The sequence below is a fragment of the Gobio gobio genome (assembly GCF_949357685.1).
Source record: "Gobio gobio genome assembly, chromosome: 6".
Taxonomy (NCBI): Eukaryota; Metazoa; Chordata; class Actinopteri; order Cypriniformes; family Gobionidae; genus Gobio; species Gobio gobio.
In genome coordinates, this window is record NC_137102.1 from 27,541,126 (window position 1) to 27,613,214 (window position 72,089).

General features: G+C 41.0%; 2 protein-coding genes across 6 annotated transcripts; one reads left to right on the plus strand and one right to left on the minus strand.

Moving 5' to 3' along the window:
- Nucleotides 1-1,129: 1,129 nt before the first annotated feature.
- Nucleotides 1,130-20,747, minus strand: LOC307127309 (ADP-ribose glycohydrolase OARD1-like). Of its 4 annotated transcripts, none has more exons than XR_013816619.1 (5): nt 20,217-20,670; nt 2,466-2,719; nt 2,312-2,368; nt 2,049-2,173; nt 1,130-1,841 (listed from the first exon to the last, which is right to left on the minus strand). XR_013816619.1 is itself a non-coding variant. In XM_079818444.1 (5 exons), the coding sequence occupies exons 2-4, from the start codon at nt 2,648-2,650 to the stop codon at nt 2,107-2,109; spliced, it is 309 nt and encodes a 102-aa protein (XP_079674570.1). In that variant the 5' UTR covers nt 2,651-2,719; nt 20,217-20,670; the 3' UTR covers nt 1,131-1,841; nt 2,061-2,106. The 4 variants fall into 4 exon arrangements, 2 of the variants coding, with proteins under 2 accessions (XP_079674570.1, XP_079674571.1); XM_079818444.1 differs by having other exon boundaries at nt 1,131-1,841; nt 2,061-2,173; XR_013816620.1 differs by having other exon boundaries at nt 1,404-1,841; nt 20,509-20,691.
- A 23,030-nt stretch (nt 20,748-43,777) lies between these two features.
- LOC307127780 (BEN domain-containing protein 5-like) lies at nt 43,778-53,719 on the plus strand. Of its 2 annotated transcripts, none has more exons than XM_079819210.1 (9): nt 43,778-44,031; nt 45,042-45,071; nt 45,161-45,345; nt 45,585-45,682; nt 46,740-47,073; nt 47,223-47,327; nt 47,452-47,570; nt 48,660-48,870; nt 53,641-53,719. In XM_079819210.1, exons 3-9 carry the CDS (start codon nt 45,162-45,164, stop codon nt 53,667-53,669), a joined length of 1,080 nt encoding a protein of 359 aa, XP_079675336.1. In that variant the 5' UTR covers nt 43,778-44,031; nt 45,042-45,071; nt 45,161; the 3' UTR covers nt 53,670-53,719. The 2 variants fall into 2 exon arrangements, with proteins under 2 accessions (XP_079675336.1, XP_079675335.1); XM_079819209.1 differs by lacking the exon at nt 43,778-44,031 and adding an exon at nt 44,192-44,278.
- Nucleotides 53,720-72,089: the final 18,370 nt, after the last annotated feature.

Sequence of the window (72,089 nt, forward strand, 5' to 3'; positions counted from 1 at the left end):
ATTCATTCATGCATTTTAACTCTCTCAATGTCAACCCATGGGTACTCAGAACTCATGGTCAACCAAGGTTGCCCGAATCGCATCTGATAAATTTGGTCCCCAGTCTTCTTTGTCCACATCCCACGTCTACCTCTTCCTACTCACTATACCCCTCTTACCCTCTCTACCCCTCGTCCTCCATGGGCTCCCCCTCTTATCCTCACTCTTACTACAACGTTGCCTTCTATTTTGGTAACTAACCTGTTGCCCTTTTATAGTGCTTACCCCTGATTGTTGAGTTTACAATTAAGCACCTAAGTGTCTACATGCCTGATGTTTGATCATTTGGTTTATAGGGGGTGATGTTTTGGAAAACAGTGCCTTGAAATGGCAAAGAAGTCACATAAGGTTAGATTTCGGTGTCTAATGTTGAGTGTTTAGGGTTTTGCCAAACACTGTCTGTAGTGTTATGCAAAAACTGTGAGGCTGAGAATGTGATTATAGTTGTGCAGATAAGGGGTGAGCTTTTACTCATTGAGTGTCAGTTTAAATAATTGTGCCGTGCATGTCATTTTAGTGTGTTAACAATTAAAAAACTGTAATAATAATAAAATAATCATCTTAAATGATTCTAACACTATTTCAACAAGATAAAATATTTCAGAGATCTGCTACTTAAAATGCTTATCAGTTGTTTCAATCTTTGTTTTATATATCTTTAAATACGTTTGAGCTGCTGCTGCTGTTGTTTCAGAGGTAGAGGCTTTATACTATATTTGAAAATTGGAACATTAGGTCTTCATTTGTGACTTACTGTGTTTAATCATTTGTAAATATGACCAAAAAAATATATGATTTTGGTATTGGGTAAGCTCGAATGAAAAAATTTAAGCAATTTTAGAATTGTGTAAACTGCCTGCATATTGTGTCAAAACAACCTGGATTGTGTTGTATTGGTAACAACAGAACGATGTTGTGCTAATTGTAATTAGAGTTTTGGAAAATGTGACTGTAGATTGGATGAAATGGGAAAAAAAAACATGCAATTGTGGATTCGAATTCATAACGTATTTAAAAAGTAGATGGATGGAATTTTATTTTTGTTCAGATTTTAAGGTCACGTATATACCAAAGATAATGATAAGATGTTCAGTTTAATACTTTTATTGACGTTGTCATATTAATTTGGCTCAAGTAATATTAAAATGCAACGTACATATGGTATGTAACACATCGATAATAATTTAAATGTTTTTCCAAATTATACAAACACTTTTAAACAATATTCTACAATCTGTATAAGCCATTATGTTGTCTGGTAACAGATTTTTAGAGGCGAGTGAAATTGTATCCAATCACAGTTAAACAAATTCATAGTTGTTATGGTTGGTGCGGTGCAGCAGGGATGAATCAGAATCGGACTTCCAACAATAGATGGGTTTATTCAGCGAGGGGATAACATAGCAACCAAACACACAATACCAACCATAGTAAACATATCAATAAGAATAGACAAGGAGTACAGGGAAGTGAGTCCAATATAATGGGAGTGCAGGGAATCCGGGGAGTGTGAGAGAGGATGACGAAGTGAGTTCAGTTGTAGGACAGGGAGGATCATGGGAAACTGAGTCCAGGACATTTGTAGTTTGTAACAATTGTTACAATTTACTATAACGCATGTTCCTATGTTACCAGAACGCATGTTGACCATTCTTTAAGAACGGTTAAGAAATAATGTGAGTTTCAGACCTGCTGTGGTCTAGATTGTGTACACAGTGATGGAGATGTTTGTGTCCTGGAAGACTTCTGTAATAATGGGAGAAACATTTTCCCATTTCAGTTTATCCAGACCACAGCCAATCCTAGCAAGAGAAAATGACATCGGTTATTGAAGTCTATTCAGCAGAACAATAAAAAACCTATTTAAAATAACAAGTTACGCTAATTCTTTCCAAAATTAGTATTTAAAAATGCAATTATCAAGTTATATTTCTGCAAAATAATTTTTCATTGTTTAAAGTCATTTAGGTAGAATCATATTCAAAATCAAAATGCGGCTATTATTAAACCTGTCAGTTCACCGAGGCATGGATATACTGTTAACGGCATTGGCCAAGCAGTGTTCCCTCATAGACACAAGGCTCTTTCTGAGAATGTCATAGGTGGGTTTTTGGTAGTACTTTTTCTTTGTGACCTAGTGCAAGAAAAAGGAGGACAAGGTAAGTTTTGGATAACAAAACAAAGAAAGTTGTAAAATCCAGAAAACTCTACCCTCATCATAATTGATTTAGTAAAACAAAACATTTTTAATAAACGCTACAAGCCATCTTACCCGGTAATACACAAAACGACCAGATCCTTTAAGGACTGCACATTGCCCAGGTTGCTTCTTTAAACAGAATACAACAAAGAAAACTGAGAATCAACTGGGTGTGATTTGAGTGTTATATCTAGTGCACTTGTCAGTAATGATAAATCACACTTACTGAGCCAGCAGCTCCTCAACTCCAGTAAACTTTTTCTTGAAGAGCAAAGCGACCCCTGCTCCCATGCGGCAGTCTTCACTGATGCAGTGCGCCAGGGCGTCGGTGGACGGACAGGTGAACAAATCTCCTCTCATGTGGAGCAACTGCCATCCTGTGCTGCACGGGAGTGTTTCAGGAGTAGCCATTGTAACACTAGACTTGTAGACCGTTTCCTAGCCTCTTTAAATACCAAATTCATTGGGTAGGACCTATAGCTTCGAGGTGGTTAGAGAGAATATGATGCCTTAAATAGTCATAAAACACCAGCCTTAACACACTTTTAATCATGTCACAGCATCTAACCCCTGTTCTTTGAATGGTATTACACAATCAAAATAAAATGTTTTCTTCCCCCTCCAAAAACATTTATGGTAGTAAAAATACTATGTAAATGATGAATACGGTGGTTTAATGCATCATCTGTTTAAATCAACCAAATGCTGTATACGAACCAAGAGATGTGTAGAACATCAAATGGTCGCTAGCATTACAGCTAAATGTTGGAAACGAGTTTTAGTGGAAAGGGGATAACAAACATGCACATAATTACAATTACGCACAAAGAAGAATGGTGATGTTTAAAAAAATAAAGTGGTAAAACACTTTCAGAAAAAACTTGAACAAAATCAAATAATCAAATAAAAAATAATAAGCGCATGAGGACGAGTACAGCACCACTAAATGTTGATAACGTCAAGATATTCATTCTTGCCTATTCATTACCATAAAGTTTTGTATGTTTATATTTATTTCACTGCATGCCGTTAATGAGTTTGCCTTAATGACTCTGAAATGTTTTATTAAAAGACGTCACAGAGGACCGCTTGAGTAACAACCTAATCACGTCTCTCATTTACTGCTAAGTTTTACCGCCTACAGGTATCAACAACCCAGAACATGTAACAATATCATAATTATATATAAGATATCATGCATGACACCTTTGTAAATGACTAAAAACTAATATTTAAGTTGAACATATATTAAAAATTGTAAAAAAAAAATTAAGAGATGTTAAACAATTCTACCGGTTATTGAATAATTATTGAGACAACCATGACGACACATTGTAATGTTGTTTTTGTTCCCGTTTCATGGATCAAACCTAAAAGGCAGATGCCTAAAAGATAGTATTGGAGCGTGGGGAAAATAAAACAGCCTGAATCATCTACCTTTTTACTTAGAATGACTACTTATCAAGGTTAATTTTTATTGAAGTTCGCATATTATAAAAAAAGTGGTACCACATCATTCTCAAATGTAAAATGTTGTAACTAACTGTAATAGACGGGAGTGTTTTAAGCGCAATAGTGGTAAATGTAACAGAAATGTGTCTTGGCTTGTGACCACTTCCTAGATAGACCAGAAAGACGATCTGAAAGAACATCATAGTTTACTTTTCTTATGTTGTATTTTGTTTAACCGTGCTTAAAGAGTAGTCGTCATCTAAAAACAGTCGTTGGAAAGTGATTCATAAAACTCAAAATATTATTTTCACTAAAACATGGTAAAACTTTCAACTTTCATATTCAAGTGTCCCATGAAGGAATTGAACAAAATAAGCTATAATTTGCTAGTTAGTTCACATGCATTATTTTACACACACTCAAAAAATGATACGTTGGATTTACTTAATTTTATTTCAGCAGGTTCCACGTAATTTGGTTATGTTGGATTTAATTAACATTGTTTATTTCAGTAAACGTAAGTTTTTTACATAAGATTAATTCAATACCATTTACTTAAATCAGGTTAACATTCCTAATTTTGTCCAAACTATTCAATTTAATTATTGTAAAATGAATATAAAAACATAACAAATAATACAGTTGTATTGATTATTTTTATTTAGTGAAGTACTATGTTTACAACATTTACAACACCTTAGATCTTATTGGCTAGCCAGAAGATGGTTTTGTCACATCCGTGGCGTGCCCAAAGTAGTTGTTTGTTCTTATTGAAACAGCTTTAATTGTTATTAGCAGATCCTCAGCCCAAGCACACGCTCTACACTTCACCACAATAACCTCCAAACATAACACAAACTTTTAAATACCAACATAACATTAAGCATTAAAAAGTCTCTCCATTTCTCATCTGATTAAAAATGCATCAAATAGCACTTTTTTTAAAACATTTACTCTCCGAATTCAGCCCCTTTGCAAAGTATGATGGGAAGTGAAAGTCTCGGTTGATTGGGTTACTTGATTGAAGCATGTTATCAAAATGAAAAACCAAAGAGTAACAGTTTTAAGTCAGTTTAACATGAAGCAATTACATTTGAACCTGATATAATGGTGTTAAATCAAGAGGAATTGCTTGAATAAAGTGAACAACATCATAAAATCATTTAAATTTCAAAGACTTTTTTAATGTTTTTGAAAGGAGAAGGCTGAATTTATTTAATTAAAATACAGTAAAAACACAATATTAAGAAATATTAATAAAATTTTTAATAGTTGCTGTGAATATATAGTAAAGTGTCATTTATTCCTGGGATCAAAGCTGAATTTATCATCATTACTCCAGTCTTCAGTGTCACATGACCCTTCACTAATCATTCTCATATGCTGTATTTTTCATTAAAAATCAGGACCAATATAATTTTTAAACAATCGGAGCTCTATTCCATAAAATGACAGATGTCAAGCTCCTGAAATGACATATAACCACCAGAACGGCACCATAAACAATCCACATTCTGCACTACATAGCAAGTCTTAGACCAGAGCATTGCTTTATATGGACTGATCTCATCGTAGGTATTCAACTTTAGTGATATTAAACTTCACTGTATGGAAAAGATTTGTAAATCTGTAAAAACAAAACAAAAAAACTAAACACACACATGTGTATGGAATTATAACCTAAAGAAGTATGCCTGTCATTCATTAATGTTAATGATAAGCATTTCAATAAAAATAGCATTCATATTTCTGTATAAATAGCATCTATATTGTTATGTTTGTAAGTGGTGTTTAAAATTGCTTTAATGAGCTGGTGAGTTTATGGTGAGATGAAAAACTGTTCTTCAAAAGCAAAATGAATATCCTATTATCACTGTAAAGCTGCTTTAAAGCAATCTGTGTTGTAAAAGCGTTTATAAATGAAGGGGACTTGACGTGTTGTGGACAGCTTGTTATGGACCGCTTTGTGCAAGAAGGTCCAAGGCCACTGTTTTGCCCCACACTGTAAAAATATTTTACTGCTAATTTCCTCTAGCTTTTTCTTGTTGTCTCAACTTTTGTAAATAACAAAAAACAACAACGTTTAGTTGAGTCAGCTTGACATTATTTGTTCCCTTACGAGAGTACTCTCGTATTGCGTTTTGCTAAAACGCTATGGGGGAATTCCTTTCCTCGAGATATTGAAGCAAATTTTTATCCAAAAATACCATGTACACGCAGTGCAGCTGCACAGCTCTCAGCAGGAAGCAGCTGCGTGCTGATTGGCTGTGCTGCTGCAACTGCAGCAACCTATGGCGAGACCGTGGGGCGGGACGGACCAATCAGGTCCTTCCAAATTCCCGCCACAAGGGGCAACAGAATTTGCATAGCCAAGGGTATATAAGACCCACTCTCGCAAGGTTAGTCAGATTAATTCTTCTTCAGCGACTTGCAATCGTTGAGCTCCGGATCGAAGCCCGCCGTCGACACGCACCCAGCGGAACACGCAGCCTGAGGATGTCGGATTCTCCGCCTTCAGCCTGCCTTCCAGCTGCGCCATCCGGCGTTAAAATATCCTTTATACTATGTATGTGTGTTATGATATGTGCGTTGCTGCCAACGCCACTTCTAAGAGCTTCTAGCTCTCCACCTCTCTTCTCTCGTGCCGCCGCGTGTTTACGCCGCGAACAGAGAACATTGGTCCTCCGCCGCTTCAAATAAAGCCGAGGACAGACGGAGCGCTCCTCTTCTCTCGTTCCGTCGCGCTAAGGCGCCGCGGACAGAGAATGTGATACCCCACGGAGCTCTCCCTTTCTCTCGTTCCGTCGCGCTGAGAAGCGCCGCGGACGGAGAAGGTTTTCCCAGCTGCACTGATGACGCCGCGGGCATACAGAGTTTCACTCCTTCCTCTCTCATCCCCACCGCTCTAAATGGCCGTGGACAGAGAACATTATATCCCCGCTGCGGACATACAGAGCTCTCCCTTTCTCTCATTCCGTCGCGCTGAAACGCGCCGCGGACCGAGAAGGTTATATCCTCGCTGCGCTGATGACGCCGCAGATATATGGAGCTCTCCACGCGCCTCCCTCTCTCTCCTCCGCCGCTCTAAATGGCCGTGGACAGAGAATGTTATTCCCGCCGTACTAATGGCGCCGCGGGCATACGGGGCTTTTCACTCGCTTCTTCTCTTACTCCGCCGCCCTGAAATGGCCGCTGACAGAGAATGTGATACTGCCGCCACGCGGATGGAAGATGTGCACTTCTACACACGAGTGAACTCAACATAAGCTCTCCTCACTCTTCCTTCTCTCTCGCCCCGCCGCCCTGATATGCCGCGGGCAGAGAATGCTAGAGGAGAGACATGCGAACTCAGGCTGCTGGATATATCGAGAACGCGCTTACGTTACAGCCGTTCTCGCTGCAGCGCGCGCTTGCTGCCAAAGGTAAACAGCCTTATATGGCAGCGCGCGCTCTCTGCACAGCGCGCGTTCGCAGACGAGAGCGCGTCATAACACGCGCTCTCCGTCTGAGCATAACGAGGTCATAAAATGGCTGCCAAGCTTGCGCCTTTTTCCCCTCAAATATCACTTCTCCCAGTTCCCCTATTCAGGCGGCTGGAGTGGTTCAACACTGTAGGCAATGTGTCCACTACATAGTGTGCACTCCTGCATAAGCACTGTTAATTCAGTGCCACAAATCACTCAATAAACCTGATATTCTCCCAGTTCCCTTAGTTCAGGTGACTGGAGATGTAACATTGCAATAACTAGCCTGTGGCCAAACATGCTCAGTTGCACATTGACGCTGTTATGCGTTTACCTCTGTGAATTCGCTCGCTGGCGTACGCCGCGAATACTCTAATGTAGTGGCGCCCATTATACAGTGCGCGCCACCACACATTATTTACAATGAATCAGAGCTTTCTAGTGGCTAGGTAGACCCGCGCCTGCAGAGCACGCGCTATCCATTAGCCCTGCCGCTAACGTGCACGTGGACTAATCCGCAAGAATGCCTCCACTTTACAGTAACACTATCTAAACACAGTGTTACGAGTTCGTCTGTAGGCAGGTGCCAACATCAAAGTTGTACCCCTACACTCAAGCACTTCCCTATGTTCCCCAGCTCCCTGCACTCAGGCGGCTGGAAACATTATTCCTACAATCGACGAGCCCGCAACAAACGCGCTCGCCTGTACACATGCACCATTTCCCCGGCGACACAAAGCGTTCGCCACTATTCTGCGTTCTCCGGCCCCCTGCACTCAGGCGGCTGGGAACACTATTTCCCTATTTACTATTTATGAGCCCGTGAGCAACGTGCTCTTCTGTACACAAACACAATCCCCTTGGTAAGCGCCACTTCCAAGGCGACCCAATAAGGCGTGCGTCACCATTCAGTGCACGCCGCCTCTCACAGTGCTACTAGCACAATGCATCCGGGCTAACAGGTCCCTGTTACTCAGTGACCCGCCCCACAAATTAATTCAACCCTTGGCTTCGATAACAAGGTTACTCGCTACAGTTCGCTCGCAGACCACCGTGCTTTCGCACTGTGGTAGAGACAGCGGTGAGAAGTGACATGAGTCACGTGCTTCGAACCGAAATATCAAACTGTTAAATTAAGGGAGCGGTAGAAACCGTGCACCCCTCACAGAGCGAGTCAGGCTTTTACAGTCGCTACTTCCTTGTGCCAAAAGAAGGGTGGTGGTCTCAGGCCATTCTAGATTTCAGACATCTGAACAAAGCCCTTATGAAGCGCCCGTTCAGAATGTTGAGAATTAAACAAATCCTCGCGCACATCCGCCGGGTGATTGGGTTTTCACTGTGGATCTAAAGGATGCCTTTTTCCACATACAAATAGCCCCTCATTACAGGCCATTCTTGAGATTCGCCTTCAAGGGGAAAAGTTTACCAATACAAGGTGCTACCTTTTTGGTCTATCTCTGACTCCCCGCACGAAGTGCATGGAAGCGGCGCTAACCCCGCTGAGGCTTCGGGGAATGAGAATTCTCAATTATCTCGACGACTGGCTCAGAATAGCTCCGTCAGAGATAGTTATTAAACCACAGATCTTGGCTTCTCAACCATTTAGAATGCTTGGGACTCAGAATCAACGTGGCAAGAGTTTATTGTCTCCCACACAGAAAGTTTCGTTTCTGGGAACAGTATTGGACTCACTGCAGATGAGCATGCGACTGACGTCACAGCGCGCGCTCTCTGTTCAGATCCGAGCGGTTTCCCTCAGGTCCGGTGCACGCATTCCTCTCAAACACTTTCAGAGGATGCTGGGTCTCATGGCCTCGGCGGCGCTAGTTCTCAGACTGGGTCTGTTGCACATGTGCCCCCTACAGCACTGGCTGAATCGCCACGTTCCAGCTCACGCATGGCTCTCGGGCCGATTGCAAATCAAGGTAGACCACAGCTGTGTGTTGGCTCTGGCTCCTTGGAAAAATCCCGTCTGGTACCAGACGGGCGTGAGTTTGGGCACTGTTACGAAGTGGAAAGTTATCTCGACAGATGCATCCAACCTAGGTTGGGGAGCCCTTCACGAGGGCAGGCCAGTCTCCGGTCTCTGGTCAGACTCGGAGAAGAGCCTTCATATAAACTGTCTAGAGATGAAAGCGGTCACGCTATCGCTAAGAGCTTTCCTTCCGTACATAAAGCACCACCATGCCCTGGTCCGAACGGACAGCAGGTCGGTGGTAGCCTATATAAATTGCCAAGGCGGTCTGAAAATAATCGATCTGCACACAATGGCGTAAGAAGTCCTAATATGGGCAGAGCACAATACGCTGAGAGCGACTCATGTGCCAGGCATTCTGAATTTGGGTCCGGACATGCTGTCCAGGTGCAATTCAGACAATTGGGGCAGTTCTTGGAGAGGCAAAAGTGGATCTTTTCGCCTCACAAGGCTATGCTCAATGCCGAATATAATTCTCCAAGCACAAGGATGCGTTGGCCCACGAATGGCCAAACCTTCCTCTTTATGCTTTTCCCCCAATCTCAATGTTACCTTAGGTCATAGAGAGGATTAGGGAGAGCAGATGCGCTGTGCTTTAATAGCCCCGCTTTGGAGAAATCAACCTTGGTTCTCACTACTGAATCAGATGTCGGATGCAGATTCGTGGCCGGTCCCGCTGAGGAGAGACCTCCTCATGCAGGCGGGACGGCAGATCTGGCATCCCCGTCCCGATCGAGGGGCGCTTCATGTCTGGCCCATCAGCGGGTACATGAGAACCTCTCTGAAAAATTATTGAATACCATTACTGAAGCTAGAGCCCCCGCGACCAGGCGGCTCTATTCAGACAAATGGTCAGTCTTTTCGGACTGGTGTAAAGCGCGAAGTCTGACCCCACAGGATTGTGAAGTGTCAGAAGTGCTTACATTTTACAAGAGCTTCTGGACGCGGGTCGTTCCCCCTCCACGCTCAAAATTATGTGGCTGCTATAGCAGCGTATCACATTCAAGTGAACGGACTAACATTGTTCGCTTCCTTAAAGGGGCTAGAAGGCTTCACCCACCTCGCCCCCTCTTCAGTCCTTATATGGGACTTGTCCAGTGTCTTGGATGTCATGAAGAGCTCTGCACTTGAGCCTCTGCATTCGGTGAGCTTTAAGCTCCTGTCACTAAAGACCGCTTTTCTGCTGGCGATCGTCAGTTAAGCGAGTGGGTGATCTGCACGCGCTCTCTGTGAGCGCCTTCGTGTCTGGAATTGGGCCAAACGACTTCAAGTCGTCCTCAAACCAAGACATGGATATGTACCTAAGTGCTTTTGACTCCGTTCAGAGCACAGGTCATTTCACTCTCAGCACTTTCATCACCGATAGATGAAGAAGATGCTAATTTGCTCTGTCCTGTCAGAGCGCTGAGGATATACATGGAGCGTTCCGCTGCTTAGGCAACTGAACAGCTCTTTGTATGCTTTGGCGGCTGCACCTTAGGGTGCGCGGTTACAAAGCAGACCTTGTCACGATGGATAGTAGATGCTATCTCGTTGGCTTATGAGTCTAAAGATCTCAGCTGCCCTTTAGGCATTAAAGCCCATTCTACTAGAGGCATGGCCTCTTCGTGGGCTTGGTCTATTGGCATTTCTCTAAATGATATGTGTGGCGGCAGGCTGGGCCTCCCCGTCCACTTATCAGATTATATTAGATGTCCCGGCCTTATAGGCTGGGCTTCTTGCTGTGTACAGTTTTAACCCCTTAAGGCTCAAAGTCCGGTCTGGGTTAAGTATTGTATAAGTCATAGCACATTCCTTATACGGCTCGAATTATCTGGCCATTCATTATTCCTGGCCCGACTATGTCCGGTCTATATATTATATTACACGTATATCGTGTTCATTCTCATTAAGGGCTTGACTCAGGTCTGGCTCATTTTGGGACTTCTTGATATCATATTACGGGCCCACCTAGGTTGGCCTGGGTTTGGTGTCGTCGGCGTTAGAGCCGTTAAGCAAGCACGGCGTTTTGCATTGGTCCCCCATAGCGTTTTAGCAAAACGCAATACGAGAGTACTCTCGTAAGGGAACGTTTCGGTTACTAACGTAACCTCGGTTCCCTAAGATGAGGGAACGAGTATTGCGTTTTGCTTGCCGTGCTTGCTCACTTGCTCAGGAGTCGCTTCAGTCGATTAACCTGACTAACCTTGCGAGAGTGGGTCTTATATACCCTTGGCTATGCAAATTCTGTTGCCCCTTGTGGCGGGAATTTGGAAGGACCTGATTGGTCCGTCCCGCCCCACGGTCTCGCCATAGGTTGCTGCAGTTGCAGCAGCACAGCCAATCAGCACGCAGCTGCTTCCTGCTGAGAGCTGTGCAGCTGCACTGCGTGTACATGGTATTTTTGGATAAAAATTTGCTTCAATATCTCGAGGAAAGGAATTCCCCCATAGCGTTTTAGCAAAACGCAATACTCGTTCCCTCATCTTAGGGAACCGAGGTTACGTTAGTAACCGAAACGTTTTCTGGAGATAACTATTCTGTAACAAATCTTTTGTGGTTGAGCCAATGCAAATGTTTTTTTTTTTTTTCTTAATGAAATGGAAGCGCATGGCTCTGTACAAGGTCGATGGTAGGTCACCTCATTGCTGGTAGTAATTTATTGCGTGTGAACAACAGGTGCTTAAAAAAAATAGGTTCAATGCATACAATATACGGTTACACATGTGCTGTCCTCTGCATGAGAGACATTCAGAAAATAACATTAGCACGCTTATTTACCCCGAACCTGTCACAAACACACAGACACACATACACTGGGCCCCCTGCTCCCTGTAACACCCGCTTTGAGAGAGAGAGATAGAGATGTGAGTTAGGATTTCACTGTGCTCTGGAATGCGAGGGAAGATGTCAGAGGGGGGCGCGCACACACATACAGGCACGCGGCCCTTTGTTTTTGAGAGACAATATGACCGTTCAATATGACCGCTGCGGTGTGAAAAGAGGGGGTATGATTTCTAAACATGTAAGTTGATTATTTTGTGAACACGTTTCATACATTGCGTTGTTTCTAAAGCTGTATGTTTTCTTCATCTCTATCTCAATGCCGGATGATTTTTTCTAAAGCCGGTTCAGTTAAACTATTCTTTTACAATTGTTTTTATGTCACTGTTGTAGACTGTGTTGTAGACTGTGATAAAAGTTTCTGCTATGAATGGTGCAGTTTTGGGAAACGATAAATGTTGGAAACTATAAAATGATGGCAAAGCACACACACACATAATGTCTGGAATGCGGACACGCTCCTATAAAATGACGGCAAAGCACACACACACACACACATAATGATTTAACAAAGGGTAAGCCATAGGGCAAAACTAACTGTCAAAATCAAACACACACACATCATGATTTAACATAGGGTAAGCCATAGGGCAAAACTAACTGTCAAAATCAAACACACACATCATGATTTAACATACGGTAAGTCAAAAAAAAAAACATTAGCGATGACAGATAGGATCAAAGGTTAATCCCCTTACACACACACATACCGGAAGGCCCGCCCCTAAAGGTCAAAGGTCAAAGCAATCAATCATTTTGATACATGGTGAATGTTATTACTACTCGCACGCAACCGCACGGTGCTCTGCAGGGGTCAAAAAGGATATAAACAGTGAATTTTGAAGTGGTATATTCTTGAAAACTAAGAGATGTGGATTCGGAGAGCAATTACAGTACCACACGACCTTGGTGTTTGTCTAAAACAGTAGCCAATTCAGCCTGGGTTTGTCTTGCGGGTGGTGGGAGACGGACGGCTTCAGGCAACTCCTTCACCACTAACGGAGCGAGCTGAAAAAGACTTTTCCCGGACAACAACATCAGCAGTACAGCAGTGATTGTTCTTGCTCTGTGTAACAGAGTTCGTTTGTTCAGGGAAGAAGGAGGCGGGAACCGGTGAACGTTTAACAACTTTTAATCAAATAATAAACACAAAATTAAAGTAAAAGCGGCAGCCCCTCACGGACGACTGCCGCGCACATACATAACAAAACGCAACTTAAAATCCAGGACAAGTCCTCTCTCGTCCTTCACCGGTGTTGCTCGTCCTTATATGCCTCCGTGCTCCCTCATGAGAGGACTCGAGACCGGTGTGTCTCATTCTCAATCACGCACGCCGATCTCGCTCGCTCGTTCCATGTCTCGCTCGCTCGTCCACCTCGCCACACTCCGGCTTTAACTTCTGGACATTCGTCAGCGGTGCCACACACTCGCATCTTTCACCGCCGCCATTACTGAACTACAACTCAAACTAGCGCACAACATCAACGTCATCGCTCTCAGCCACTCCCTCTGTTCGCTGATTGGACCAGTAAAAAATTGTTCTGGCGAAAACCTAAGCATATACAGCAGTCCCAGACGGAGTACTGAAGGTAAATGAAAATTGAGCGCAAGTACGTAGGAGGGCGGAGCCAGGCTAGGGGGTTTAAGGGGTTAAAGGGACACAAAAAAAATGACGTGTTTTTGCTCACCCACATAAAGTGACTATTTTAACAAGCTATAAAAAATTATTTGAGCTAAAACTTCACATACACACTCTGGGGACCTCAGAGACTAATTTCACATCTTGTAAAAAGGGGCATAATAGGACCCCTTTTAAGGACCATACTAAAGATGGAGCCACAAACTTTGTTCACCAGGGTCTGGTCCACTGATCTATATAAATGACTGGATTGCTCATCGCGTTCTAAACTGCCATCAGGTGGTGAAGCCACCGGAAGTGCTCGAGCGGCCATCTTAATATTCCCTACCAGCAGAGGGCATCATTGTTGTACAGCCAAAACATTGACCTAATATCACACGATTTGCAGCATCTCAGTCTCACAGGATTAGCTTTACGATATATGTATTTATGGTCTTTTCGGAGAGGATGAGTCATATATTGAAATCGTTAATGTGGTTGTGTCTACTGCACACTGCCGACACAGGTAACGTAACTGAACTAACACAAACATTTTTCTTTATGTATGCAATTATGGAGGAAATATTCATTATTAATGTATATCTGTGTTTCTGATATTAGGTCAATATTTTGGCCTGGAGACTGAGGCAGAGCAGAAGGCCAGGGAGAAGCAGGCTGGGCAGATGACCAGGAAGGTGCAGACCGGGCAGTTGACCAGGATGGCGCAGGTCTGGCAGATGACCAGGGTGGCGCAGGTGTGGCAGATGACCAGGGTGGTACAGACGGCCCAGATGAGGTTACAGATGGCCCAGATGAGGCTGCAGACCCCCACGGCAAAGCAGACAACCACCATGGCAGTGCAGACGGACCTGAAGACCCCCACAGTGGAGCAGACGACCACCACAGCAGTGCAGACGGTCTTGCAGACCCCCACGGCAGAGCAGACGACCACCACAGCACGGCGGAGCGGGCAGAGCAAAACGAAACTGACGTTTAGGCGCTTTGCCGAGATGCCGAAGCACAGATGTTTCGAAACACTGCTTCGAACAGTGATTCGAAACACCCATGTCACGTGACTATGGCTAAATTAAGCTTTAAGTGTTTCATCAGGTGGCACCTGTCGAAACTGCATTTGATTGAAAGGGGCGGGAACGAACCACACAGTCACACATCTGCATAAATCTAATTCCTCACAGGTTACAAGTGAAGTTAATCTGTCTTCACCTCGTGGGTTTCTGTGAGAGGAGAGAGATTTTGTGATAGCAGTGATTTTCCCTCATTTGTATGTAAGTTACTTGCTAAAAAATATTTGTGCATGCCTGCAACAAGTGTCCCTTGTGAGAGGATTTTTTCAAAGGCTGGAGAATTTATATGTAAAAAAAAAAAGAAGTCGGCTAAATCCTTCAACAGCAGAGCAAATCATATTTTTGAATAAAAATGTTATGTAACAAATGTGACACATTGTGGCTTTATTTATTTTTATTTATCCTTTTTATCAATCATTAATCATTTTTTATGACCAAAAAAACCTACAGTTATCCACATTGAGGAGGCTACAGATTAAAAAAACAAGATCATGTAGCTGTCAAACAGATGTTAAAAACTTTTTTTTTTTTACATGGATCGTCAAGGTTATTTCAGATCAACACATGCAAGTGACCACTAGGTGTCGCTGTAGAGACGGGTGTCAATATGGCACATTTGCTTCAACTGTTTCAGTGCTTCACGTAGCCTCGGTCTGCCCATCATTAGACATGACCAGGCTATTATAGTGTGAGCTAACAAGGTAATGGGGTGCAGGTGGATGTAATCAATGAGTGCTGATGAGTCCGGGCAAAGGATTATGGTAGATGTAGTCCTTGATGGGAACTTTCCTGTAGCTCAAACAGTAGAGCATGGCGCTAGCAACGCCAAGGTCATGGGTTCGATTCCCAGGGAAAGCAAGAACTGACAAAATGTAAAATGTGTACCTTGAATGCAATGTAAGTTGCTTTGGATAAAAGCGTCTGCCAAAATGCATAAATATATAAATATTGATGGAGTGACCTCAGGTGGTAATCAGGGGCACTCTCACTGGTGATTGTGACAGCCATGTTGTTGAATTACATATTTATTTAATCATCATTTAAATAATTAACTGCTTCAAAATGCACATGCTGTTAACGAAATCATTGTTGAAACATTGGCAGTTAGCCTACTGTATGAATAAAAACAATACTACAGCACAACATAAATACATAAATGCATAAATGCAACAGTACAATGCGATTTCAGGTTACAAGGCATAAATCTTTATTCTGATTTCAAAATGCGCACTTTGACAGTTGTAATACATATGCTGAAGTGTCTCGTCTGCCCGCCAAGCTGATGTTCACTACTGTAATGAATATGTAACTTTTTAATCAGCTGGGGAAATTCCTGACTGTAAACGAATAACCATGTCCCTGCTCAGGACGTTTGTGTTGTAAGAATGTACAGGGAGACTTCATATATAAAAGCGGTGTCTCCTTAGGCAATGTTTTCTCAGTAAAATCATTTAATGTCCTATTCATTCAATAGAACGCATGAGCTTACTAGGGAATACCAACATGGCGGCGTAGCGGCTTCACTTTTTATGACGTCATGAGCAATCCAGTCATTTATATAGATTAGTGGTCTGGTCACTCCCAGTATCAATTAGGGCCTTCAGATAAGTTTCAGGACAGCTGATGGAAATCACTTGCCCATGTCTTTTTTTAAACCTTGCCAATTTAAACATCCAAGCGATTTTATATGATTCAGTAGTCCTTGGGAACTCTTTGAGAAATGTTTTTCTTTGCGCTCATTCCAACAACGCACACACAAGCAGCCTGTTAAGAGCTTGTGTGTTCCAAATTTAGTTGTTTTTCCTTAAACAGTCAAATACACACAAAATTATGTCAAAATGTCCTTCTTGGTGAGTATTCACATTAACACAGTTGATTATGTCTTACGTGAATGTAAATAGTGCAATAGTAGTATGCATCATCGCATTGGGGGCACAACCTAACACTTAAAACAGTTTGTGTAAATTAATAGGTTACTGTCGTAACCCCGGTTCTCTGAAACATCAAGTGGAGAGATCAACCTATGGGAAGGGCATCCGTGCCTGACCTCTGCAGAAGCATCCAATTGCACCAAGTCTGACAAGACAGGCAGGAGCGCGCAGCCAATGCCCGGTAAGGCCCCAGCCCTTACCTGCGGGCATATATAGCCTGCATGCACTACTGTATATCAGTAAGTATATTCGCTTCTCGTGTGGCAAGCAGGGCAAGGCTGGTGGATCTCTCCACTCTATGTTTCAGAGAACCAGGGTTACGACAGTAACCTATTGTTCTCTTTCATCATCTCATGTTTGAGATCCACCAATGAGAGAGACATTGACAGCTCAATACACTCACAGTGAGGTCATGTAAGCCAGAAAAAGATTGTCACCCAAAGGGGCGGTGCGACATGTCTCATAATAATGAACCCGCCACACCGACGCACACACGTAACTGTGGTGTGAAAACAGGACATGAAACGTGTGTGGCACACACAAAAGAAGCTAGGGTTAGGAAGACCCCACCCCCAAAACCGAATGTGCTACCGAGGTTCTGGTGACATCCAACCTGTAGTAACGCACAAACGTATGGGGAGAAGCCCAACTGGCAACAGAGCAGGTAGCCTGCAGCGATACCCCCCTGAACAGAGCCCAAGAAGCTCCGATGTCCCCAGAGAGTTGCACTCCCTTTGGTTCGTAAGCCAAAAATTATAGCGTCCACAAGCCAATGTGAAAGGCGTTGCTTAGACAGGGGATCCCTTTTGTGGGGAGGAGCCCATGAAACAGAAAAGAGTTGGTCACTCTTCTGGAACGCACTGGTCCTAGTCAAATACGTCTGTAACGCACAGACCGGACACAGGGCATTTAACCCTTGATCCTCCGTGGAGGAAAAGTGCGGAGGGTGAAAAGCGGACAGCTCCAGAACCTCCGATGTGAACACAGGGAAACATTTCGGCATGAAGGCTGGATTAGGCTTAAGGAAAACCTTATCTCCACCCAGAGATAATATAATGCACGAGGGGTGGACCCAGAGTGCACGTAACTCACTGACACGTTTGGCTGAGGCCAAGGTCAAGAGCAAGGCTGTCTTGAAGGACAGCAACTTTAGGGAAATATTCCCCAGAGGCTCAAAAGTGAATTGAGACAGAGCTTCCAGCACCATGGAGAGGTCCCATTCAGGGATCGTTCTCCTAATGACTGGCAACGGCCAGCCTGTTCATTATAGCAAATAAACAAGCAGGTGTACAACAAATAACTCCAACAACAACAAAGAAGTTATAGAATCAAAAGAACAATTAACAGTAGCTAGTCATGTAGCATAACATGAAGAGGTGTGAGATCACTTGAAGTCAGAGGCGGTAAAAGAAAAATAATTATTTACTGCACGGAGAAAAAAGATGAGTTTTAAGTTGGGATTTAAAAATCTGGAGAGTAGGTGCGTTACGGATAGTCGAGGGCAGCTTATTCCATAATTTAGGGCCAATAACACTAAAAGCCCTTTCTCCCACAGTAGAGCGTTTAAACTTGGGGACGACAAGCAGGTTTTCATTGCTGGAACTGAGGGTCCGGGGGTTCTTGTTTTATTAAAACAAGTATAAAACAAGAATAATAATCAGCATGCATTCAATAAAGACATTTAGCCCTTTTTTGGTGTGGTGGGTGGGTCCCATGTTTGGAGGAAGAAGAAGGATGAGTACAACCCCAAGAACACCATCCCAACCGTGAAGCATGGTTCCCATGGTCCCAACATCATTCTTTGGGGATGCTTTTCTGCAAAGGGGACAGGATGACTGCACCATATTGAGGGGAGGATGGATGGGGCCATGTATCGCAAGATCTTGGCCAACAACCTCCTTCCCTCAATAAGAGCATTGAAGATGGGTCGTGGCTGGGTCTTCCAGCATGACAATGACCCGAAACACACAGCCAGGGCAACTAAGGAGTGGTCCCGTAAGAAGCATCTCAAGGTCCTGGAGTGGCCTAGCCAGTCTCCAGACCTGAACCCAATAGAAAATCTTTGGAGGGAGCTGAAAGTCCGTATTGCCCAGCTACAGCCCCGAAACCTGAAGGATCTGGAAAAGGTCTGTATGGAGGAGTGGGCCAAAATCCCTGCTGCAGAGTGAGCAAACCTGATCAAGAACTACAGGAAACGTATGATCTCTGTAATTGCAAAAAAGGTTTCTGAACCAAATATTAAGTTCTGCTTTTCTGATGTAGCAAATACTTATGTCTTGCAATACAATGCAAATTAATTACTTAAAAGGTCCCCTTTATATGGTCCCCAAGTGGCTAGAAATTTTGATAGGTTTAAACCAAGTTCTGGGTGTCCTGCTCTGCCTTTGAGAAAAGGAGAGCTCAGACGAGCCAATCTGGAATCTTCCCTGTATGTCGTTATACGGGGAAAGGATACCTCCCCTTCCTCTGCTTTGCTCACACAGAGAAATTAGAGAAAATTGATTGTTTATTTTACTCGCAATGTCAGCACAGGCTTTTACCATATGGATTCGACAACACCGCCACAAACAGTGAGTAACAGTGTTCATTAATGCCTGATCTGTGACCAGGGATTTCTGATGTGTAGCTAAATATTCAAGTTCACACTGACTTTCTTTCTAAATCGTTTATGCATCTGTGAATCAAGCCAGTGACTAAACAATCAACTTCATATCGTTTCTCTTAGTAGCATGAAACAAATCTGTTATTTAAATTGTGATTAGATGCTAGATTAGCAATCAAAGAACACTCTCTTTATAATTTTCAGAGCTGTGAATCACATATCGCGAGTGAAGTAACTCTCTGTATCTGAACTCTCAGAAACAAACAAAATAAACTCGCACTCACAGCGCTCTCAACAATTCGGCACAATATAACTTTCCTCAGCAATCTTTCTCCAGCTCTCCGTCTTTCTGGTCTACAAGTGCCCAGTCCGTCTCTCTCTCTCTGGCACAAGTGATGTCCGGTTCGTGAACGAATCGTTCTTTTGAACCGGTTCTTTTAGTGAACCGGTCAAACCAGTTCACCAAATCGGACTGAATCGTTCTAAACGGTTTGCGTCTCAAGTCAGCGCTGATCCATAAGTGACTAAAGTTACTAACTTTCTGACATGAGTGACAGTCCCTCCTACTAGAAATAAACTAATATCCTGAGGTATATGTTACCAGTTACTACAACAGTTCACTGACCTGAGACGTGACCTGATGTTGTGCTGAGAGAACTGATGAGAACTCACAAGCAGCTGATCCTGAGCATGCGTGTGTACTACCAAACGTACAGCGGTTCTCGAGTTAACAGTTCTCAAATCTGAAAGAACTATTTCTTTCGGACACGTTCGATGAGAACCGATGAGCTGTGTATGCGTGTTGTAGTGGGATCCTGGCATTTATCCCAGTTCCTGATTAACCCTTAAAATACAATTATATTAATTGCAGATAAGCAGTCTTTTGCTGTCAGGTCAGAATTAGGCCTAAACCTACACTAGCTTGTTTTCTCATACCAGTAATCTAGTGATATGAACCCATTATCCCTTAATGAACAATACAAGATCAATACACAGTCAATAACCATTCCACTAAAATCATGCTTACCCTCCAGCAGATTTTATCATCGAAGGTTGGTTGACTTTGGGCCTTGTAAGATGTATTAAAATGCTCTTTCTATTCTTTATAGAACTGTCTTTATAAGCTGAAGTAAAAACTAAAAAAAATACTTTTTCTTTATAAAATGAAAATGTATTTATACAAAAGATAAAAAGTACTGGTTAAACAATGATCAAAAATTAATTAGCAAAATAACAAATGGTTACAGATTATAATACTTCAGCATAGCCAATCTCAACAGACAATCCTGTATGAGTGGACCAATACAGAGGCTAAATACCTGGTAAGCAGTTCCAAGCAATAGATGTAAAAAATAACTTGTTCTCGTCCGAGCAATTCAAGTTGAAAATAATACAGAAGAACGATTATAGCTAAATATTCATAGAGAAGAGAATTCTCCTATGAAGGTACATCAATCAAACAAAATAAAAAAAGAATGCACACTGAGAAGCAAAAATACAGTGGTATTTATACAGAGTTGTTTACGTTTTATGCAGTTTGGGTTTTTCCAGAGAGGAAGTCGGGTTTTGTCCAAAAAGGAACTCAAGTGTGTTGGCAGCCTGTCAGCTGACAGTCAACCCTCGACAGATAATGCTGGCTTTTGCAGTTTTTTCCATGTCTTGGCATTTTTCCGTTCTTTTCGTCCTTTTAGCTTAGGGTCTTGCCTCATATGTGTGTGTGTGTGTGTGTATACATCCGGAAATGTGTTTGTAAGTTCACCAATACTCATATAATATTTTTCCCTTACAGTGTACAACCGGATCATCAGTACAGAATCGAGAACCGTTTCTTTCGGACATGTTCGGTACCTAGAACCGATGAGCTGAGAGACTGAGTAAAGTGAGCATGCATAGCACCGTCTGAACCGAACTGTTTTTCTCGGACAACTGTTGCTGTGCTGATAATATGAGCATGGGTGAACCGAGGACTTGTGTAAGTTTATGTTATGTAATGTCAATGTAAATTTATTTGATCCCTGTAAACATCCATGTTTGCACCACAGTGGCTGTATTGAGTGCTTTTGCAAAATGTAAATGTAAGAACTTATCCAAGATCATGATGACAATACTTAATATTATTATACTAAGTTATGATTACAAATTACTTTATATGAATGTGTTTTAATGTATTTTCATCCGCCAGGATGATAGAAATTACGTCATTAAGTGAGGACATAAAAGAACTGGTGAACCGGTTTTTTGAACCGGATCATTGAAACGAACTGTCCGAAAGAACCGTTTCACGGAAAAGAACCGAACTTCCCATCACTTGGCAGTGTGTGCAGGCCTCGCTAAACCACGCCCCCTCCGCCACAAGATGTAATATTCATTTCAAATGCAAAGATGTCAGCCAATCACAACAGTGGGCATTTTCACTGAAGTCTCACAGCAGACACGCCTCTTGAAACAGAGCATTCAAGCCAGAGGGCTAATATCAGAATAGAAAAATGCCTTTTATTTCTAAAGTATGACATTTTATGAAGTAAAAATCATACTAACAATAAAAGTACACCTCAGGAAACATTATAAAATAATTGTAAAAATCCACGCCATGGGACTCATACAATGTGATTTTCTAGATTTTTGGGTAACACTTTATTTTGATGGTCCCTTTTGAACATTGTGTTGACTATAAGTAAATTTGCAACTACATGTCAACTAACTCTCATTAGATTATCAGTAGACTGTCTGCTTAATGTCTGCTAACTCTTTATTGTGATGGTCCTCCAACAGACATTCTACTGACTATAAGTAACTTTGCAAGTACATGTCAACTTATTCTAACCCTAACCCTACCAGTCTACTAATACTCTACTAACACTCTACTGAGAATTAGTAGACATGTAGGCGCAATGTTATTTATAGTCAACAGAATGTGTTAAAGGGACCATCAAAATAAAGTGAAACCGATTTTTGTTTTAGATTCCATCATTCACAGTTGAAGAGTACCTATGATAAAAATTACAGACTTCAACATGCTTTGTAAGTGGGCAACCCTGCAAAATCGCCAGTGTATCAAATACTTGTTCTCCCCACTGTATTTACTGTACTGTACTGTATTTTCTGTATATGCTGCTCCTGGTACTACTGACGTTTTTATATCACTCTGTAACAACAATAAGTTTCGGGGAATAATTAATTCAAATGGTATGAATATTCATGAGTCTATGAATATGATTTGCTTGTTGTACAGACAAAAATTAACGTATAACGGAACCTTTAATCATTTAAAAGTAACCTTTATCCAAATTGATTTCTTCATCAATTATCAATCTTACAAACCTTAAGAAACATTGATCTGTTTGATCAGGACAAATAATATCTTTTATGTTTGTACAATTTGTACTACTGAAGTAGTACTACAGGAAAATCAAGCTTAAATGGGTAGCTAAGATCTTACGCTTCAGTGACTTTGAGATTTGTGAGCAAAACAATACGGATTCAATTTAATGCAATTATTGGGTTTTAATAAAACAACTACAGAATACAATGCTACTAATCACACGGGGGTAAATATGCATATATATATAGGAGAAACAAACGATATGGTACAAACAAGGAAAAATCAAACTTAACGAATAAAATCAAAGGGAAAAGAATGATGGAAAGAGAGAATCCACGAGGGAGAGAGAGAGAGATAGTTCCAATCACTTCACCAAAGCCCTTCAGACATTTATGATTTCGTGAATCAGGATTAATTAAGACAACCTCGTACAAGCAGTTTAAAGGTGAAATATAATACTTGCATTAGGCTCTCTCGTGTACGTGTCTGAGTTCGAATCGTCGTGGAAGTTCGCTACGGAGTTGCGTGTCCGGGAGAATTTCTGTGAAGTTCAGGAAAGTCGCTCCAGAAGTTTGCAGGTCTCTCTCTCTTGGCTGGCTGCCAAAGGGATCTTTCTCTCAAAGGGTGGGGGGCGAAGGCCAGGGTGGTCTTCCTCGGGATGACGGAGTGCAAAAGTTAATGATAAACTCAGCGTTCTTATAGATGGAGTGGCCAAGCCCAGACAGATGGAAGGATCCAATCACATCCGTGGAGAGAGAAGGCGCGAGTGTTTCATTGTTCTCTGAACCCCCCTCCTCTCAGTTAATCAATAGGGTGGCAATTTTAAGCCTCTATTTCTTTAGAAAGCTGGTATTTCTGAAATAATGGTTCTAGACAGAGACAGGAAAATAACAAATACACCACATCTGCTACACGAGACAGGACAGGCATGTGACAATTTATGCATAGGACATTCTTCAGATTGGTGCTGCTATAACGCAGCTCAATGTGTGGAGTCGGTATCCTCTATCAAGGTGCTGTGTACATGGTCATCCTCTGCATCATAGTACAAGCAAGATCTGACTCAAAATAATTCAAACGCTCAGCAACTTCAAGTAGATTCAAGATCAAGATTCAAGAGTTTTATTTGTCACATACACAGTTATATACACAATATACAACTGGCAGTGAAATGTAAACAGGTCCGCTCCATGGACAGTGCAAATAACAGTTACAAGAAATTAAATAGAAATAGAATAAAATTAGAATAAAAAGTATTAACATAAGTAGAATTATAAATAAATCAAGTTAAGATAAAAATAGGAAATAAGATAAAAATAAAAATATAAAAAATATGTGGATATGATAAGTGAGATAAACTGTAGACTTAAAAATAAGTGGTTAACATAAAATATATAATATGTATATATAAAGAAGTATAATGTGCAAGGTTTATTACAGGTTGTTACGCAGTAACAATAGGGACGTAAAGTGCAGTGCAATTGCAGTATGTGGATGTTAATGTTAAAAGACTGGATGTTTATGTGTGTGCGGGGGTGAAGTGAGTCACGTGACTGAGTTCAGGAGTCTGATGGCCTGGGGGAAGAAACTCCTCCTGAGTCTTTCAGTCTTTGCCATCAGGCTACGGAAGCGCTTACCAGATGGCAGCAGGGTGAAGTGAGAGTTTGCAGGGTGATTAATGTCTCTGATGATTTTAGTAGCTCTACCTCTGCAGCGTTTGGTGAAGATGTCCTGCAGAGACGGGAGAGCTGAGCCTGAGATGCGCTCGGATAAGCGCACCACTCTTTGCAGGGCTTTGCAGTCGTGACTGGTGCTGTTCCCGTACCACGCTGTGATGCACTGAGTCAGGACACTTTCTATCGCCCCTCGATAGAAAGTTTTCAGGATGGCTGGTGAAACCCTGAATTTCCTCAGCTGGCGCAGGTGGTACAGTCTTTGCCTGGCTTTTTTCACCTGTGTCTGGATGTGTGTAGTCCAGGTCAGATCCTCTGAGATGTTCACACCCAGGTATTTGAAGCTGCTCACTCTCTCTACCGGTGTCCCGCTGATCATGAGAGGGGAGTATGACCGATGCTGTCTCTTCCTGAAGTCCACAATCAGTTCTTTGGTCTTGTTAACATTCAGAGAGAGACAGTTGTCCTGGCACCATGATGTCAGTAGCTCCACTTCGTCCAAGTATGCCGTCTCATTGTTGTTGGAGATGAGACCCAGGACAACAGTATCATCAGCAAACTTGATGATAGAGGTGGAGCTGTGTGTGGACAAACAGTCATGGGTGTAGAGAGAGTAGAGCAGGGGACTCAGCACACAGCCCTGTGGAGCTCCAACACTCAGGGTGATGGAGGTGGAGGTGAACTGGCCTACTCTCACCGCCTGGGGTCTGCCAGTGAGGAAATCTTCAATCCAGAGGCAGAGAGAAGAATTCAGGCCTAGATCCAGGAGTTTGTGTGTTAGCTTAATGGGAACTATGGTGTTAAAGGCTGAGCTATAGTCAATAAATAGCAGCCTGACATAGTTCCCACTTTTGCTGTCGATGTGAGTGAGGCAGGAGTGAAGGACGTGAGAAATGGCATCTTCAGTCGATCTATTGGGACGATAGGCAAACTGAAGAGGGTCCAAAGTGTCAGGAATGGAGGAGCAAATGTTGTTTTTAATGAGTCTCTCAAAGACCTTCATGACTAAAGATGTGAGAGCCACTGGACGATAGTCATTTAGGCAAGAGGGTTTACTGATCTTAGGTACAGGGATGATGGAGGATCGTTTGAAGGAGGTGGGGACAACAGATGTAGCAAGGGACTCGTTGAATATGGATGTAAAGAGCCCTGCGAGCTGATCAGCACAGGACCGCAGAACACGACCTGAAATACCATCCGGCCCAGCAGCTTTCCTGACATCCACACGTTTGAGTGCCCTCCGAACCTCGTCCTCCGAGACAGAGATCACGTGACCGTTGCTGCTCTGAGGGACTCTCTCTGACGCGTCACTCGCCGGAGTCGCGCTGCCGCGATTACCATCAAAGCGAGCGTAGAAAGAGTTTAACTCGTTCACCAGTAACGGATCAGCTCTCACCTCTGCAGAGGATTTAGTTCCAAAAGCACAGATGGTTCTCAGTCCCTGCCACATCCGCCGGGAGTCGTTGAGTTGGAAATGAGATTCCACTCGGTCTTTATAGCGGAGTTTTGCGGCTTTAACGGCGCGCCGGAGAGCGTAACATGAAGCTTTGTACTCCCTCATATCCCCCGTTAGGAGACCGGCATTGTAAGCGGTGGTGCGCGAGTTTACTGCAGTGCGAATTGAACTGTCCACCCACGGTTTCTGATTAGGGAAGGACGTTATAGTTATTGTTTGTGTGGCTTGCTCTGTCAGTGTGTTAATAAAGCAGAGCGCCACTTCTGTGAACTCGCTGACGTCTTCAGAACTCGCGCGGAACATGTCCCAGTCGACGTCATCAAGAGCTGCCTGTAGCGTGATCTCTGAATGGGATGACCAGCGTTTGACTTCTCTCCTCACCGGGGGCTCTTGAACGAGCCTTTGTTTATATTCCGGTGTGAGGAAAATGGCGGCATGGTCCGATTTGCCAAAAGCTGGCTGTGAACGAGCTTTGTAGGCGTTCTTAAACGGAGAGTAGCAATGATCCAGTGTGTTTGCTCCTCGTGTGGGACAGGAGACATGCTGGTGAAAGTTTGGCAATACTTTCTTTAGGTTTGCTTTGTTAAAATCACCCGCGACGATGAAAGCAGCGTCGGGGTGTTTGTTTATGAAGCCGCTGGTCACATCATGGAGGGCAGATAAAGCCAGCCCCGTGTCTGCTTGTGGTGGAATATAAACGGCAGTGGCGATGACCGAGGAAAACTCCCTCGGCAGGTAGAAAGGCCGGCACATGAGAGTTAAATGTTCCAAGTGAGGCGAGCAGGATCGCGAAAGAATGGAGATGTTCCTAGGATCGCACCATTTCTTGTTTATCATGAAACACACTCCGCCGCCTTTAGATTTCCCGGCCTCGGCTGTTCTGTCCATCCGAAAAACAGAGAAGTTCTCGGACGGCGTCACGGCTGTATCCGGGACCGCTGGCGTGAGCCATGTTTCGGACAGACAATAGATGTTGCAGTCTCTCATGTCCCGTTGAAAACTTATCCTGGCTCTAAGATCGTCCATCTTATTCTCCAAGGATTGGACATTTGCGAGCAAAATGCTCAGGAGAGGAGGACTGAATGCTCTTTTTCTCAGTCTGTTGCGGATCCCAGCGCGTTTCCCGCGGTGTTTTTTGAATCTTCGCCGTCGACTCGAGTGGCCATTGTTCAACTCGGCGTCCCGGCGAATCTCAGATGGAAGATTGGAGAAAGTGTCCTGAAACAGGTCAGTGTAGCGGTAACCAATTTCCAGAAGTGTTTTGCTGTCGTAACAGATCAAAGCAGATGATCCGTTGGAAAAAATAGAGAGTAATAATTTTCATGCAAATACTGCCGGTGGTATGTTTTCTCATTTATTACTACTCATTGATCCTGTTTTCGTTAGTCTCATAAGCCTTTCATGAATTTGTCTGTGACCTAACGTGGTCTGTCAAGGTGGCCTATCGTAGCCTTCATCTCTATGTGGCCATTGTCTCCATGTGGCCTACCGTGGCTTTGCTGCGTGGTCTTCGTCTCTGTAAAAGAAAATATCTCTAAGCACATCACTGCACCCCTAATCATTCTGCACTTTTTATACTCCGAGATGGATCTCCCATATCAAGAAGGTGGTTTAAAACTCACCTAGCGACAGACCTACAGAACTGCAGACCATCTCATCAGTATACTGGACATTCAATCAGGGTCATATGATGGTCAAGATGGTCTTCTTCAGCATTCTTATCCTATAGAATGCTCAAACCTTCAGGTAATACTAAGATTACCTATGTGTCTTAACAAGCATCAGGTAAGTTACAGTTTATCATTTAACTCCTTATACTTAAAGGGTCATGAAACCCCCCTGCTGCAGCGGGGGGTTTTCACACCTTCGATTTGAAAAGGCTTCCAAAAAGGGGCATGGTTGACTGCGAAAAGGTGGGATGGGTATTGTGTGGAAAGAGGGAATAGTTTGCATAAATAGGGGAGTGTCATCAGGCGCATTAAAAATAGCTAATTTGCAAAACGGCAATGCACAGACACAGGTGATACCAACAGCAGCAGTTACAGCAGTTTTGAGACATGTTCTTGGTTCACACGTTGGCAATGTTTACAACAGAGAGATGAGATGAGGGATGAGTACAGCGAATGAGAGAGCTCTGAGATCATAAGTGGCGTGCAGCAGGAAGAACAGACAGCGATCACTGAATGTCATTCAGCTCTTCAGATCAGCATAGGCTAATTCAGTGAGAAATGAAAAGAAATGTTATTCTGTATGACAAAATATTTTGCAAACGTGATAATAAATCTATATTTGTCCAAATATACACACTGTTTGTCAAGATGAACAATGCACCAACATGGTTATGCTCTCATCATGAGAGAACATGAACCACCCACGAACACAGTCTCTATGCTTGAGATGCGATAGAGGAGTGGGGGGCCCACGGAGATGTAGCCTACTCGGCAGGGAAGCCTCACTGTAATCCTCAGGTCACCCAGGCTTATCAGACAAAGTAGCCAAGAAACTAGATCGGGGTATAAGCGAAGGGACTCAACCCCGTTTGAGGTTTCATACTCTCGACAGCATCTGAAGCGTTGAGCGACGCCCGTGACAACCCGCGCTGTCCCGGCAGCTAGAATAAATCTGTATTAGTCCAAATATGCACACTGTTTCACTAAGAGCCCGAACACATGCGGATTAGTGCATGTCTGTGACCACAAATAAAATGGAGAAGACGTGGCTTTTGATTCTTGTTGATATTTAATTCAAAATATTGTTCATTACCTACAGATCGGTTATTTTGCACTCCTGACATAAATTAAGAAATTAATGTCAACGCTTGTAGGTTTGCCGTGCGATTCCTCAAGTTCATTTTACTTTACCGAACCTTTAGCAATGGCTTCCACAGACGGCGTCCCGGTTACAGCTCGCTCAGCACCCTTACTTCGTATCAACGCGACCATCCGCCTTGGCTGTTCCACCGTAGATTATCAGTCTTTACCCACACGAAAGTAATCCAGGGAGCACCTGGACTTTCACCTCAAACAACACCTCACTTTCCTCTTTGACTTTTCCGCACGCTGCTTCCAAAACTTCCCCACCATGTCTCCACAATAATGATGGAAGACGAACCTGACAGAAGTGACTGTCTCATGTATAATAACTAAATTATATTTTATGCAAACTACAGCGCAGTGATTGGATTGAATGAGCTTTATGTCATGAATATATGTTGAGAATCGCTCGAAACGGTCGACATCAGTCAATTTAATCAGTGACATTATTACTAGATTGGCTATCCAGCGTCTTACCATCACCTCCTCAACCTGTAGAAAAGTGTATTACATTGTCCAGTTTTCCACGTGAATGATGATGCAAGTTCCTATGGCAATTCTCGATGCAGCATGAATGACCTACAATGGTGACATTTTTCACAATTACGAGTCGACAGAAAAATCAAAATAACCCATTCCCAACTCACTAGCAGAAAGGCAGCGTGATATAAACAAACCAGACCAGAACTCAGCACGCCGTGACAGCGGCTTCACATTCTCTATATCAACCATCTAGATGGCCGGCAAGTCTTCCAATTCAGTAGAAAAATCGCTCCTCTTTATAACATAAGGATCACGTCCAACATATTATAGGATTTTCTGTTTATAGCTTTCTAAACCAGCACATTACGGACATTCCTCCATCGTCCATTCTGTTTTTCACTTCCTGCCCTCCATCTGAATTTTGCGCGTCATCAGAACCACGTGATTGCAAACAAGCTATGAAGAAACTGATCCACACAGTAGTGGGAGCTGTGATGCAAGTGCATGCCATGTCTGTTTCTGTTTTACAGAAGCACAAGGAATACAGCTGTGTTTACTTGCTACTCGCGTAATCATGTCATTGCATCTGTAACGATGGACAAAACATGATAAAAACTTGCAGCTCAGCAATTGAAAGCTGGCTCATATGCACAACATCATTCATCTTGAAATCATATGATTCGATTTGCGTCTTTTGATTGGTTTCTGTGGATTTAGAAAATTTTGTGGACAAAGAGAAGTGGCGTCTAGCGGTTTCTGCCAACGAACCGGTATTTCTGAATGGGCTGATGCTAGGATTTAGAGGATTTGAAGCAAAGGCGTTTGATGAACGTATGTGCGGAGAGCATTCACTCCGTATCATTATCTCATTTTTGACAGATCTGAACTCTTCATATACTCCTAGATATTGCCTCATTTCGAGATGGAGTGACTGTCATAAATGTCTGAAAGTGAGTTTGATTGAGTAACGTGTAGATCTGTGCTGACTCGAGCCTTGAACTGTTTCAGACTGTTCAATCTGATTTGGTGACCTGGTTTAAAAGAATGATTAGTTCTTGAACTGGAAATCAGTTTGATAATCTAACCATGTGTCAGCCTCTCCAATGTAACTAAGCTCACACTTTCCACTGCCTGGTAATCACTCGTTATTGATAGGCAAGACACCTTGAAGGAAGCATTGGGGGGGGGGGGGGAGTGTTTAACCTCAGGAAGCTTCCTCACTCCTCATTTCTCACTTCCTCACAGTCACAGACTTGGAGGGTGTAGGAACAAGTCATTCCCTTTCAGTCGGTCACGTTCAACGTACGTCGGAACTGACCGACGAATTTGGGATCGTTTTCAGAGCCTTGTCTTTTTCAGAGCCAGAGCCTTAGCTTTTACAAAGGGGCTTGAGTGTTCAGCGCAGTGTACCATTGAGTCTGACGGCCACGTTCACTGTCTCACATGCCTACTGGTAGCTTACAGATGGGATTGCTGGTCCTTTTAAAAAAAGGGGAACTAGCGTTTCATTTGGGGCTCTGGCAGAGGACAGATGTCAATTGCTGCATCGGGAAGAGGGCTGTTATGGGCTGGAAATGATGATGCTGAGTTTCCCACTATAATAGTGTGTGCTCATGCTGAATCAGATTCAGAATTGACAGCCATGCTTTCCCGGGTGGCTGAGACGTAGGCCCAATCCCATTTCTGCCCCTTAGCCCTTCTCTTTCCCCTACCCCTTCGTTTTGCGCGTTCACGTGAAGGGGTAGGGGTGTATCGATTCTTTTTTGGCTGGAGTGGTAGGGGTAAGGGGAAGGGCCAGATAGCCCTTCAAACGAAGATTTTTCAGGACCACACTTCGAACGAAGGGGTATGAGGAGTTTCCCTCCACCGACTACCGTGCTGCATAGAATGTGTGTGTGTTGCCACTCGGGATCGATCACTTGCGTGTCGCCTGGCTGCCGTTTTCTCCGTAGCTTGCTAGACTCACTATTTGGGTGATTTGAACACATATTAATAATAGTTAAAAAATATATATCTGGTCATCCTTCATAACGCAGTCGATATTTACAATACATTTCATCTGTAAACTCTCGAGTTACCAAGGCAACGACTGACTTGACGTATAACGTATGAACATTATCGCAGCACCACAGTAGATAACGAAACCATATCCGTACCGGCCGGCTCGGATCAGCACGGAATGTAACGGTTAATAAACAAAGAGAACAGTTTGGTCCAATGGAAAAACGGCTTCACTAGTCTTGTATGTTCTGTATCATTCTGTATCCTCTTAGGAAACTCTGGCTCATATGTTTTTGAACTGAAAACGAGCGTCATTTTATTAAGTCCAAATACAGCGCAAAACTCTGTTGGGAGTGAGTAATTTGTTAAATGTGCTCGCACCTGATTTCTGTTAGATATAGCCTATACGCACTTCATTGCTGTTCATACTGGTTAAATGTCACAGGATTTTATAATAAAAGAAACGTGGTATGATGAGGTGTAATGGTATAGTAGTGGTGTCCCATTTCTTAGGGGAATATTTTCACCCCTACGCCTTGGCACTCTGTTTCAAGGGGCAAGGGGAACAGGTAGGTGTAGGGGTAGGGGAAGGCGAAGGGGTATAAAATAGAATTGAGATTGGGCCGTAGTGTAACGCGTAAATCGGCTTACCTGCCCCAGTGCCTTTTTTCTCTCTCACTACCCTCTGTCCTGCATGCACGAGGGTAGTTCCGACCCAGGGGTTATGCAGGAACTGCGTGCGGCGATAGACCTCACTCTGGGCGACGCCCGTAGTGCCTCCGTCCGCCCTGTGTCCGCCTCTGCCCCTGCTAAGCCAAGAAGTAGCCTCCACCCGGGTGGCAGGTGGCCAGGCATAAGGGAGGCGCCCAACCCGTCCAGGGTCCCGCGAAGTCCACTGGCAAGCGCAAGGGGAAGCGGCCGTGAAACGTGCACCCCAGCGAGAAGAGGAGCTGCTCTCGGGGAGATGGTGTCCGCACCCCTCCCAAAAAAAAAACGTTTGGAATTCTCGCTTTCATTCCAACTTTAAAAGAGAAGTAGACCATGTAGTTATGTTGCATACTTCAGTTTTTGTAGCACTGAATGATCTTAAACATGGATCTCTTCTTCTTCTTCTTCTTCTTCTTCTTCTGTTTTATGGCGGTTTGGCAAACCAACTTTAAAAGGTGCATTCCCGCCACCTACTGATCTGGAGTGTGAAGCTCACATATAGGCTACTTAATCATCTCTTTACCTTAAAAAAAAAAATTAAAATAAAAAAAAACATTTTATTCTATCCATTATTCCAATCCTTTTTAAATACTTCAACATTATTTCATATACCCTTGATTGCATTAACCCATTTCCTAATAGCACCTGCATCGAAATATTATTAATTCCTATAATTTCCAATTCATGAGATAACTGAAATCTTTCGCTTTCATATGCAACACATCTTAAAAGAATATGCTCTACCGTTTCTGGTCGACCACATTTGTCACAATAACCCTTTTCATGTTTCCCCATCCTTTGCAGACTGTGATTTAATGTTGTATGCCCTATTCTCAATCTTGATATGATTACATCCTTCCTTCTATTGCCATACCTTATCCTTTCAGCACAAACACATCCCTGAAGCTAATATAAATGTCTTCCTTTTTGATCACAATCCCACATTTTTTGCCATTTCTTTCTTACTTCAATCTTTATGAATCTCTTCATTTCAGCTTTACTTATTGAAACCGTAAATTCAACTTGATTTTGTTTCAGGGCTTTCTTTGCCAGCTGGTCCACTTCCTCATTCCCTTCCACTCCTACATGTGCCGGCACCCAAAGGAAATATACTATTATACCCAACTGCCTTACTCTGTACAAACACTGTAATATTTCATATATTACGTCTTGTCGTGCTTCAGATTTTCCACTCTGTAAACTTTTAAGGGCAGCCATTGAATCTGTACATATCACTGATGTATTAGATTGCACCTCCTCAATCCACTGTAAAGCTATACATGTTGCAATTAATTCGGTAGTATATACTGAAATATGATCTGATACTCTCCTTGCTATTTTGACTTTAAATTTAGGTATATACATAGCTGCTGCTGTTCTTCCAGATTCTGGTTCTTTAGACCCATCAGTATATATCTGCAATACTGAAAAATATTTTTGATTAATATATTGTTGTATCATTGTTACTGTTGAAATGTTCATATCCTTATTTTTAACAAAACAACCATGGAGGAATTGCAGGAATCGCCACTGATGGTGCAATCTCATAAACATTCAATCCCATACTCTGTGCCTCCTTCCCAACAGTCCACCCAAAACGTACTTTTTCTTTATATTCATACTCCCAACATTCTTTTAAAATTTTCCTAACTGGATGACATTCTAAATGACCCATTACTCCAGTCCAGTATCCCATCTTCAATTGAAGTCTGCGTAATTCTAGAGGCATTTCTCCTGATTCTACCTGTAACGCTACCACTGGAGATGATCTCACTGCTCGGCAACAAATTCTCATTGCTTGTGATTGTATTGCCTCAATCATTTTAATACAGGTTTTACTTGCCGAGCTACACCCCATTCAACTCCTGCTAAGCACCTTAATATGTTTATCCCTTTTTTAAATTTTTCTATCATTTTCTGAATATGTATTCTGAAGTTTATTTTTGAGTCCATCCACATTCCTAAATATCGAACTACATTTATTTCTTCTAACTGATGCCCATACATTTTAATATTCATAGATGGTATAACTTTCTTATTCGAAAAACATAACACCTGAGTTTTTGCCACAGAAAATCTAAAACCCCATTTCTTTGCCCAATTCTCAACCTCATCTACAGCATTTTACATTTTCTTTTCTACATACGCAACATTTCGCCCCCTTCTCCATAAAGCTCCATCATCCGCATACAATGACCTACTTACTCCCACATCCACATTAGAAAAAATGTAGTTTATCATCAAGTTAAAAAGAATAGGACTACTTACACTTCCTTGAGGAGTACCATTCTCTATAGGATATGTATGTGAATATGAGGACCCCACTCTTACTTGAATTGTTCTTCCATACATAAAATTCAAGATCCAATTATACATTTTCCCTTTCCCTTTTCCCTATCCCCATACTCTAACTTCATTAATATACCCTCTTTCCAAAGCATGTCATACGCCTTTTCTACGTCAAAAAACCACTCCTGTTTGCCAGATCTGGGCCACAAGCAGGCCAGAGCAATGCCACATGTCAGCCAAGAGCAAAGAAATAAACCAGAACTGGACCTTATCTGAGCCACAAAATCTGTGTATAATAAATATGGAGTCAGCTCAGCTTTAATAAACCTGTTAACAAGCAGAATCACTGAAGGAGAGAAGAGAACAGAGAAAATAGATTAGCAGAAACACAAAAACTACAACTGACTTCAGCCATAGATGAAATCAACTGAAGATAAAAGAAGACATTAAATCTCTGAAGATCTCAGCAGAGGAGGATTAAACAACTCCACAAACAGCATTACCAGCTTCACACATTACTAACCAGACTGAGTTTATTTCTGTTAGACGTCTACAGAAGCTCTTATTGAGAACTAACAGAAGTTTAACTTTGTGTTTCATCTGAAGTCACCATAATGGTGATCCGTGTTTCCATTAGTTGGGCATGAGTCTGCCTCTTTTGACTTCTGTGAATGTGTGATGGTGAAACACATTTGAAGTAGCAAAGGATGTTAAAGAGAAGTGACATCAGGTGAATATGGTTTCCTGGTGATGGTTTTGTAATCATCATGAAGTTGCCTGGTGTTATTTGAGTCTAACAAGGGTGTTGTATTAATAATACATTTGCACTCTTCTTTTAACTTCAGTTGATTTCATCTAAAGCTGTGGCTGAAGTCAGTTGTAGTTCTTGTGTTTCTGCTCGTCTCTTTTCTTCTGTTCTCTTCTCTCCTTCAGTGATTCTGCTTGTTAACAGGTTTATTAAAGCTGAGCTGACTCCATATTTATTATACACAGATTTTGTGGCTCAGATAAGGTCCAGTTCTGGTTTATTTCTTTGCTCTTGGCTGACATGTGGCATTGCTCTGGCTGCTTGTGGCCCAAATCTGGCAAACAGGAGTGGTCCACTCAAGGGCCGTCATTCAATGCAGCATGTGAGCCAGATCAGTAGGCCACAAGTGCCAGATTGTGCCGACACAATGTTGCTATGTGGGGGTTCTTAATCTTTTCTACTGGAACATCCGGGGAGATAACTGATATAACTCCTTTAACCCATTTTTTTTCTTCTGGGATCGAACATATCACTTTTTGCCCTAGAATTATTTTTACACCTAGAGCTGTTTTTTGTTGTTTGTTATCTTTACAAAATAACATCAATCTACCATCCCTAAATGACTAGACACTTTTGATCGTTCCGATCATTTCCTTAATAGCTTTAGAAAGCTTCAACGGATTAAGGGCATTACTAGACCCAGCAGTAAATTTCATCATTACCTTATACTCTTCTTTTCTCCTTCTTGCCACATGATTTCCTTTCTCACTATCAGTTTCTGATACCTGACCACTATTTTTCTTTCTTTTCCTGTTTACTACTACATTCCATTCACCTTTCCCATTCCCTCCGCTGCAACCAACCATGCACGCTCTAGTCACAGATCAGCTGTTGCCAAACCGCCTCGCGAGAGTCACCCACCACACTCCACTGAACATGGGTCTCTAGTTTCTTGCAGAGTTTTGCTCTAACCCTAATCAAACACACCTGAACAAGCTAATCAAGTTGTTCAGGATTACTAGCAAGTTATAGGCAGGTGAATTTGATCAAGGTTCAAGCTAAACTCTACAGGAAACTGGACTTCGAGTGCCAGAGTTGAGAACCCCTGATATAAAGCTGGGGCCACACTAAACATTTTTTTAACTCTTATAAGATTTTCAAAATGTGAGAGACCACAAACATGACATTCATCAAGAAATCATAGATTTAACCGTTTTGTTCCTCTAGTGTGTGGAGTGCCGCGATGTGACCAGGAAAGTAAAGGAAAGGTCTCACAAATAACAGATAGCAAATAGTCATTGAAACCATGTTAAATCAACATTATGTTGTTAACATTAAGTCATTGAATCAACATCGAAATCTGATGTTGATTCAACATCATTTTGCACCCTTTTTTAATATTGAAACAATGTTGAAATCCTGTCCATAGATCAATGGAATTTCAATGGTATTTCAATTATCAGGAATATTGAAACAATGTTGAAATTTCAACTGAACTAAGGATCAACGTGATTTCAATGAAATTTCAATCATTATTAAGCCATATAAAATGATTGCTAGGCATACGAAAATGTAATGCCATAAATTAAATAGCCTATAATGAATATCCTGATTTATCTACAGCCAGGATGTTGAAAAGTGATGGCACATTTGAAAGCGTGCATGCCTAAGCCTAGCCTAAAACACTGACCACACCACACTATTTAAGGTAAAAACAAATTAATTTATTATTTCATTATTTGTCCTCTATAGCCTATTTACAGTTCATGGTCCTCTGACGTCTGAATGATTTGTCGTCCAGTCCCTCCTGCCGGTCTGGCGCATAGCGCAGCCACTTTTGCAAAGCCTGGGCAAAAGTAAATTGCGTGACGGCAACTGTCCTCATCTGCTGTGTAAGAGCATCTAAAACAGAAAATACAAGCACAATGCAAAAAATTAGCCTTTAAGTTAAATAGAACATATTTGCACACTTGGAAACAAATACAGTAGTCTAGGCCTAGGATTTTTCAATGATCTGATAAGGCAATTTGTCCAGTGTTGTAGGCTAGCCTATCATGTTCTCCCATACATTCAAAGCACTACATTTCAAATTGCCAAAAATAGCCCAGAAAATTCTTTAAATAAAAATATAAATATCTTTTGGAAAACTACTACTTTGTTGAAGTATTAACACAGACATACCTCAAAAATGTTGATGAACTTGGAGGGCTGCTCTTTAAAGGGTTAGTTCACCAAAAAATGAAAATTGTCATTTACTCACCCTCATGTCATTCCAAAACCATAAGAGTTTTGTTAATCTTTGGAACACAAATTAAGATATTTTTAAAATTCTCAATTTTTGTCCATCCATTGTAAGTCTGAACAGATCATTTTAAATTGACATAATGACATTTAGGATATCATTCATATATAAATATTGGTATGGATTACTTCTACAATCACTTTGTATTTTTTAAGCTTGAAAATGTTGATTATCTGTTATCTTGTTCCGAACATGGACAAATCTTTGGGTTTGGAAAGACATGAGGGTGAGTAAATATCAACAATTTTATTTGTGTGAACTACCCCTTTAAGAAAGGAAGAAAGGAAGAAGGATGACCACTTCTCCATAGTTGGTTTGAGTTCTGCAATGATTTAAATAAAATTTGAACAAGAAGTCATACTGTTGTTGCATAAAAATTTGAAGTAAACAGGGATGAGACAACAGAAACATTTATTTTCTAAAAACTAAACTCCAAAACTCAAAAGAATGAAGCACTCAAAGGTCTCTGACTTGGTAACGTTACATCTACAAAAAAGCAAACATGGTTTCAAAACAACTGATAACGACGTGACATTTTTAAACTTTAGGCTACTTACCATAAACCTTATCTCCCTCTGATCGCGTGCGCGAGTGCGCGCCTCCTCGCACATCAGAACTCTCAGCGCAGGCAAAATGAACACACGAAGCTCTTCAAGTCTGAAATATGACATACAAAACATTCATTTTAACAATTATCGCTTCAACAGCACCAACATAATGCAACCTTTATTACATATTGCCGTTTCATTTCCTTAAGTGAAAGTATTCTTTACATTCAGGTTGATCGCGAAGATAACCCTGCTGAAAAAAACAATAGAAACCATCAGAGAATTTGTAATGGTTTTAATGGTTATATAGGGATCTGTATTGGTTTTAATGGAAATTGTAATGGTCCTATTGGGTCTCTATTGGTAATTTGCTTTCTTCTATTGGTGGCATGTTTATGTTTATTTGTCTTTATTGGTTTTAATGGAGACTGTAATGGTCCTAGTGGGTCTCTATTGGTAATTTGCTTTCTTCTATTGGTGGCATGTGTTGTCTATTGGATACCATTAAGGACCAATAGAACACCTTTGGCAAGATTTAGGTTACATGTTGGTATCTACTGGACACCAGTATAAACCATTAGGACTCCAATATATGTAGTTGTTTCTTTGGTTTGATAATAATGATTTAATGATGTACACATAATGTATAGGCTAGATGCAGAATTTTTTTATTTGTTTTTTACAATTATTACAAAATAGACTTAAAAAACGACACACAAATAAACTAACTCTTTGCTCATTGTTTCAGTTGTTTTAAAATGTTATGGTATTAGACTTATTCTTATGCAATATGTGTAGATATTATAGCCTACTGACTGTTAAATATATGCATTGCCTATAATTCACAGAAATTGTTCCTTCGAATGGGTAGTGGGCCAGCCAGCATTCTGTTTTTGTCCCTTTCTCCTTGTAACCGCATGGGAGACGTTGATGTAATTTTGTTTTTAAAAGTGGGTGGGACAGATGTGTGCATTCGTGCGTGCACAAAAATAACATTACCATGTCAGAAATCAATTTCAATAGTATACTGAATTTAATTTTATTTCAACGGAACGAATAGAGTCTCTGCAATGGTTAGATTGACGCACGCGTCTGCGCAGGAGCCACCACCACTGATAACAGCGGGAAAGAGAGCAGCAGCGTGATTTCGAAAAAATAACAAAAACATTCCAGTGTAAGATCGCCTCTTCTGCTAGTCAGCTAGAGATGTTTCATTTTTCTTTTATACATCTGCAAAAGTATTGAGGACAATACCGACCCTGGCAAAGAGTTGTGGGCACATGTCAACTGCAAATTATGCCTATGAGGTAAGTTTTTTTTTTTTTTTTTTGGCATTCTGATAATCTTATTTAATCTTGATTGTAATTATCGCTTTTATCTACATATTTCACCTAAATGTGTGTGTATAATGTTATTTTACATACCTGTTTGTTATTTCCCCTTTTTTGAGTTATATTTTTGTCTCAATGTGGAAATGAGAGCACGTGTTCAGCGTATGCATATTTATTTTACAGAGAAAATCAAGGGCAGTTCACTCAAAGGGGACAATTGTTTGTCTGCTGTTTAAGGTAAGTTTTCTGTTTTAAACTATTTTCTCGTTTAAAGTAATTCTTGTTTAAAGTTTTATACTATTTTCTTGTTTTCTTTACTCAGTTTATGTTTCAGTCTCCTCTACCCTTTTGCAACTGCATGGGAGAAAGAATAAGGGCAATTCACTTAAAAAAGGCTGCTTGCTTTTGGGTTTACATTTATACATTTATGCATTTAGCAGACGCTTTTATCCAAAGCGACTTACAACTTGGGGGTACAATAAGCGATTGGTCGTGAAGAGTCGAGTGAGCGCAACAAGTGCCTGAAATACTTGGTCCGTGTACATTTCTCAGTGTAGCACAGGCTAGAGTAGGGCGGGAAAGAGGAGGAAAAGAGGAAAGGAAAGTTTTTTTTCCTTTTTTTTTTTCTATCAGGGTTCTATCAGGAGGAAATGAATGCCTGCTGCCCTGTGTCTAATTGTCCAACGCAACTTTTAATGTTTTCTAACTGGTGTCACTAACCCCAGCTATATCTACATGACTGCACATCAGTTCTGGTTGGTGTTGTAATCCACTGGTGGGGGAAAAAATATATACAACCGGACAGGCACACAGAAACAGGTGAATTTGAATAATACACATACTGCATATATTACTGTGGACATTACTTTATTAAGTGCATGTTTTGGCTCCAGGTGGTATAGCACCACTAAAATGTATTAAAACACTGTCAAAATGTTTCTTTTAGATCAAGTAAAGATAAAAAGGAGCGAGTCAAATGTATTGTTTTATGAAAACCAAAATAGTACTGAAAAATAATGAACAAACAAACAACAACAAAAATTTATACTAACTTTACATTAACCTGCCAGTTACATTTCTTTCCATATATGCTGCATTTTACTTAAAATTATAGACTGATATTGGCACAACATCTTTAGTTAACATACCTTGACTTAATATTAGTCAACACACACACACCTGACAAGGATTTGTTCTAATCCCTTTCATGTACATTTGGAAAACTGCAAATGTATAATTTGCCTTGCACTTTGATGCCCATGCATTTACTCTGAAGGAAACTAACAGGAACTAACTCTGTTTTAGGCGACCCCAAGCATTGCACAATGGAAATGTGTGGAACAAAACCACAAGGTTGTGGTAGTGGAAAGGCTGAAGCTACCTCAAACATTGTTATTAATAATGCTACGTGATCATCCTCGCCAGAGAAAGAAATAATTTTATTGATCACCCCACATGTTCCATCAGTTAGTTTCACATAGCATTCATCTCGTCTGTGAGATTGGGTGTAGTCTCTGCTAGTATACACCAGGCCTCCTTTGATCATGCGTTTGTGCACTACAACCTCATCAGGTATGCACACGTGAGAGGCACAGAAGGCAGCCTGTTCTTCCTCTGTTACAATGTGCACGCTTCCATTGTCAAGTAGCGTGGTATTGTCACATTTGACAGCATTTTGAACCCTTGGGTACTTGTTCAAATCAGAACAGAACCGTAACACCTCTTCTTTCACCTTGTATTTGGATGAGAAGTAAGGAATTGATCTAAACAGAAGAAACTTGGTAACAATCTGATTAGCCACGCCTTTTGTTCCTTTCACCAAAGTCAGAAGTTTGCCATTTGCGTTCTCGAAAGGAAATGCAGAATGTGTCCACAATGGGCCCCACAACTTGACTGACTTGGCAAGATGACTGAGAAGGTGAATGTTAAATGTCATCTGTGACTCGCCATAGAAGATCTGAAACCTGAATATGAAATCAAGTAACAAGATCTCAGCTCTGTTGATTTCACATGGATCTAGTTCATCCTTCAAAAGCAGCCAAATGGCTGATACAAGAAGGCCAAGATGTTCCATATACTTTTTGGGAAGAATTCCTTCAAGACATGGTAGGCTGTAGAACAGGAGCCAGGATCGCCACTCAGAGGCTTTCCAGTGCACCCTATCGGACATCCCTCTGGGCAGTCGAGTAATCAGGTGTGGAGGCTGGATACCGACAATTCTAGCATCTATCGCTCTCAAAGTGGCCGGACTGCCTACATAATATGGCTGGGTTGATGAAGATGTATCGACAAGGAGTCTAGTCATCTGTCTTGAAACCCCCAGTAGAACTGCATGCATGTAGTCCGGGACAAAACCCCAGACAACATCGAAGTATGGCAAGTTGATTAGTGGAGAAGGACCTTTTACACCTCTAACACTTTTGCCACCTTCTAGAGCCAACTCCATATCCCTAACCATTTCCTCATTTGCTCTGTCACGGTATTCTTCTGCTGAAACTGGATACTTCACCACCCTATCAACCAGCTTCCCAGGATGCAGACAGAATCCACACCCAAAATAGCCATTAAATTGGGTAGTGTTTTGCATCAGTGGTCTTGCTCTGGAATCAACACTACAACAGAGGCCAACTATTTTGCTGTTAATAACAGAGCCTTCTTTATGCCATGTGACACCAGTGTCAACTAGGTTCTTGGCCTGCTCCACAAATGACTTGAGGAAGATTTCCATCACAGGCTCTTTTGGGCCAAACCAAAGGCCAGCAAGCAACACCTGCTTAAACCTAATTTCAGGGGGAAGCTCATTGATCATTATGTGAATGGGCCATATAGAGAATTTTGATGATTTGAAGACAGGGGCTCCATCTGAGTTAAATATGTATGAGAAGTTGTGAGAAACGGAGAGGATCTGATTTGGGCCAGACAACTGTCTGTACTTCTCCCCATCATAGATGTCTGACAGTGTCTCATTGTGGCTCTTCTGCCTTTCAGACCTGTAGTTTAGATGGGCACACACTTCTGTGCTTTCAAGCAGAGTCTGAATTTGTGGGGCAAGAGGAACATTGATAAAGAAGTTACCAGCATTCATAGAACCAAAATCAAAAGTGTTGCCACATGATCCGCATTCATTCATTTGTCTGTCTTTGATTTCCTGGGCCGTTCCTATGTTTGAATTACAAGTTTCACAGTAGAACTGGAATTCTACTTCCTCACAACTGTTTTTAAACACTCTGTTAAAAAGATACTTGGAACGAGGTACAACCTCTTGCCCAAACAAATTATTTATCAGCTGCAGTAGATCATGTAACTGGCAACCAGTTATTTTATGCTTTGCTGCATGGCTCATAATCATAAGCATTGCCTCAGCTTTTGTGGTAGTTCCTGTGGCAGTCAAAACAGTGTCCATGTCAGGCTGTAGGTCGATCATTGACAGGGGATCAGGAGGGGTCTGTCCCATGCTGCCTGTCCTACGGTCTACCTCAGACTCAGACTCTGTTCCACTACATGCCTTTAAAAAGCAACATCTCTGTTAAAGGTATGGTTGGGGGTAGGTCTGCTCATTCACATATTCAAAATTACATTTTTAAAATACTTTGAATTTAATCACATATTATGAGTCCACCAAAAAAAGAGAAACTCTCAAATACTTTGATCAATCTACAAATTTAAATTGAAAGTACACTTGTACCTGAGAAAAATCAAAACAAGCTAAATAAGTACTCACATGTATTTCGGAGGGCCTACTTGAGACTGATGCAAATTCTACGTCACTAGTGTACACATCTGTAGTATCACAAATAATGTTTTCTGTGCTGTCTCTCTCACTGTTTTCTGTGCTGTCTCTCTCATTGTTCTCTCTGCTGTTTGTCTCACTCTCTACCTCTGAGGACATATCTATTAAAAACACCAGTAAAAATTATTACTTAATTATTGGAAAATAATCATCATTACAATGAATGGACTTAAACTGCGTTGCCATAGCCTAATCCAAACAACAATGTATGTTTTTTAACATGCATTGCAAAGTGTTATATATACATTTATTTAATTTCAAACATCTGTAGTATCACAAATAATGTTCTGTGTGCTCTCTCACTGTTTTCTGTGCTGTCTCTCTCATTGTTCTCTCTGCTGTTTGTCTCACTCTCTACCTCTGAGGACATATCTATTAAAAACACCAGTAAACATTATTACTTAATATTATTAAATGATAAAAAAAAAATCATTTTTGGGTGAACTATCCCTTTAACATTTCAATGAATTAACGGACTTTATTGGAAAATAATCATCATTACAATGAATGGACTTAAACTGCGTTGCCATAGCCTAATCCAAACAACAATGTATGTTTTTTAACATGCATTGCAAAGTGTTATATATACATTTGTATAATTTCAAACATCTGTAGTATCACAAATAATGTTCTGTGTGCTCTCTCACTGTTTTCTGTGTTGTCTCTCTCACTGTTTTCTGTGCTGTCTCTCTCATTGTTCTCTGTGCTGTTTGTCTCACTCTCTACCTCTGAGAACATTAAAAGCACCATAAAAAGCAAGAAACATTTAGCTGAAAAAAATATCACTGATTATGCTGGTAATCAAGCAATCAGATAAATTTAACAATTAATACATTTACAAATAGACATATACTATTATGTATTATTATTAAATTAATGTATACAAAATAGTGCAAGCTTAACATTTCAGATAATTAATGGACTTTATTGGAAAATAATCATTACAATGGACTTAAACTGTGTTGCAATAGCCAAAATGTTTCTTTGAACACTAGGCGACTGTTTAACAACAGCTCACGATATAGCACTGCATTCAAACTACTCAACTAAAGTTTTTCCCCCCAATACTTTTGTTGTACAAGTAGACCTGTGTGGGGACTTTTATTTTGATATCCGAAGAGAATTCTTCTCCTTTTCTCTGGGTTTTATTTAATCAATTACACAAAAGTTAATCTTTAGTAAGCAAATCAGACAATTATCAATGACCTCTGTCATATGTACTAAAGTTTTCTTTCTTTTTTAATAATCAAATTCATTCAAGTAATCAGGACAATCCTACTGGATGTGAGCTCGAGAGCCTACCTGTATCATTGGCTGTTTGGCTGTCATGTCGACACAGAGTCTGTCTAGGTATCTTTGCCTCACTGTGAGGTTCCAGGTACATCTTATATTTCTGTCTATTTCTACGCATCTTTATTTAAAAAAAAAAAAACTTAATAAAGATGCAAAGTACTCGAGAAAAGTTTTGACGGAGCGCTTATCAAGTACAAGGAGGCGGAGCTTAGCTTGCGCGTGCGTGCGTGCGTGCGTGCGTGCGTGACTACAGCGTCAACTGTAAATAACGGTAGATTTTTTAAACTGATCTGCTCTCGTTCACTTGCGTAACCACCCAACTTTTCAGTCAGGTAAGTTAGTGTCATTAATCATTGTCTTTGCTGTTATTTTCGATGCAACATTTAATTTTCTGTTTATATTTTAATAACTTTTCTCAGTCTTTACTACTTTGTGTAAGTTTGAGGTAACGTTAAGTTAGACAGCCGGGTGTTTTACCTCAGTGCCAGAGGTTATGTTCTCGAAGTAAAAAAATACATAATCTAGCGATCTAAAACGAGTCAAAGTGGACTCAAAGTCATTCCAAAGAGATGGAACTGCTGTAAAAGTTTTATGGTTTGACATTTAATCATTTAACGTTAAATCGTTTCTGTCTCGGAATGTAAATGTAACGTACAACGGAAGGCTCCGTGAAGCTCGCGCACTGAAAGTCTGACGAAGACAAAAGACAGCAAGTTACTTAAGTATTGACGTGAATACAATTTGTTGGGAATATGTCAAAAGTAAACTTATATAACGTAACGTTAATTGGAAAAATCTGTGTCATTATCTGTGCATCAGGTCTTAAAGTGACTTAAAGTAAACCTGCTGCTCTCTATCAAATAATGTTAGTTGAACAACAAAAGACATACAATCACAGTTTTTGACTGGATAACTTAAACTATAGTTAATGCATGACTTGATTTAGGCCAATGTGCGTTTTATTATTCAATTTCAGTTTATATATTACTTGAATAGTACTGTTAGATAAACATAATGAAATGTCTATTTATTCAATTTTTTGTATCTTTGTTTTATTTTACTTTTTTTACATTTTGCTTGTAATTTGCATTCTAGTGAAACAAGAGAGCAAGCTTGGCTGTTAAGGTAATTATTTACAAAGATTTTCTGTGTTGTTAATGCAAATTAATCTATGTTAAATGTTTTTATTAATTGTTATTTGTTTTGTTTGTTAGAATGTTTGCCTATGTCCGTTTTCTGGATGACAACATCCGGCAGATAGTGCCCTTGGACTACATACAAGGCTTCTGTCCAAAGACTACAAATGATTTTGAAAAGAAAAAAACATATTATATTTTATGGAAAAAATCCCCAGAGGACCAGGGACGATACTTCAGAGCACAAATATTAAAATTGGCTGGTAGGCTTTTAAAGCTACACTCTACCTCCTAAATGTATTTTAAGTATATTCTTGTACAAAATCTGTTGTACTGCTAGAAACATATGTGACATTACAGTCCCTGCTACAAAAGATTATGATAACAACCACTAGCATCTAACTTGGTAACTGTCTGACAAAGAACTGTAGTTATTTTGTGTATTTTTTAGATTTTATTGTTGGTTTGTTGTTACTTGTATTTAGTTTCTTCTATTCATCAGAATCTGAAGAGGAATTGACGCGTGAGAGAATCTCGATACCCCCACTCGACAGTGATGAGGAAGACTGTTCATCCTCTAAAAGCTCCATGAATCCATCTGTAAGTTATTTGATGCATATCTTTATTGATAGTGCTGCCCAGTTATTCAGCAGTGTTGGTTCTACTAGTTTAGCTCTTTGCTTAGGTCTTTTTTTATTACCACATAAATTATCCAATCACGCGAGTAATTGTAAAAATAATTCACTGATTTCTCTATTAACAAAATAATTGTTAGTGACAGCCCTATTCTGAACATAGTTTTCCATTAGTTTTTCCCATAGGGAATTTTAAAACATTCTCAAAATCAAAAGCGAACATTTCCAATTTTTTTCCCAGACAAGGAATAAGAGTCTTATCTAGCATCCATTTTCTAAAAAAAACTTTTTAACCTCAAATGCTTGTCTTGTACTGCTCTGCGATGCGCCACACATTACGTAATCACTAATAACACCGTGTCCTAACTACACGCACCGCGATACGTGATAAAAGGTATATTTTCCATTTTTCATGAGCACCGTGTCCTAACCAGCCGCGACGACGACATGCGATGAATCTATTTTAGAAACGGTTTCTATTTCTGCGACGTCGCGGCTGAACAACAACAACATAAAACATAATCTCAGGTAATGTTTATGTGCTTTATTTAATGTTAAAAGCGTGTAATGTGACTTTGAATATCATTTAGTGCTCCCAGCTATGTCTTACTAAAAGCAACAATGGATAATTCACCTCAGATCTTGAAATTAAACAAATGGAAACAAGAACTTAAAACTAAGTTGAAATAATGCAGGCTACCAACTTCAACAGAAGCATATACAATTATAAACAACCTCAACTCACAGTAGGGCTGTTTTTAATGGTTTATAAGTTATAATTAAAAATCGATTTCCCTATGGGTTTTAATTTTCAAACCCCGACTGTTGCACTCTATTGGGACACAATGACAAAAAAAAACGAAAATGCAATAACAAAATATAGAATTATATACAGCATTATTACAGTAAGATTGGATAAAGATAGTGTCAATTTGTTTCAAATGTCACAATCTGTATATAATATGAGTATTTGACTTTTTGTGAGAATTGGACATTGAGTTATTATTTTCTGTTTTTTAAAGTGTGACAAGACAAATGACAGAACCAAAAAAAAGGCAGCAGTCCAAAACACACAAAAAAAGAAGACTTTAATGGAAATCCTAAAAGAAAAGAAAAAGGTTGTCCAGAGCAGCTTTGAAGCACACGTGGAACATGTCCCTATGGCTGTTCACAAGGAACTACAAGAAAAATACTTCAACGTCAAAAAAAGGATGCGAGAGGAGGAGATAGCAAATGAAGAAAACGAGAAAAATATAAAATGTTTAAAAGAAGAGAAAAGGGACATGAAGACTGAACTGCAGCAACTAAGGAGGTTAAACCTGCATCTCCAAGAGGAGCTCTTCCTAAACAAAAAAAGTGAGCATTTTCTGACTGTTTAGCCATTAATTTTGCATAGATGGTTCTTAGAAACAATTGGACACTTTTAATTGCAACTTATAGCGTGCAATTTTTTATTTTTTTTGGCAACAAAACTAATAAAAGTGATGCTTAATATCCTATTACAGTAACGCAAAACGAGACCTCTTCTGCAGTCCACACTCCACTCTCACAGCAGCCATTTCATGGTCCAGAAAAACCAGCAGATGAGCAAACAGCCATAATACCCAAAAGTGAGCATTTCCAAACTGTTTGGCTATTAATTTTAAATGCATGACTAATTCTTTTTTTTTAAATGATTTTTTGTCCCCTTTGTTGGCAACAAAAATAAAAGTATTACTTTATCTGATATTACAGTAACACAAAAGGAACCACAGACCTCTTCTGCAGACCACACTCCACACCCACAGCATCAAGTTCATGGTCCAGAAGAACCAGCAGAGGAGCCATCTGCGGCTAATCTTCGGAGTGGGCGGGTCAGTAATAAAAAATAAAGGCCATTACCTACTCCGCAAGAACAGAGAAAAAAATTCTCACTCCCAGGGCTGCGAGAACAAAATTACATAATTTTGTTCTCGGAACCCTGATTTGGGAGTTCTCGCAGCTCGTTCTCAACACAACATCTGAGCAGAACTTTTTTCTTGTGGGTGTCCGAGAACTATTGTGTGATTGGTCAGAATTTAAAGTGGGTGGGGTTAATGCGGAGAAACAACACCTGTTCGGCACCTGCTTTGAACCAGAAAGTGAGAAAATGAACACATTTCTTTGTTCTTGTGGAGGATGTAGCAAGCTTAACATTCTGATATATTGCGGGTGGGTCACGGGTGGATATGATAAATCATTAATGACGTAAATATTAAGTGACAGAAACAGTGACATTCCAGTTTAAGTTTCAAGGAAGTAAAGCCTGCGTTCATGCCATTAAGAAAGTTACATTTTGTCAAATAACTTTTGTTTTAAATAAATTTAAAAGGAGCGTATTATGTATTATGTCAGTGTATTATGTTACCATTAGAGATGCGCGATCCAGCTCTGGCTTTGCCGTGTCTGCTGAAGGTGATGATCCATTTACCATATCATCATGCTTAACACATAAGAATAATTGTAATTTGATGATTGGTTGTGGGTGGGTATGGAAATCTAAATCAGAGAAAATGATTTGTGCGGTTGGGCGACAGGTGGATGATTTGTTTTTGGCCGTGGATTCAGTTGACGTTGGAGCTGATCCGCGCATCTCTTACCTTCTGTTCTGTCCAGTACTTGTCACCTGTTTTTAAAATACTAAAGCCATGATGAAATAAAGGCTTTTTATATTTCTTCAATAATATTCGTGTGCCTTATTAATGATTATGAGCTGAATCATCCCTTACATCCAAAGAGCACCTAGATAAGAACTTGAACCCCGCGCAGCACTTTTTTGCATTTCTTGTTTTAATGTCTGTTAATGCTTTATAAATGATGAATTGACTATTTTTCTAATGCTTAACTAATGATTCATAGCGTGAGTTACTATAAAGTGTTACCGAATTGTCTTATTCTGCATAGTAATGTGTTTTTGTTTTCAGGATCTAGGACATGGAGTCATGATACCCACAGAAAAATGGGACATTGTGAGGAGAGTTGAGGGTGACTCAATATTCTGTAAGAGCCTGGCTGTCATTATTTGGGGTACCACGGTCCTCAAACAGAGGAGCGTGACCGGCATGAAATGCAACGCTAAAAAAGCTGCTGAGGCAAAACCACCTCTGACTCCAGAAAAGGTGTCCGCTATCAAAGGTAAAACTGTCAAAGCTAGCAACAATATTTTTTATTGTACAAGGCATTCAGTCCCTTTAAAGGCTAAAATTATTTATTACATTTGGTTTTTGTAATTGGTGTGGATGACACAGCAGCATATGCAGTATTATTATGTACCAGGGGTGTCCAAACTCCATCCTAGAGGGCCTCTGCCCTGCAGAATTTAGCTCCAACTTGTCCCAACACACCTTCCTTGAAGTTTCTGTGCCTAAAATGAGCTGTTTGAGTAGCTGGTTCAGGTGTGTTTAATTTGGGTCCTCCAGGAGCAGGATTGAACATCCCTGTTATATACTTATGTTATATAATATGAAGTGTTTCTTCCCTGAAACATCTTCCCCCGGTTTCACAGACAATGCTTAAGCTAATCCTAGACTAAAATGCATGTTTGAGCTATTTTAACTGAAAGAATCTTGCACTGACAAATCTTAAAATATGTCAGTTGCATTTTTTTGTCTCAAGATGCACACCAGTAATGTTTTTTTCTTGGGCACGTTTATAAAAGTTACTTAAATATCCTAATTGAACTAAGGCCTAATCCTGGCTTAGTCTAAGCCCTGTCTGTGATACCAGGCCCTTTTTTCATGACTTTCCTGGTCCAATCAGCTGAAAAATCTGCTTTCAACAGATACATTGAGTGCCTTCAGAAGGTTTTGTCATCTGTGGTACAGCACAACCAAGGCTCCACTGGAATGTAGCTAATTTATGTTGTAACTCTTGACTATAACAATCTAATCTTGTAATAATTTCTTATTCATAAGAAGGAAAGAAATTTCCGTTTCATGCCAACTTTACATTTACAAATGATAAAGAACTGGATTGCTCATGACATCATATCTGTGCGTTCACACCGCCGCCGGCGAGAGCGTCAAACTTCGCTCTGGCCGCCCTGCCATCGACGCTGTAGAGAGATTTGTGGACGCGCTGCCGCTCTGACGTAGATCGAATGCTTGGTCTTTTTTAAAACGACATTTAAAGGGGCTGCAAAGCAAATACTCATGTTGATCGGCGTTTGTGCAGACTGACCGCAGGCAGGGTATAACCGTATAATATAACCTCATGAAATCATTTAAATGTGAAAGTTTAAAAAAAGCAGATCGATGGAAAGAACTTAACAATTATAGTAACATGTTTGCTAACGAAATAAACCAATTAAAAGCCATTTGTGTGGTGTGTAAATAATGTTGCGCATCTTCTTATCAAACCCGTCGCACCAGCAGTGATCAACCTCCTCTATTTTGCTTGGGAACTAATGTGGTCGGAACCAAAGTTTACAGCACTGCGTTCTCTAGAATCCTCTCAAGCGGAGCACTTCTACATTCCCATTGGTTGCCGCCGAACCGCGTCATAGCTCATTACCATAAAGTTGACCTGATTTCAACTCTCCTTGACGCCCAAATTGTCCAAGACGCACCGCGCCGGAGCTCGCCGCCGGGCTCCCATTGAGAATGAATGACTTCCGGCCACTTTGACGTTCTCGCCGGCGGCGGTGTGAACGCACAGTAACAAGTAAAGTCACTGTGCCATATTATTTCAATGCATGACGTTAATTGGTAATTGTCCCAATCAGAAATTGTATATTTTTTATTTAAATTTAATATACACTGTATAATGATTTTGGAGGTCAAAACTCAGTTGTGTGTTGATTGTTGAGTTGAAAATCTTCAACTAAAGTGTCAATGTTAAAAGTCATTTAGTTTGCATAATTTAATTGAGACGGATGAACATTTTCATGCAAGTCACCATAAAATTTAGTTCTGACCTTCAAAATCTCTACAGTGTGTTTGTGATGGCAAGAAATGGCAAAGCAATCAAACAGGCGTTGTGTTTTACCATCCAATGTTCACTGTATAAAGTGTGACCTGCAATTGTTTCCTTAAAGAGTGATTTCTGCTTGATTTAAAACATAAAACACCAATACTTACCATAAAAATACACTATAATAAGATTTTGGAGGTCAAAACTCAGTTGTGTGTTGATTGCTGAGTTGAAAATCATCAGTTGGTTAAACAACTAAAGTGTCAATGTTAAAAGTCATTCAGTTCACATAATTTAATTGAGACGGATAAACATTTTAATGCAAGTCACCATATAATTGAGTTATCTCAATATATACAGGGAATATCTACAGTGTGTTTGAGATGGCAAGAAATGACAACGCTAACACACTGGTGTCGTGATTTACTATCTAACAGGGGACCGAGTCATTGTGTTTAACATAATCATTATTCAAAGATGATCTGCAATTAATACATTATAGAAATATTTCTGCTTGATTTAACTCTTAAAACTCAGTTATTGCTATAAAAACTCTAAATCTCTACAGTGTGTTTATGATGGCAAGAAATGACAACGCAAACACACTGGTGTCGTGATTTACTCTAACTGGGGACCGAGTCATTGTGTAAATCATAAATAAATCAAAAGTGGTTTGTTTAAAAAACTCATAAATGTATAAGGTGGTAAGTTGGGCCTTTTACACCCCATTTTACATGGGGCAAAAGTCACACATTATTTATACAAATACTTGAGCTAAAAAAATTTTTTTTAATAATGTCTTAACACTTGTTTAAAAGAATAGTAAAGTTTGTACTATTTTCTGTTTATTTTGATAAATGAAATAATGTTCAATGAATATAGGCTACTGTCATTAAAATGTTAAAATAAAAAATACAAACACAAAACTTCTAATTACATTCTGGTTGTTTAGATTTTTAAATCCTTTTTTCTTGGATTCTGTGTAGAATTTAATTGTAATGTAATGCAAAGTTTGAAACTAGTCAGGGTATCTAGTAAAGAGATGTAATGCTTGTTCCTTTAGTAAGCAGCCTGTTAAACAGCAGAGTCTCTCTGGGACAGCAGGCCATTCAAACAATAGAGGAGTGTGTGTGAACGACGTGTGTTTAAGAGCCCTTACAGTTCCTGCTCCAGCCTACAGGGGAGCTGCTGAGTATGACCTTAAACACACACACACACTTAGGTCCCCACTTGGTCATAAGTTTTAAAAAAATTACTAGAGTGTTTTTACTTAATTTTCACATTATTTAAACACACACACTTGTAGGTCCCCACTTGGTCAAAAGTAAAAAAAAATCACCAGAGCGTTTTTTTAGTGTTTTTACTTGATTTTAACATGATTTAAAGCATGACCAACATGGGACCTGAAAAATGTCCCCTCTTGGCTCAGAGGTCCCCTGTTAGTGAGTGTGTTACGACACCAAGGTCCCCTGTTAGATAGGTAGACAAGTACACACACACACACACACACAGACAGGACACTGACACACACACACACACACACACACACACACACACACACACACACGACACTGACACACACACACACACTCACACAGACAGGACACTGACACACACACACACACACACACACACACAGACAGGACACTGACACACACACACTCACACAGACAGGACACTGACACACACACACACACACACACACACACACACACACACACACACACACACACACACACACACACAGACAGGACACTGACACACACACACACACACACACACACAGACAGGACACTGACACACAGGACACTGACACACACACACACACACACACACAGACAGGACACTGACACACACACACACACACACACACACACACAGACAGGACACTGACACACACACACACACACTCACACAGACAGGACACTGACACACACACACACACACCCACACAGACAGGACACTGACACACACACACACACACACACACACACACACACACACAGACAGGACACTGACACACACACACTGACACACACACTGACACACAGACAGGACACTGACACACACACACACACACACACACACACACACACACACACACACACACACACACACACACACACACACACACACACAGACAGGACACTGACACACACACACACACACACACACACACACACACACACACACACACACACACACACACACACACACACAGACAGGACACTGACACACACACACACACACACACACACACACACACACACACACACACACACACACACACACACACACACAGACAGGACACTGACACACACACACACACACACACAGGACACTGACACACACACACACACAGACAGGACACTGACACACACACACACACACACTCACACAGACAGGACACTGACACACACACACACACACACACACACACACACACACAGACAGGACACTGACACACACACACACACACACACTGACACACACACACACACACACACACACACACACACACACAGGACACTGACACACACACACACACACACACACAGGACACTGACACACACACACACACACACACACACACACACACAGACAGGACACTGACACACACACACACACACACACACAGACAGGACACTGACACACACACACACACACCCACACAGACAGGACACTGACACACACACACAGACAGGGGACACACACACACACAGACAGGACACTGACAGACACACACACACACACACACACACACACACACACACACACATCTCTCTTTTGCTCTTGAACAAACAATAACAACAGAGAATTTTGAGTATTCTCATATTAGGGGTCTTAAATGAGTTAAATAACGTCTTAATGTCTTTATGTTTTGTCAACAAATAAGTTCTTGTAACTTCTTTATAATGTATGGGTAATCTCATGTACTGATAATGTGGTTTAAGAAGTCCATTGTCCTAATGTATTCTCCTTTTTTTTTTGCAGGTCTAAGCCAGCCACAGTGGACACAGTAAAGCCACAAACTTGCATTTCATATACATTAATTAATAAAAATGTCATGCTCATTTTTTGTGTCAGATGTTTATTTACAGCTGGGTTGAGTAAAAAAGCGGGTCTCAATCCTATGTATAATTTGATTTCAGGTGCATGTTCTTCATTCTTTGCAAAACACAACCTTAGCTGTTAGCTTATATCAATAAAAATTTTATATTTTCGTTTTTTTTAAGCAACGAGGACAAAACCGGTGTATAATTGTAGTAATAATTTAAATTATTAATCAACAGCTACCAGTTAAACATACAAATCAGAACCATTAAATATGTGCAAATAAAGACCAATACAAATTTGTAATGGAAGCATCAGAACCAATACAAACTGCAATGGAAACCATTAAATATGTGCGAATAAAGACCAATACAAATTTGTAATGGAACCATCAGAACCAATACAAACTGCAATGGAAACCATAAAGACCAATACAAATTTGTAATGGAAACCTATACAAACCATTAAATCCTAATGGAATATGCCCAAAACACACTACGTAATGGAAACAATTTGTAATGGTTAACGGCTGATGGTTTGTAATGGTTTTGTAGTGGAAACCATTAGGATTTCTGTAATGGTTTCTATTGTTTTTTTCAGCAGGGAAATAATTAATTAAAATGTGAATCTGTTGATAGCCCTCTGTTAACAGACTTCAAAAAACGTATAAATAAGACATAAAAACCCACTAGGCCTATATTAAAAGTGTCTCTTCAGTTAAATAAAAGAGGCCGGACTTGAGGCGAAAACTGCCAATCCATTTAAAGCTCTTTTCTGACTTTTTCCGACTTCAAATTATTCTCAAAATACTCTTATACAAAAACAATAGTTAATGACATAATTTTTTGGTCTTTACTCTTACCTTTAACCGTCTTTCACTCGTTTCCATCCGAGGACGCTGAGAAAATGCCGGCATCTCGCACTGGTGTCGTCCGTGTTCTCAACCCAACACCGATGCATTTTCAATCATATTTCCCGGTCAACTATATGTCGATGATTTTTCAACAACAGGTCGTTGCCCAGTCAACTATAAATCAATGACTTTTCAACACATTGGCAATCGCCCGGTAAACCAAATATCAATGCTTAATCAATCATAAAGATAACTATAGATCAATGTTGTTCCAATGTTGTTGCCATCAACATTAATAACGTCAGGTTTCATCGATATGGCAATGGTGATTCAACATTTATTTTGTATTGAAATTTCGATATCAACCATAATGATGATTCAGATGGAAAATCAATATTTATTCAATGTTGGCTTGCTGTCTGAGTACACCTCGCAAAATCTCTTGCATCAAAACATCTCAAACGTGACTTTAAAGTAAACAAAGATGGCAAGAAGAAATTGCGCTTATAGACTATTGTCATCTTTGATTGTTTATACATTTCCCTAACCATCAAGGGCTATTATCTACTGTGACAGGAAGGTTTATATTTATTTTTCTTGTTTGTGTGGATTGTGGTGTTGGTTGTTTATTTGGGTGGGCTTGATTTTGTTTGTTTAATGATTTGTACGGTGTCAATTAAGGTTGTGTGAAACTTTAATTCTTTTTTCTTTTAACCTTCCCTACATAAGTGTTGAATTATTTATCGGGATCTTGATATTCAAGAGATACATTCACAGGTGGCCACTGGATGGTATTGTTTCCTTTCTTTTTTGTGTGTAAATGTTATTTAATTTTGTATATTTTCTTTTGAAGTTGTTGTAGCGTCTGGAGTCTCTCTGTCTCTCTCTCTCCGTTTCTCTCTCATGGGATCAAAGTGATGCGAAACAGCAGGGATGCCTTTCGCTACCCAGCTCTGCAGGGAAATCAGATCCCGGCACCCATAAGTCTGGGGTGAATGGCCCTCAATGCCAGGCTGACGACCCACCAGAGAATGGCCAGGCCTACGACAATTGCTCTGGGGGGAACTTCAAAAGATCCCTATCACACACACACACACACACACACACACACACACACACACACACACACACACACACACACACACACACACACACACACACACACACACACACACACACACACCCCGGGCCACTAGCTCACACCTGCAGAGGGGCCGAGAACTGACCTCCACACACACAGACAGCCTGTGCCATGTGGCTTGAACTATTTTAATTAAACCATCCCAGAAATATATGTGATGACCCCTTTTGTTGTATGTATGTTGACCACAAAGTATATATTTATGTATTTGTGTGATGTTAATCTTAAATGCTCAAGATGGCTCTGTAAAAGAGATACACCGTCTTTCATGCATTTAAACTAGCATGTTTGGTGTCTATCCGTTCCTCTTTCTCTGCCTTAGCCAATTATGTAAAAAGTATGATTATGACATCATTGACATGTACCGTTAATATGCTTAGCCCTTTTGGAGCAAAACCTCACTCGTTGTGTTTGCCAGCATTAACATTCCAGTGAGTGATAAAAGTCCAAACAAAGGAACTTTCCCGCCTCCAATCCACATCTACGATTGGTCATCTCAGAGAAGGTGGGCGGAGGTTACTGGATTTTAAAGTACAGTAACTCGAGCACACCCGGGCTCAGTCACCTTGCAAGGACCCCGGACGAGACAAATTCCCTTTTCCTCCCATCTCATCAGCGCGGCTCGCGGGTTTTCGACCTGCGAGCCGGCGCGGTCCAGCCAAGCTGATGTTTCCTTTGAAGATCGACGCGCTCCGCGACGCAGTCAGCGGACGCACTTAGCTGGACGAGATGAACTTTCCCTTCCAAGACGACACCTTTAAAAGTCCCGCGGACCAACGAAGCTCTGGAAGAACCAAACGGAGAGAACGCTTCAGCGCACAAACTCTCTGAGAAACGCCAACGCACGCATCTTGCTTTACACAACACCAAGAAACCATGCAAGTATCAATTCTACCGAAATTTAGATGCGTTTTAAAGATTGTACCCCTGTTTAAGGTGATATTTCTTGCTGGCTCCAATGGTTTTGTCTGGGAAGGTGTCGGATCGGACACGATCTTACCCTCCTTCCTTTCCTTTCCCTTCCCCTCATCCTCCTCTTTACTTTCCACTATTCTGAAAATACATGTATTCTTTATGTAGTCATATGTAATCGTAGTATTAATCTTTATTAAAACCATGATATTCACGTTTTGATTGTCATTGTTTGCTCACGGAACACGAGTCCCTTTAATGTCAGATCTAAGCTACGAGCTCTTATAAGCATCGTTGAATGCTTTAATTAATACCATAACTCGGAAAGTTTGTCCTTTGTGGCCAGAGGGATAAACTTCCCGAAAATTGGGTAGGAACAATAGACCTGGTGAGTGGATAAGGAATCTCCGCTCGTCCTTTAAACGGAATGGAGAGGAATTTTGAATCAACTCCCTTGAGGTTATTCTGTGATTATTTAATATAGATATATCTGTAGTTAATTACAATAAATTGTTGTTAACCATATATATATATATATTATATTGCATAAATACCGAGGTGAGGTATTCCCATTTTGGGTGATTTTGGAGATTGGTGATTAGATTATAACCCGTTATGATTAATCATAAATCCCTAAATATTAATACCCACAATTCCCTATTGAGCTAATTTTTAATTTAAATATATATGTAACCCTAATACGCTACATTGTTTTCTGTATGGTTATCCCTTTAAACCTTTACGAAGGGTTGATTAAAGATTTGATGTACACATCTCTGCTTGCTTTTCCATTTGTTTGGAAGATCTGTAGTTGAGAACATTTACAATACATATATTATATATTTGGCGGCGGTAGCCTCCGTCACAATTACAATAGTGTACATTAATGTACAATGTTTTATAATACAAATGTATTCTATTTAGTGTCCAATTAATTCATTTCACATATTTAATATTGGGGGCATCCAAGTTATTTGACATATTTGAACATTTGAAGAAAAAAAAAGTAACACAGTAGTTACTTTCCCTGGTAATTCATTACTTTTATAATAATGTAACTCAATTACTAACTCAGTTACTATTTGTAAGAAGTAATTAGTAACTATAACTAAATACTTTTTTTAAGTAACGTGCCCAACACTGCCCCCCACACAACCGGATTTCAGATTTCAACATGTTGAATATTTATGATTCGAGATCGGGCGCCTGCGACATTCTTTCGAGCAGATTCAGTCATACTTAACACACTTCACACCACAGGAAAATCTGATAAAATAATCTGTAGAACCATTAAGATAACCAGGACTTTACCTAGGATTGTAGGAAGGGGAGAAATCGGCCCAAAATCGCCCGATTATCTTTTAGTGTGTACCCAGCATTAAACATCCTTTAAAATATGTAGTGTCTTACAAACAGTAGCGGCTCCTGGTCGTAAATTTAGGTAGGGCAGATTCTGGGTCAGAGCTAGTTTATGATTAACATTTTGTAAGCTTTATATTCTAATCGCTGAACATAGACTCACTTTGGGCAGAATTCTAATGTCATTGTGTTATTCAGCCTGAGGGAGGCATGCATGCTCTAATGATGATTGACAGACTTCATACACGACTAACGCATAGAATATAATCTTAGAATTGCCTTAATGTAGCAGGGCTCGACATTAACGCTTGTCCACGACAAGTGGATTTTTTTGAAGGGGCAAGTGAAAGAGAATTTTACTTGCCCGACGGACAAGTATCCTGATTAAAACGTCAACAACAAAAAATGTAAGAATGCAAGAATGATTCTGCATTCATTTAGTGGCACATAGTGGCGATCGATGGTGGATATAATTTATAATGTATAACATTCTGACGGTAACAAGGTTGAGGCTCGCGCAGCCTCTCGAGGAGAAAATCGAAAACAAATGAGCGCCGCTCACAGAGAAACTCAGTTAACATACACGGTTAAAATTTAAAATTTTGTTTTTATATTTATAACATATGATACAGTTAAGCAACATCACACAAACAAGAGTGTTGTTTTCCCAAATATCATCACGACGGAACATAACACTTATTTAATACGCCAGGTCCATAAACAATTATTTAACATCAATTCACTTACATTTTAAATGCAATATTGACTGTTTTTGTTCAATTTCAGCAGCGAAAATAGTTCCAAACAAAGATCACAGCAGAACCATAAAGCATGTCACAGCAACAGCAAGTTACTGAATGATTAAGCGTTTGAATGAATCGGTGGAACCAAAGATTCAATGATCTATTCATAAACGACTGCTTGATTCCTGAACGAATCAGCCGTTTCACTGAATCGACTCAATGACTCACTCATTAAGATGGTCACCGTTTTGTTGGTGCTTTGATTTTAGGCTTGTTCGACTTCACCCAGCGATGCGCAAACCGATCGGCGGCTGACTTGAAGCAGTGCATGCCGGTTAGAAATTTTGTCCGACTGGAGACAGCGCCGACGCCACGTGACAGTGACGTATGTCAACAAAGTGCCGCAAGAGCGATTCGAGAGCAGCCGGCTAATACAGCCGATGCAGTTTCTCGAGAGTGGCTGTACAAGGCTGCACGGACTCGGATGACGACACAGCTGTTCCACGATTGGTCGGATTCACCACATGACAGTGATCACGTGTGTTTCATGTTTATTCTAAAACCTTCAGTTCCACGAATGCTCACAAAACGTATACGTTTTTTATAACGGTAAAACCTCTTTTCATGTAGTCGCGATGTTATATTGTCATATTTATCAAAATAAAACTGATAAAAACGTAGACCCCACTTCATTGATAGAGTAAGCTTATATGTTGAACTTTATTCTTGTACAAACAGACGCTGTTTTAAGCAGTACATAAAGTATTACATGACAATAAGGTCTCTGAGACATCTGTGTATTGACAAATATTGCATTTATTTCACGTCAGCTGTGATAAAGTATGCAAACACAGCGCGAGCGTCACTGCAGGAAGTAGAAAGTGTCCGACTTCACGTCTCTGTTCGCAGCTCCTCCCCGCCTGTACGCGGCTACTCTAGCCGATCGGCTCCATCCAGCCGCAGCCGATGTCGAACACACCTAACATTAGACGGAGTGGGGGGAGGGGGACTGTCACAGGGTGTTTTGGTGTTGGTTCATGTTTCATGTTCTTAGTTTATCATGTTCACTGTCATGTTTCTGAGTTGTCATGTTCTGTCATGCACTTCCTGGTCTTGACATGTGATTCCCTTGCCCTCATGTGATCCTGCCATGTGTTCTTGTCTTGTCATTAGTCTCTGTGTATTTAGCCCTCATGTTTGCCATGTGTCTTGGGCTGATATTGATCGTGTAACCACTGATAGTGAGTTTCTGTTATAGTCAAGTCTGTTGTCAAGCCAAGTTTAGTTAAGCCAAGCCAAGTCTTTTGTTTATTGTTTGTTTTGCCAAGTCTTTGTTTTATGTTTTGGAATTTGGAATAAACTGCACATGGGTTCTAAAACTTGCCTCTCCAGTGGAGTGTGTTACACCTATAGTGTCTTATTCTAATTTAATTTATAGATCAAATTTAAAAATATAAAATGAAAGCTGAAGCATAGCCTATATTTAATAAGATTATGGAAAAAATGCCCTTTATAAAAAGGTAAAAATATCACAAATATGCAGATTTAAATATGCCAAAGCTGATTGAACACTGGTCAGAATATTGCTTCAGAATAAATTATATATATATATATATATTAGGGGTGTAACGATTCGTTTTAACAACGATTCGATTCGTATCACGATTTGAGGTTGTCGATACGATTCAAGGACGATTTTGGTTCATTTAGAACGATACGATCCGAAACGATTCAGTGACCTGAAATCGATTCAGTAACTTTTTAGCCAAAAATTGTGTGACTGAAATAAATATCTGGATACTGGTCAGTGCAGGTGAAGTTTCCTAGATTCCTGTTGTTTCTTGTAAGGGAATCAGGTATCAATTAATTATGGATATAAACAAACAAGTAAACAACAATTGATGGCAAATGCATTCAAATTTTATTTGAATAAAGTGCAACCAACAGTTTAGGTTGAATTAACAGGAAGTTAACCTTTTCTGCTCTCATTTTCAATATTCAATACATTTTCAATAAAAGCACAGTAAGTGCAACCAACATTTCAACAGTAGGTTAACCTGTTACTTCTGCTTTTGTTATCCAACATAATAATATTACAATATTAATATCAAAAATAAAGTGCAACTAACTTCTCTTCAGGTTTAATTAATAGTAGGTGTACCTGTTACTTTTGCTGTTGTTTTTCAACATTAAAATAATACAAATACAATATTAATATCAAAAATAAAGTGCAACCAACATTTCTTCAGTTTGAATAAACTGGCTGAACCTGCTACTACTCTCAGTTTAATAAACAAACAATATTTAACAAAAGATAAAATGTAACCAACTACTCTTCAATGACTCTACATATTTCTTTTTCAAAAATATCACCATGATCTGACCGCAGAACACTTCTCTGTGCGTTCACTATATGTTGCCAGCAGTACTAAAAACTCGCTCTGCTGGCACACTGGTCCCAGGAATGCACAGGTAACATTTAGCAAGGGTTGAAAGTACAGGTAACACGTTACTAACTTAGCTCTTTCTCCTGGTGACTTGATAATTTCTCGCTGGTTGGCTTCTCCTCTGCCATCCGCCATGCTATATGTTTTGTTTTCTTAGCGCTGCTGCTGGTGCGTGCGTTGCGATGATGTCACAGATAGGCAGACTGAATCGAGTAACGTTTAACGCCTTTATCATTAAAAGTGCTAAGAAAAAACATCCATTTAAAGTCTGACGTGCTTAAATCCAATGCGTTATTTCCTATGATCGATACAATCGATTGATTACCTTTTAAAACGATGTTAGATCGATATATGTCGTCCGGAAGGCCAACTTGCCGAGCACAGATCGATGTAGTTAGATCGTAGGAAAATAAATCGATACATCGATGTAGTAGATGAATCGTTACACCCCTAATATATATATATATTTTTTTTTTTAAATAACAAAAACATTTCCGGACAAGCAAATGTTTTACTCGGACAAGTGAATGACAGATTTGCACGTGCACAGGCTTAATGTCGAGCCCTGTGTAGTATTTATTGCCTCAGATGTTTTAGAATATTGCAGGTTGTGTAGGAATTCCAGTGAGTCATGTCTATTCTCAGAACAAACAGAAAACAAACACAACAGAACTACCAGGCACGTGCAGAGGGGGGGGCTTTGGGTGCTCGAGCCCCTGCCCTTTTTCAAAATGAATCAAAAGTGCCCCTCTCAGACACATCAATGATAATATCGTGGCCAATAAAACTAAACAAATGTGATTATTATAACATGACATTGATGACAATGTATACAATAGTAACGAACGGCTCAAAAGTCGGACAATTTCTGTTGAGGCGTTGCCATAACGCGTTGCTATGGGTTGCGTGCGTTTTGACTGATTGCTGATTTTCCTCTGTTCGGAAGCGGCTCTCGAGCCAAATATGGTCCTTTCAGAGAGTGTGTGGCCTTACGGGAAAAAAAGTAAACCAATATTTTTTTTCATCCATAATCAGAGCTAATGTGTTGAATTACAAATCTATATATTATATATTCTAAAGTATTACACAATTCACCAATGCCCGTTTGTCAACATGTCATCGGCACCAACCAATCGTGATCTGGCAAAGCAAGTTCAAATTCCATTGGGCATGTGAAGTGGAGCGGTAATTTTCTGTTCTTATTCATAAATCGGTTGAAAATTACATGGACAGACGAACTAACGTTTCGGGCTTTCGGTATGGTGCGCGCGTGCACCGAACGGTTATGAATGCAATCTATAACAGTTAACAGTCGGCTTGTTTAAAGCGCGGAACACACTTCAATCCGAGTTCCCACACGAACATATTAAGTATTCAGTCCATTTTATCACGAAATTCAAACGATAAATGCCGTTTTAACGCTCTATTATGTAACGTGACAGATTGACGCGTATCAGTTCAACTTCAAGCGGCAGCGCGCGAGTGAACGCGATCATCTCTTCCTAAAGAAATTAATATCTAAAGGTATGTTGAGGATACATTACAACTTACTGAAACGTATCATATGTTGTGTAATCGCTCCATCGGTGTTTCAACCGCGAAAAGACAATAAAACAGCTTGTAAACAATGTCATGTAGAATCACATTTACCTCAGAAGTCATTCAGTGTCCACAGCTGTGAGTTCACTAGAGAGATTAACTCTTTTACTGAATACATGCACTATATTAGCCTATTTGTTATATTAGCCTATATATATATTCATTACCACTTAGCCTGTAGTGATGTCTTGTTTATTTAATGTATGTTTAAATAAACCTGTCATGAAAATTACAGCCACTAAATTATTATATTTCAACAACGAATTGGAGAAAAAATTATAATAATTAGATTTAAATATTAATGCAAAAACTGCCTTATGTGAAGCTTGTGAGTGTTGATTATTATATCTAAAAATAAATAGCAAATGAATTTAGGCTAATAGTGTGGGCTCTATTGTTAATCTTTAATAGCAATATGTAAGGGCTCCCTATATAGTTTACAGCATTATCTTTAAGAAACTTTTAGTTATAATTGAATTCATTTAAGGACAGACACAATTTTTTTTTCATTAAACCACTGTTGAATAAAAAGCAATTTTGTAAAACTGCTGTACCGAATCCGTACCGAACCGTGACTTCAAAACCGAGGTAGGCTACGTATCGAACCGTCAGTTTTGTGTACCGTTACACCCCTAAAATAAATATATTTACATATTGCCCCTTTTTTACATTTGAGCCCCTGCCTCTGAAGAACTCTCTGCACGGCCCTGAGAACTACTGTATATAAAGGCTATTCACATGAGCATGTTTAAAAATAAAGTATTTATACTTTAATTAATTTGATACACTACTCCACATAGGAAGAACAGACATGTCCATGTTCATAATTGTTTGATGAATTTACTACCAAATCCAAATGAATTTAAACCCTGTAACAAAAATTGGTGCTCAATAGTGTCAAACGCCTTATAGAAGTCGAGAAACAAAATGAGAGCCTCTGGATTATCAAAATGACTATAATCTAATAGGTCCAATACAAGCCTAATATTGTAGCTAATATGACATTTGGCCATGCAACCCGTTTGAAATTCACTAATGTTACCTAAACCACTTTTTAGTCTGGTTGCATACACAACATTTTTTTTTTTATAGTAAACATTTAATAAAGTTATTGGTCTCCAACTATCGATGAGTAAAGGATCTTAATCTAGTTTCATAATTAAGTTGATAACACCTTGTTTCATTGTTGTACTCATTTTTTTATTTTCTAAACACTCCTTATACATGCTATATAGAGCATATTCTATCTTCTGAGTGCACAGAAACGGTGTAGCAAGCAGCACTTCTGGGTCCATAAAACTTTGTAAATATCTTTGCTTTCGTCAGTCGCCATGTCAGTTACTTTCATTTGAGCCTTTTCTCGATTTCTTTTCTTACTCATATTGGCCTGACGAGCTTCACAATAGAAGAGGAGCACTTTAACTAATCATCAAGATAGTATATTGGGGTTATCATACATAGTTTCATGTAAATCTCAGAATTGCCTGACGACACCTCAATACGTGTGTAACCCAGTGCAGGTTATTAAGCACATTAACACCTATTTACTAGGTATGGGGGTATTGATAAGGTTTTATGATCCAGATAGTATACTAACTGTGTCTGTGCGCTCTGTTGACACACTTATGTACTGCCCCTTTAAGAGTTACGGTGACCTATAAAGTTTGTTTGTGATGCACTTGCTCAAAATGTGCTTTTACCCAGCATGTTTGTTCCTTCTTTGGATATTGGTTATTTTTTACTTATTCCCGCCTCTGTGAATATAAGGTTTGATTTTGATTGGATGGGGGGGAGAGAGAGGGAGGAGGGACGATCGAAAAGGAGAGGGTTATTAGAGCTTCTTGGGAGTAGTTAAGCCGAAAAAAGAGTAGAGATACCCACTAAATAAGTGCGTTAACGATATATTTTCAGTGTCTGAAGGTTGTGGAGACTATCACTTTTGTTTGTGTGGTTATTACTCTGTACAGGAGTGTTAACGTGATTCTTCTCCTGAGCCGGCTGCTCAGCCGTGCACGAAGCTTTATTCGTTAATGTGACTGAGAGCGAGAAAGCGGACTGATAACTGGATATTGATTACAAACAGTGAGTTGAGTCTAGTTTTGTTGTTCAGACTGTTTTCTGAGAAAACTCTGCGTCCGGCCGCACTTTTAATCCGATTCTGCCGACCGCCGAGGGGAGAGCGCCGCCATTCTGCCGATCGCCGAGGGGAGAGCGCCGCCATTCTGCCGACCGCCGAGGGGAGAGCGCCGCCATTCTGCCGACCGCCGAGGGGAGAGCGCCGCCATTCTGCCGACCGCCGAGGGGAGAGCGCCGCCATTCTGCCGACCGCCGAGGGGAGAGCGCCGCCATTCTGCCGATCGCCGAGGGGAGAGCGCCGCCATTCTGCCGATCGCCGAGGATTGCGGATGCCCTAAAAGGCCAGGGCTCAGGTGATCTTTTGTATTATTTTGGCTCATTTGAGTGAAGAGGCCATTTGTTGTTTTCTAGGCCCCAACGCTCCCCAGCAACGTTACAGGCCTGCAACGGGGTGGGTGTGTGTGTGTGTGTGGGCCCACATTTTGTATACTTTTGTGACTGTCCTCTATTGGTTCTCTCTACTTACCAGTAGTAAGTGAAGTTTGGCGTTTCTTACTGTTGTTTGGTGTTATTGAAGCGTACTAAGTGTGTTATGGGGTTTTGAATTCTTTTCCTCATCTCTTTAAAACAGTGTCTGCTGTTATTTCATTTTGGTATTTAAGTACTATTTGATGTGAAAGCCCATCATTTGGGTTATATGTAATTTCCCTGAGATTGAAAAGTCTTTATTGAATCATTTAATTCATTTATTTAATATTTTCCATTTTTTGTATAAATAAACCCCATTGTTAACTTCTTTAAACTTACCTTTTGCCTTACTTGAGGTTATTCTGGGTTGGTTTAATTTCCACTCTGTTTAAGAATATTATTTTAGGAGCATACATATATTTAATCTGGTTTACAGTAGTTGTATAGGGTAATAGGAGGAATATTAATATATAGTCGGGAGACATCTGTCAGAACCCGGTGCTCCGCCTTTTTTATGTCAAGGGTAGGGGGCGCTACACAATTTGGGGGCTCGTCCGGGATACTACTTCCTGTTACCCTGATGAAGACAAAAAGATGCACTGAGAACCACAGCTGAGTTATATTTTAAGCTTAAATAAGTTAATTGAGAATTCACTGCCTGAAGTTTCAGCATGGCCTTTGGAAGTAGCCCTCTTCTGCTCACTGAACTCTCCAAGTGGTGTAAGGAGATAGAGATTGAAGAGACTCATGCCATACTGCTGATCGGAGTACCGGCAACTACTGAAGTGGCATGTATTGAAGATACTGTTCAGACTGTTAAAGTCGTGGGAAGAGTGCGGGTTAGAGACTCAAAATTGGGATCAAGTCCTGGTACCCTCTTAGTGCTATGTGAGTGTAGTGAGGTCATTGACCCTGCCCGTATTCCAGCTGAACTGCTGCGGCCTGATGGAGAAGAGTCATGGAAGGTTGTAGTGGCACCTGTTGATGTTTCAGCCTCTGAGTTTTCCAAGAAACTGTCAAAGTTTTTAACGGATGAAGGAAAATCTATAACGTACAGGCCTGTACTGACGTACAGGCCTTGTTCTCTCCACACAGTTCCAGTTCGCCTGAGTCCATTATACGTGCTGTGGGCGAACTTCTGGAGAAGACAACAAAACCGTCTGGTGAAACGAATGCTTATCGACGACTACGCACATTTTCTGGCACGGTTCCAATTCCGACTGGTGAGGAAAGTCTAGAAAACTGGATAGAACAGGCCCGATTAATGACAGAGGAATGTGAGTGTTCGGAAAAGGAAAAACGGCGAAGAATAATGGAAAGTGTGAAAGGGCCAGCCCTTGACATTATCAAAGCTGTTCGATTTTCAAGTCCTAAGGCAAGTGCTTCTCAATACCTTGAAGCATTAGAAAACACATTTGGAACCTTTGAGTCAGGGGAGGATCTATACTTTGCCTTTCGTCTCTTACGTCAATTCCCCAGGGAAGCTTTATCTGAATTTCTGCGTAGGATGGAGAAATCCTTAACTAAAGTGGTGCAAAGAGGAGGATTGAGTCCCCAGATGATGGACAGAACAAGGGTGGAACAGCTGATTAGAGGTGCGGTAGAGTCGGATCTGATGCTTCTGCAGTTAAGACTGAGGGAGAGAAGAGAACAGCCACCCACTTTCTTAGCACTGCTAAATGAAATCAAAGAAGCTGAGGAGAACGAAGCTGCTCGCCATAAAATTAAGGCATCTGTGAAGCCCATACAGCTGAGACAGGATGACAAACTAGACTCCTCTGTGATGAGACAACTCCAAGCAGACATTCAGGAGCTAAGATCTAAATTCGGGGAAGATCCTAACACCGTTTCTGTTTCTTCCATGAGGGTTGATCCAAAAGACAAGCAGGAGAAGAAAAGATCTGATACCCATGGAGAGTCTGAAGTACAAGCGTTGAAGAGACAAGTTCAACAACTTCAACAACAGCTAGCAGTTATGAGTATTAGCTCCACTACTCCATCGCACCAAGCTCAGTCAAACCCAAGGTCTGTTCCAGTATCATATGGAGAAAGGCCAGTAAAGCACAAAGATGATTTCTTCTGTTATCGGTGCGGAGAGGATGGACACATAGCTACCAAGTGTCAATCGCCTGAAAATACCTCCCAAGTAATACAGAAGTTGTTACGTGCTCTACGAAAAGCTAAGACCGAACGGAACCCTGTGACAGGAAACAGTGATCCTTCTAGCAGCCAAAACTGTTTCTCTAAGAAGAGTCAAACTGAGGTCAGTGAGGGGAGTCGTCTTCCCAGAGGATTAGTGGGACCGGCCTCCACCATTTCAGTGGAACTGAATGGATGTCCGTGTCAAGCTTTACTGGACAGTGGGTCCCAGGTCACCATTGTATTCGACCAGTGGTATTCCAAATACATACCCCAGATACCCATCCATCCGCTCACTGGATTGTCCATTTGGGGATTGAGCTCTTCTAGTTATCCATACAAGGGATACATCATAGTGGATGTTCTGCTTCCTGTTTCCCTCACTGGGGTGAAAGAGTCAGTTTCCATTCTCGCTTTGGTCTGCCCAGAACCTCAAGGTCCCCAGCAGGTTCCAGTAATAATCGGCACCAATGCAAGCTTCTTTCAGCGTCTGACCATGCTCAGTCAAGACTCTGGCGTATCAAACCAAGCACACTCACTAAGGATTCATTCATCCCTCCTCAAACCATGTTTACAGCGGGTCCAGGGAAAAGAGGAAGTCCCCGAGCCAGCTGAGGGACAAGTCAAGTGGAAAGGGCCAGGAGCCCTAACTATTCCTTCAAGAAGTGAGAGGTATGCAGTGTGTAAAGTGGAGTATGAGAAGCCACTGAGGAAAGACATTTTTCTTGTGGAAACTCCAATGGATAGTCAACTTCCAGCTGGATTGTTTATCCCTCCCACCGTTCTGTCTTCTTCTGCCATTGATGTGAACAACTTCAGAGTGTTGGTCTGCAATGAGACCTTTAAAGATATCAGCCTCCCAACGGGCACAGTAATTGCTAAAGTCTTCGCCACTGATACAGTCACAGTTAAGCCAGATGCTCCGACTGATCCAAAGAGGATGGATCACAAAGTGTTCAAGTTTGGTGACTCTCCTATACCTGCTGATTGGAAAAAAAGGCTTAGGGAGAAGTTAGTTGAGCACGGAACTGTGTTTTCCCTCGAGGAGTGGGATGTGGGAAGAGCTAAAGGTGTGAAACATAATATCCGACTGAGTGACAGCCGACCCTTTAGGGAACGGTCCAGACGTGTTGCACCTGCAGACATTGATGACGTGAGGCGGCACTTAAAAGACCTGTTGGCTGCAGGAATCATAACCGAATCCAGGAGCCCTTATGCCTCGCCAATAGTTATTGCTAGGAAGAAAAATGGAACCATCCGTATGTGCATCGACTACCGGACCTTGAATTCCAGAACTATTCCTGATCAATACACCACTCCCAGGATTGATGATGCTTTGGACTGTCTGTCTGGAAGTAAATGGTTCTCTGTCTTAGACCTGCGTAGTGGCTATTATCAGATTGAGATGGCTGACGAGGACAAGGAAAAAACAGCATTCATCTGTCCTCTGGGTTTTTACCAGTTTGAACGCATGCCACAGGGGATCACTGGTGCTCCAGCCACCTTTCAGCGGCTAATGGAGAGAGCTGTTGGGGATATGCATCTTCTCCAGGTCATTGTGTATCTGGATGACCTCATTGTCTTTGGGCGTACATTAGAAGAGCATGAGGAAAGGCTGCTGAAAGTGTTGGATCGGCTGGAAGAATATGGGCTCAAAGTATCTATAGATAAGTGCCAGTTTTGTCAGCCGCAAGTCAAATATGTGGGACACATTGTATCTGCTGCTGGGATAGCTCCTGATCCTGAGAAGGTGAATGCCGTGTGTCACTGGAAGATGCCGCATGATTTGAAGTCCCTGAGGTCTTTTCTAGGATTTTGTGGTTTCTACCGCCGTTTTATTAAGAATTACTCTGCCATCGTGAGACCCCTGACAGACTTGACCAAAGGTTATCCCCCTGTCAAAAGTCAAAGTAAAGCTGTACCAAAAGGCACGTACCACCATGAGTCAGAGCCGTTTGGTGAGCGCTGGGACCAAAGGTGTACAGAGGCATTTCATAACATCATTTATTGCCTTACGCATGCTCCGGTACTGGCCTATGCAGATCCAGCGAAGCCCTATGTCCTACATGTCGATGCAAGCCTGAGTGGTTTAGGTGCCGTGTTGAATCAGGAAAATTCAGGCGGACTGAGACCTGTCGCTTATGCCAGCCGTAAACTGAGTGCTGCTGAACGCCACTATCCCATTCATCAGTTGGAATTCCTGGCACTCAAGTGGGCTGTTGTGGATAAATTCCACGATTACTTGTACGGGGCAAAGTTCACTGTCAGGACAGATAACAACCCCCTCACCTACGTTCTGACAAGCGCTAAGCTTAGTGCTACTGGACATCGGTGGCTGGCTGCCTTAGCCACTTATGACTTTAGCCTTCAGTACAAGCCAGGGCGTCATAACATTGATGCAGATATACTATCACGTTATCACTCACACACTGAACTGTCGCAAGAATGGGTGGACCTACCGAGATCAGGAGTAAGGGCTATTTGTCAGCTTGCCGATACTCACCCCTCCGATGAATCCTGTAGTAGGCTGGTGGATCAGTTGGGCATTACTCCGGAAGTCATTCCTGCTGTGTATGTTTGTCCAGTACAGTTGGAAATGGGACACAAGGAGCAGTTGTCCAACTCTGAATTAAAACTAGCCCAAGAGCAAGACCCCATCATCAGACAGGTGAAACAGGATGTGTACGGACATCCTTGTGAAAAGGACATGTACTTGCCACTAAACGGAACTGTAACCCCATTGAGACTCTCTTTCGGCAGCAAGGTGCAAAGTTGAACATTCGTCACAACCTATTGTACCGAATTACGAAAAGCACCTGTGGGAGAGAAAGACAACAGTTAGTTCTACCAGAAAAGTACCGTGCCCAGGTGCTACATTCTCTTCATGACGAGGCAGGTCATCTGGGAATTGAGAGAACCACAGAACTTTGCAAAGATCGTTTCTACTGGCCACGGATGAACAAAGATGTGGAGCAGTATGTGAAGGAATGTGGACGATGTATCGCCAGAAAGACATTACCTCAAAGGTCTGCTTACCTGAATAACATTACGAGCAGTGGTCCACTGGATCTGGTCTGCATCGATTTCCTGTCTATGGAACCTGACTCAAAGGGAATCTCCAACGTTCTGGTCATAACAGATCATTTCACTCGCTATGCTCAGGCCTATACTGCAAGAGACCAGAAAGCATTAACAGTGGCCAAGATTCTGGTTGAAAAATTCTTTGTACACTATGGTTTGCCAGCCCGCATTCACTCCGACCAGGGGCGTGACTTTGAAAGTAGGCTCATCAAAGAACTCCTTGGAATCCTGGGAATTCGCAAGTCCCGTACATCGCCATACCACCCTCAAGGAGACCCACAGCCAGAGCGTTTCAATCGAACTCTTCTTTCCATGCTGGGTACCCTGGATCCTGCCCAGAAGAACAGGTGGAGCCAAAACATCAGTCAGTTGGTACATGCGTACAACTGTACCAAAAATGAAGCGACTGGTTACTCACCTTATTATCTGTTGTTCGGGAGAGAGGCTCGTCTTCCAGTAGACATATGCTTTGGGACTTCGGCAGCTGGTGAGAATGGGGTGAAACATCAGCAGTATGTTGAGAGAATGAGAAAAGATCTGCAGCATGCATACCAGTTAGCATCTGAGAGTTCTCTGAAGATGCAGCAAAGGAACAAGAGACTGTACGACCTTAAAGTAAAACATCAGATTTTGGAAAAAGGAGATCGGGTGCTTATTAAGAACCTTGCCATCACAGGAAAGCACAAGTTGCAGGATCGCTGGAACTCCTTACCCTACCTCGTCATGGAGAAGCTGCCAAACTTACCTGTGTATAGGGTAAAACCAGAGACTGGCACCGGGAGTGTCAGGACGTTACACAGAGACCATTTGTTACCTATTGGAGATAGAGTGAGGATGTACTTACCTGATGAGAGGATGGATGTCCAGCGTCCAGCGGTAACCAGGGCGAGAGCTGTGGAGAGAACACAAAGAGAACAATCAGCACAAGATCGTTGTGATTCAATAGATCACTCTGATAGTGATGACAGTAGTGTGTGTGAGTACTACCCAGCTTCACCGAGGAGACCACCCAGGCAGATGCTCACCCCATCGTTAAACACAGAGAATGTAGAGATCCATAAAAGCCCTGAAAGAGTTCCTAATCTAATGGAAGACATGGAAGATCTACCTGAGTGTGAAGGAGAATCCATCTCTCTGCCAACTCCGGGTAGAACGGATGATCTAGAATTAGAAGGGGGAGACAGGCCATTCTTGGATGCTCCAAAAGATGCTGAAGCTGAAAGAGTTGAACTTCATCCAAAGAGAGAAGTAAAACCAGTGAAAAAACTGAGTTATGATGAACTGGGGCAACCTACGGACAGACCTTTAACCCTTGTATATAGGGGTATGGTGGTGCAAATTGAAGATTACCCTAAAAAAAAAAGAATGTTTGCAAAACATTGTGGTGCCACCCTATGGCCCAGTGTTCCCATTGTTCTACTTTGAGGACAAACCGAACGTCTAGAGCCAAAATACTGATGTAGTGGGCTAGTCTCATGGGGACATGAGTCATTAAGAAGGGGGAGAGTGTAACCCAGTGCAGGTTATTAAGCACATTAACACCTATTTACTAGGTATGGGGGTATTGATAA

Excerpts from the sequence above, each read along its gene's own strand:
- LOC307127309 (XM_079818444.1), bottom strand. The coding sequence starts at position 2,650 with ATGGCTACTCCTGAAACACTCCCGTGCAGCACAGGATGGCAGTTGCTC. Across the intron at positions 2,369-2,465 it reads GTTGAGGAGCTGCTGGCTCA|AAGCAACCTGGGCAATGTGC; the intron begins GTAAGTGTGATT and ends TTCTGTTTAAAG. Across the intron at positions 2,174-2,311 it reads GTCGTTTTGTGTATTACCGG|GTCACAAAGAAAAAGTACTA; the intron begins GTAAGATGGCTT and ends TTCTTGCACTAG.
- LOC307127780 (XM_079819210.1), top strand. The coding sequence starts at position 45,162 with ATGTTTGCCTATGTCCGTTTTCTGGATGACAACATCCGGCAGATAGTG. Across the intron at positions 45,346-45,584 it reads ACAAATATTAAAATTGGCTG|AATCTGAAGAGGAATTGACG; the intron begins GTAGGCTTTTAA and ends TCTATTCATCAG. Across the intron at positions 45,683-46,739 it reads AAAGCTCCATGAATCCATCT|TGTGACAAGACAAATGACAG; the intron begins GTAAGTTATTTG and ends TGTTTTTTAAAG.